General features: G+C 38.7%; 2 protein-coding genes, 1 long non-coding RNA gene and 1 other non-coding gene across 4 annotated transcripts; 3 read left to right on the top strand and 1 right to left on the bottom strand.

The window, feature by feature from the left end:
* Positions 1 to 11,383: 11,383 nt before the first annotated feature.
* LOC145823110 (thaumatin-like protein 1) lies at positions 11,384 to 14,943 on the bottom strand. The gene is made up of 3 exons (XM_082922298.1): positions 14,158 to 14,943; positions 13,337 to 14,000; positions 11,384 to 11,910 (listed from the first exon to the last, which is right to left on the bottom strand). Exons 1-3 carry the CDS (start codon positions 14,222 to 14,224, stop codon positions 11,664 to 11,666), a joined length of 978 nt encoding a protein of 325 aa, XP_082778424.1. The 5' UTR covers positions 14,225 to 14,943; the 3' UTR covers positions 11,384 to 11,663.
* Positions 14,944 to 30,245: 15,302 nt separating this feature from the next.
* LOC145821282 (uncharacterized) lies at positions 30,246 to 31,235 on the top strand. Its single transcript, XR_014363311.1, has 2 exons — positions 30,246 to 30,294; positions 30,965 to 31,235. It is a non-coding gene; the product is annotated as an uncharacterized LOC145821282 (long non-coding RNA).
* Positions 31,236 to 36,025: 4,790 nt separating this feature from the next.
* On the top strand, positions 36,026 to 43,715 carry LOC145822241 (uncharacterized). Its single transcript, XM_082918856.1, has 5 exons — positions 36,026 to 36,155; positions 36,361 to 36,428; positions 37,697 to 38,072; positions 42,238 to 42,899; positions 42,978 to 43,715. The coding sequence occupies exons 1-5, from the start codon at positions 36,026 to 36,028 to the stop codon at positions 43,713 to 43,715; spliced, it is 1,974 nt and encodes a 657-aa protein (XP_082774982.1).
* Positions 38,386 to 38,469, top strand: TRNAL-CAA (transfer RNA leucine (anticodon CAA)). Its single transcript has one exon. It is a non-coding gene; the product is annotated as a tRNA-Leu (tRNA).
* Positions 43,716 to 72,089: the final 28,374 nt, after the last annotated feature.

Below are 72,089 nucleotides of genomic sequence, written 5' to 3'. Positions count from 1 at the left end.
CAAACTACCCTTTATATGTATACTTTGTTTCAGATCAAACTATACTTTGTTTCAGATCAAAACCCTGGTCACTGTTAAATTGGCGCCTCTTTCTCTCTCTTTCCCTTTTCGCAGTGCCTCTCCACTCCCTCATCCTTCTTCAGCCACCTCAATCTCTGAGCTCCCATTTCCCTCACCGCCGTCGTAGTGAAGCCCTATACTCAAATCGCACAGATCACTCAGATCTATACTGAAATCGTATAGATTTATAAAAGTGGTCGTAGTCTTCTCCTCGCCTCATCTCTAGATCTGATCAATCAACTTCTCTCTTTTCGCTCTAGATTTTCCGTCGATCCACAACCACTCTCACTTCGTTGGTGCACGGGAGCTCCGCTATCTAGATCCACCTGTAGCGGTGCCGTCGTCGATCTCATATCTTAGATCTGCAAATTCCATTTCAAACCTAAATCCAAACCCTAGCTCGCAATTGTTGCACTCCGCAAAACCCTAGCAATACTTTCTTCTCCTTCATTTCTTATCTTCACCATAAAAAGCTGTATTTCTCAAACATTTCGATTCCTTTGATTAGTTGCTTGGAGGGTTCTTCAATTCCTCATAAAAAAATACTAATTTTTTTTTCCACTCATCTACCTTTAATTGGTTTTTATGTGGAAATTTTGTGCATCATTGTGATTTTGATTTTGATTTTATTTTGGTAAATGTAGATGGATTTTTGTGATTTTTCCAGATCTACTCTTTTATTCTGTTGCTATGTCGAATGTAGTTTTGTGTGTGATTTGGTGTGTACCAGAGGGGTATACCAAGAGATCTAGTTTGATACTACCTTAGATCTGTCATCCTTTGCCCCATCTTATCTCTCTGGTGACAAGATCTTGCCGAAATCTACTAAATTTACTTTTTGTTGTTGTTGTTATTGATGATGATGATGATAGTTTTTTTTGGTTTTGTTTTTGTTTTGAATAGATAATGAGGAGAGAAAAAGAGATAGAGAGGGGGAAAAAAGATATGACGAGATAGTTTTTTTTTTTTTTTGGGATTGCAACATATATGTGTTGGTGTATGTATATCTATGAGTGTATGTATGTATATTTGTGAGTGTGTATATGTATGAGACAGATTTGGAAAAAAATTGATGTTGATGATAATGATTGCAACAGATAAACAAAAAAGTTAACACAGATTTTCAACATATAGAAAAAAATTGAACAAATAGATAAAATTTAGGGAAAAATTTGAATAGATAGATATAATTTAGGAAAAAAAATTGACCAGATAATCAAAAATTTTGGACAGATAGATATAAAATTGAATAGGTAGATAGAATTTAGAAAAAAAAAATTTAACAGATAAATGTAAAATTGAAAAAAATTGAATAGATAATTTTTTTTCTGAACAGATAGGGAATTTTTTTGAAGAGAAAGGAAAAAAATTTGATTAGATGGTCAACAAAAGTCAATAGATAAAAAAAATTCAAGGGGTAAAATTGGAAACAAAAGGTCCTCCAAAATCAACAAAAGAGCTTCTCACCAAATTATTTCACAAAAAGTAGATTTCTTACCAATAAAAAATATTCATTGGACCTAATACTTTAGACATTCTCTAAATTGGATTTACCATTAATTTTCTCTTATTTTAATTCAATTTATCTTGAACAATTTTGGTAAATAAATAAAAAATAATTAACCCTTGATTTTTTTGGGAGAACTTACCAATAAGTCTCATATACAAAGTTCAAGACCTAACTAATCCCCAAACAAAACACTTGTACCAATTAGTCCTATATATTTTTAATTGTTACAAAAAGATCCTGTTTTTTTTTTTTTTAATTTACAGCTGCTGTTACATCTTACTATCGTCGGACTTCCGTCGACGGTTATCGGAGACTCGTCGGAATATTCAGCATCACCAGGAAGTCACCGGAGTATCGCCGGGAAGTCGCCGGAGTATCACCGGAAGTTCACCGGAGTGTTATGAACATTAATGGAAGTCGCTGGAATGTTCAGAACGTTCACTGGATGTTAAGAACATCATTGGAGACTCACTGGAATGTGCACAATATTGCCGAAAAAAAAAAGAATAAATGAAGAAATTAGAGCGAAAAAACATAGCAAAATGTGCTAAATATTGATAAACTAAAAGGAAAAAAAAATAGAACGACAAAAAAAAGCAACAATGGGAAAAACATATTCGATTTTTCAATTTTTGTAAGGTTTAAACAAATAATCTCCAATATTGATCAAACTGAAAAACAAGTTTTGAAACTGTACAATGTTACAGTTTCAAAGAAAAAATCTATTAAGTATTTATCTTTATTAATCAAACTGAAAAACATATTATGAAGCTGTAAAATTTTACAGTTCTAAAGAATGTTATTAAACTGTAAAATTTTACAGTTTTATACCATGATTCATTCCAGCACCAAAAAATTTTGTAACTGTAAAATTTTACAGTTTTAAACCATGATTCATTCCAGTACCAAAAAAATTTGAAACTGCAAAATTTTACAGTTTTCACCGCCTGTAACTAAAACTCGAAAACAATTTGTTTAGAACTTGAAAATTTTCTCTATTAGAACAGAAAAAGAGAAGTGTATAGCAGAGGAAATATAAAAAAAATAAGAGATCGAAGGAGAGAGACGGATATAGAGAGAGGATTGTACTCCGACAACTATTTTTTGTTCAGATCTAGTCAGATTTGATGTAAATCTACTCATCTTCTTCATCTTCTTCGTCGGAAACATTTCTTCTTTACCGTCGGTGAGGTAAGGATTCGGCGGTCGGTGGTTGCTGGTGAATCCCAATTGATGGTAGTCGTTGGTCGACGATGACTATATATCAGAAAGAGAAAGAGAAAGAGAAGAAACAAGATATGATTACCCGTCAACGATCGCCGGAAATCACCAAAAGAAGAAGAAAGGCATAGAAGAAGAAAGACAGAGAAGAAGAATAACGTTATTGGACTTTTAAGTACAAACAAAAAGTTATGAGACTAAATAGACTGCACGTTTTTCAAAGAAGAGTTTTTGATAATTTTCCTTTTTTTTTTTTTTGGAGAGACATGATTCAGGCTGTCGGGTATTTCACGATCCACTTTGTCAAAAGCCCAATCCACTCTCAAGCCCAGGCCGACACCCAGAAGGCCATTGGTCAGAATAAGAACGTCATAGAAAAATTTCCAACTTGACTTTTAAAAAGTAAAGACAATATTAATTCAAGCACATTATTCTAATAAAAAATAGGGTAAACTATCAATAGATCTTAATAGTTGGACTTAATTTTCATCAAATTCTATTGAAAATAAGTCTTGGTAAAATTATCGTTAAAAATAATTTTTTTGTGACAATTTTTTATATATGTCGTTAAAAATTGACAATTAGTGACTTTTTTGTCATGATTTTTATAAATTATCGCTAAAACTTATAATTAGTGACTTTTTTTTTGACAAATTTTTCTTATAAGACCTATTATACAATAAGTCTACTTATTAGGATTTACACATAAGTACCCCTAAAAAATATACAATAAGAGAGAATTTCGTTTTATGGGTTATTAGTTATGCAATTAAGTCTATTATCTCAATAAATGGCATTCCATTTTTTGGGGTCTATTTATTGTGCCAATGCGGATTAAATATTTTTTTTAAGCAATGATCCACAACAAGACGTGAGCAAAAAAAAACATAATCCAACTATCTAAGTTAAAATATTGTGTTTTATTTCAAGTACATTTCTCAAAGGACAGTTAAATTAACAAAATAAAATTATTAAAATAAATAAATAAATAAATAAATAAATGTAGAAATACCTTGATCTGTTTGGGCACTAGACTAGTCTAAACACTAGGCATTGTGGTAGTTTGAACACTAGGCTTATGCTTATCAATCGGAAAACAAAAATGATTTGGAAGTTCTAAAAAAGAGCTCTAATATAGTAGATCTTACTTATGACATGATGTGTGTTTTCTTTCTTGCCACGTAAATAAAGTTCAAATCAAAACCCTACTTCTAAAACTCTGTATCACTTACAGTTTAAGCACCAAATTTTAAAAGCTAATTAACACCATGATTGCTCATCATTTCTTGTAGAACATTGTCTGTATGTGTGTTAGTCAGAGTTGTAGAGAGAGGAGCATTTGAAACTTTTGACACAATTGGAGATTCTTAATTTTGTTAATTTACGGCACAACTACAACACAACATTCAATTCAACAACCGCACATAACAAGCTTTTAATTGCAGCCGTCCATGAATAAACAAACATAAGAGCACTCACCCCAAAAGAAGTAGATTTTGATTCTTTACTCTTAGGTCTAGTCTAGTCTAGTCTAGTCTAGTCTAGTGTTACAAAGGAAAAAACAAATTATAAACAAACTAAAGGAGAAGGTTCTATATATATATATATATATATATGTCTTGCTTTTCAACTGTAATTTTCATATTTTTATGAATAAAGTTGCCAAAAAAAAAAAAAAAAAAAGGTTCACACATTTCATTTTCTTTACTTTGTATAATTCTATTGATCAGAAAAAAATCCCCTGAAATGTGTCTAGTATGTTTCATATCACACAAAATTTAAAATCACAACACAAATTCTAAGCATTTTCTCCCCCTTTCACAACATTTCTCATTCAGGAGAATCTTCACTTCAATCATGTAAGAGGATTGGATTGTTGGGTCATCAATTTGATAATTTGATTTGTTCATTTTGAGGCCTATGTGTGTAGATCATCTGTAAATTTTTTTTTTTTTAAAAAATGAGTAGATTAATATGATAATTGTACGCACATTATTTCATCATATTTGTATTTTAAAAACTATTTTTCATCTATTCTTAAAAAATCAAACAAACCTGATGACTTCATGTGACTACATAATCAAATCAATTTAATTGGTCCAGTTTACAATATAGACTGAAAATGCGCAACCACAATTGCAAAGTTATCCTTATTCTGTTTTTGTGTCTTCGCTTTTAAGTGAAGCAAAATTGCAAAACTAGTTCAATGCCTTTGTTAAAAGGAGAGTATTTTGGCTACAACAAAGTGCCAATTTTCGTGTGGACAGCCACGTAGATATCTTCATGAACGTCTAAAGACAATGCCAACCCAAAATTGTACTAAATAGAATCTAGCTATATATAAAACCTCCCAAAAATCAGCAAAATTCTAAATAGGTTTTGTTTGTGAAGAACAAAACAATTGCAGTCTCTAAAACCAAAATCTAAGTTTTTACACAAACCAAATATAAAATCAGACACAAAAAATAAACAAATGAATAAGATTGTTGAAAAATGAGCTCCACAAATGATTTTATAAAATCTTATTTATTCATATATTTTATGTATTCGATTTTGAGTTCGATTTCTGCTTTTGTAACGTTGTTAGAAACCAGAAAGGGCAGTTGGCACCGAAAGAGAAAGCTGCTAATAATTAATGGGTAATCTGATCACATCAGAGCTGGAAAATTAAGCCTAATAATACAAACATCCCATGTTCATGCCATGTGTTCTTTGTTGCCTCCTTAGTGCACTGATTGGTCTTTCTAGTACCTTTTCACTCAATAAAAATTAATTGTACAGAAACAGAAGATTTATTAATCAGCCTTATTAAATTACTTTTTTATAATCACTTTTTTTTTTTTTTTTAATTTTTATTTTATTTTATTATTAAATTATAAGCAGATCAACCTATGTATAGGTGAAGTAAGTTTGTTCGTTACTGATGCGTTGCAAGTGATGTGCCTCCTTCTTAATCAACAAGTTTGTCATTTAGTGATTTGATATATATTTATTAATGTAGACTAAATTATTTTATATCTAATAATAAGAAAATCTAAAATTTCTCAGAAGACAAAGCGTTTATAAGTTCTCTTCTTGCAGTGTTGAATTTTACTCACTCATGACTGAATGATTAGTCTAATAAATGGTGTTCACCTAGGATTCTTTGTAATAATTTTGTGTACAAAAATCTTATAATAGTAGTTGCAATAGTGGTTTAAGGTTGCCATTATTATTGCAAAATTGTTACACAAAATTTAATCAGTGGTCTCTAGCTAGTACTTGCAAGAGTTTTTTTGACTAATGGCAGCATTGCGATCCTCGATCACAAAATGTGTTACCCTTTGTTTGGTGTTTATTTTCGTCAAAAAAATTTTGAATAAAAAAAAAATTGCGAAAACTCAACCAAAGTGAAAACTTGAAACTTTGTCTCGTGTCTAATTATCCAATCCAGATCACATTGGTCATTTTCATAGAACTACAATTGGCTTGCTCAAAATCAGATGATAGTAAACATCCAACCAAGTGTAAAATGATTTTTCCACATTGACTTTTAAACCAATTTGTTGTTGTCTAAATAACCACCAACTAACTTGGCTATATATTGTCTTGTTTATTTATTTTTTGGAGAGGAATAGGTGAAGAGAAAGTTAAAATAAATAATCGATATGTATTTTGACAAAAATTAATACTGGACCTTCCAAATATGAATGGGCAGTGGTGATCAACTGAAGTGGGTTAAGGAAAAAGAAAAATTAAACTATGACAATACTTACATTCAAATATCAAAACGGGCAAAGAATTAATACACTATCTATCACATTCTTATTTAAGATAAGTAATGATTATGTGGTGCTTCAGTATCTGGTGACTTTGTCCATGTGATACTTCCAACAAAGTAATGAGACAACGTTGACTCACTTATATTAAGTAATTGATAGACGATAAATAATTTAGTATATTTTTTGGTTTTTTATTTATTAAGAATATTATATAAATAATGTTACATGACATTTCATAACTGCCTAATAATTTTCTGATTGAAAAGTCAATTTTTTTAAATTGCACAGAATCTAATCATGGAAACTAGATACAACTCTTACCCATATAAGAGATCCTCACATTTGATAAAATTTATCTCATCTGAGAGAATTATATTTGATTATGTGATCAACTTTATACGCCTAAAATTTTGGTGAAAGGTGGCATTAGAGATTAATGATAATGGCATATGGGGCCTCGGGGCAGACACCATAATTCTGAGCTCCACCGCAGACCCGAAATGATAACATTAACTACACTACACCATGCTTGCATTTCCAGTAAAGTGGCTATGTGGCCTTTCTTACGTACCCCACCAACTCACCAACCATTCATTATGCAAAGTTTCACCTTAAAGCAATCTCTACTTTCTCTAATTCTTCTAATTCAATCAAACACAACTCCTTTATATATCATTATATTTGTTTTTATAATTATTTTTAACCAATAAATTATTTGTAGATATTCATATAAACAGTAAAACAAAATCGAGATATCAAATCGATAATATATGGTGGGTCATTTTACATACCAAAAATATTAAACCGTACCAAAATTCCTTAAAATAATAGTAAGTTTAGATATCGATCTACAAAGATAAATGTGAAATTAAACTAATTTAATTGTTAAATTCCTAATTTAACTTTTTGATTAAAAAGATGATAATTCATAAACCAATAATAACTAAAATAAACTAAGAACTTAACTTAGCAAATAAAAGTGAAATAATGGGATTACTGATTTTTAGGAAAAACCTACGATAATGAATTCACCACTAGTTACATAAATAAGGTCTCAATTGGAAAATTAATTATGTCTGATTTGAACCAAATAATACTTCGCAACTACAAGTTCGAAACATTGATCAAGATAATTATCATGTTCAATGTCTAGGCACGAACCATCTCAAGTAGCACGGGTCGTTCGCTCTAAACTAGAATATCAATACAACTCGTCCCTTGTAGTGTGGCTTGTCTCAAACCTTGAATATGAAAACAAAGAAAACTGTTGCATGGAAAGCATTCCACAATCATAGGAAAAAGAATACTTGAAGAAATAATGACAAATATATTTAAAAATTTCTTGAATATCATACAACTTGTTCAAACCATTACATAATCAAAAATAAAAAAGAAACCCTATTTACTTGGGCAGAGTTTCATCAAAACCCTAGGAATAGAAGAACTAGCCATTCATGAAGGAGTGAGAAGAGGTAGAGGAAGAGAAAACCACCATGCGAGATATTTTTGAAGCTTGAAACCCTTCTCTTCAAACCCTAGCCCCTCCTATCATTTGGAAAATTTCGGAATCCTAATCCAGCTTTTTTTTTTTGCCTTTTATATCTCCAGCTTTTCCAAAACAGGTTCAAAACATAGGGCACATTTTCCAAGGTACGACCCGCACGTACGGGAAATGCCACCGCACGTGCGATTTTCTTGGGCCCTGTTTGGTTGCGATGGATGGGTCGCACGTGCGGGAAGCATTTTTCTAGTTAAAATGCTGTGTTTTTGCTCATTTTGTGCTCCAACCGCATCCAACCTGATTGGCATAAAACAGACATAAAATATACAATTTCACTGACAAATAAGGTTAAGAGATCCTAATTACCGACCTCAAGGTTGTACAATTCGACCTCGATCACATCCCACAACTTATAACTTGCTAGTCTTCAAACAAGGAATAAAGAAAAAAATCTAACTACATCTTCTTTCGTGGGAAGAACGATTGCAATTAGCATATGCAACAACTTTTTAAACCACAAGGTTACCCCAAATGGACGAATATAGTCTCGTGAAGGTTTCCAGATAGAAATGATGCCCACAAACATTAACATAATCACATCTGCCCAACAATAATTAAGTACATTACTTTACTCAAGAATTAACTTATGTGCTAGTATAGTGTAATATTAAGACATGATGAGTCGTTGAAGGCATAGTGGACAAACATGAATGAATCTATTGAGCAAAAATCACAATTCAGTAGTACAAAAGTTAAGTTTCATGTACTTGTGAATGCTAGTAAAATACATCATCAGTACCTTCGGTATAAAGTACAATCCCTATACTAGTTAATTGTTTACTATAATAACCCAGTGTAACTCACAATAACATCTAATATGTACAGAAAAATTAAACTTTCGCAACTAAGATTCTCACAATTATTATTATTACTTTTTTTGAAAGACTGTGCAATGTCGTGATCCATTAAGCTTTCTAATCACCCTGTAACAAGCAGTGGGCCAATGACTTCCAAACCCGACGGTTTTAGGGCACTAGGTGTGAAGAAACCTCTATGGGCTTAATAACTCGAGTTGAAAAGGCTACGGCTCCGAACAAATCATTTTCCTTATGTTTCCTTAACTGTGAAATGTCTCGGTTCCTTAAACTTTCTAATTAATCCATGTAATAAGTATTGGGTCAATGACTCTCAAACTAAACGGTTTTAGGGACTAGGTGTAGAGACACCTATGCGGGTTGAATAATTCGAGTTAAAAAGACTACGAATCCAAACAAGTCAAGTTCTTCTTTTTTTTTTTTTTTTTTTTGAAAATCAAGGCTACTCATTAATTTTTTTTTTTTTTTTGCAACATTGACAATTATTAATGATGTACATCATGAATTATAATAGAGAGGTCACTGCTTTGATAGTGTGTTCATGTGAATCAAGACATACCCATGACAAGTCTACTAATACAACAAACACAAACAACTATCCTAGTGCAAAGATTACATGCGAGTACTTACCCAATAAACCCTTTTTATGCAAGTCTACTATGTTCCCAATTAACATATACCTATATCACCATCTTACTAATAACAAGTCAACACCAAGTGAAGTGGTGCAATTAAGTGAAGCAAGTATAAATATGAATTATGAGCCAAGTAGAAGTATACAAAAGAAAACACATAAAAAATAAACACTAAACCGTACCAAATTTCTTAGAATAATGGTATGTCCATGTATCGATCCATAGGGACAAATGCGAGATTAAACTAATTTAATTGTTAAATTTCTAATTTAACTTTTAATTAAAAAGATGATAATTTATAAACTAATAATAACTAAAATAAACTAAGAATTTAACCTAGTAATTAAAAGTGAAATAACAGGATTATTGATTTTTGAGAAAAACCTAGGGTAATGAATTTACTACTAGTTACATAAATAAGGTCTCAATTTGAAAATCAGTTATGTCCGGTTCGAACCAAATAATACTTTGCAACTACAAGTTCGAAGTATTGATCAAGATAATTATCGCGTTCAATGTATAGACACGAAATAAGTCATTCGCTCTAAACTAGGGTAGCAATACGACTCGTCCCTTGTAGTATGACTTGTCTCATACCTTGAATATGAAAACAAAGAAAACCGTTACATGGAAAGCATTCAACAATCACAGAAAAAAGAATACTTAAAGAAATAATGGAAAATATATTTAAAATTTCTTGAATAACATACAATTTGTTCAAATCATTACATAATCAAAAACAAAAAAATGAAACCTTATTTACGTGGCTAATGTTTCATTAAAACCCTAGAAATAGAAGAACTAGCCACTCATGAAGGAGTGAGAAGAGGTAGAGAAACAGAAGAGAGATATTCTTGAAGCTTGAAACTGTTGTCTTCAAATCCTAGCCTCTTTTATCCTTTGGAAAATTTCAGAACCCTAATCCAGCCTTTTTTTCAGCCTTTTATATCTCCAACTTTTCCAAAACATTTTTTGAGGTATGGCCACATGTGCGGGAAATGTCACCGCACGTGTAGGGGTGTAATTTTGGCTCAGCCCGGCCCATCTGGGCTCGGGCCGGGCCGGGTTCATGTCAGGCCTTGTGGGCCCTTGCCAAAAAATTGGACTGGGCTGGGTTCATGTCGGGCCTTGCAGGCTCCTGCCAAAAAATCGAGTCGGGCTGGCCCATGGGCTAGAAAACTAGGCCCAGGCCCAAGCCCAGGCCTAGGGGTATTCGGACTTTGGGTGGGCCAGTGGGTCGAGCCTCGGGCAGGGCCCCTAGGCCTGGGCTTTGGGCGGGCTTAAACAATTTTTTTTTATTTTTTCCACCAAAATTTTGTTATTTTCCATTAAAAATAACACTAGGCCTCGGGCTGGGCTTTTGGGCTGGCCTTGAGCGGGCTGATGGGCCGGGCTTCAAAATTGGCACAAGGCCTCAGGTTGGGCTTGGGCCCGGGCCTAAACGAGCATTAACAGGTCGGGCCCACCTCGGGCTGCCGGCGGGCTTCGGGCCGCTCATGGGCCACGGGCCAAAATTACACCCCTACGCACGTGCGGTGAGGGTTTCGCATGTGCGAGAATGGGCCTCCGCATATGCGATTTTCTTGGGCCCTATTTGGCTGCAATGGATGGGCTGCACGTACGAGAATGATCCTCTACATGTGCGGGAAGTATTTTTCTAGTTAAAATGCTGTGTTTTTGCTCATTTTGTGCTCCAACCTTATTTTACTTGATTGGCATTAAATAGATATAAAATATACAATCTGACTGGCAAGTAAGATTAAAGAATCCTAATTACTGGCCTCAATGTTGTACAATTTGGCCTCGATTAATACATAACATTTGTCTTGTCAAAAACTCTTCCATTGAATCTTTTGGGTTGCCTAACATATCTTTGAAAACTTCAAGAAACAAAAAGGTAGTAAAAGATGACAATGGTGTATATATTAATCTATTGATTAAAAGCTTCAAATTAATATCTATACATATGAGTTGGAAAATTGCTCTTTAATTACAATCTGGATTTCCATCGGGATTCCTTGTGATGTTAATCTCAATTCTCAAGTCACCATTAATGCCGCGGTGTGTGGATGAAGAGAGAGTTGCAGAGAGATAAATCAATTAAAAGCAATGCAAACGTAGGATTAGCAGAGTGATTATGCTTGCAATCAATGTAGAACCCATGCTAAAATTGTTAGTGGTCTTTGATGAACTTCCAATTACAAAATTGGGCAACCATGAATTGTTGTCCAATGTTGGGTTATTTCCTGATCTGGATCCAGACCCATCTGTTGCTCCTGTTGTCGCGGGTGACCCGCTTGTTGTTCCTCTAGGTATTGGTGGTGATGAATCTTTTGAAGATTTTTGGCTGCAAAAATTAAAGTTGAAATGATTAGACATGTCACAGATGTAATAATCTACAAAGAATCACATGAATAGAAGAAAAATTAAAAAGTTTGTAGAAGATATGATAAGATGACAACCAAGTGCTATGGTATTTTTCTCATTGGTTTATTGCCTTTAATTTTTTTTCTTGTTTTCATTTCACAAATCCATAAATTCTATGAGGAGACGTAACCTTGTTACCATAAATTCCTTTATGCTGTGTTTGGTTGGGGGACTTGGGGAGGGATTTGGAAAGAGAAAGGGAAAAGGTGTGTGAAACTATGTGAAATGTTGGTATATTTTTTTCACATTTCACCTACATTTTTTCATTTCCTTTTCCAAATCCCTCCTCAAATCCCTCAACCAAACACAACATTAATCAAGATAAGAAAATGAGCGAATTTTTTTTTTAACAAGACACTGCATTGCATGCTTGGTGAACAGAAAGTTGGTTGATACATGTGTGATTTTGTGACAATTAATTGTGATTAGTAGGGTAATTATTCAGTAATCTCGGAATATAAACATGTGATGTTCTATAGCATTGTAATTGGTGGAGAAAGTGGGTAAGTGGGGTATTGTGATGGGTGATTGGGGAACATGAAGAGTATATTAAATGATGACTGGTTAAGGAGTACATATATATAATACTCCGAGAATATTAAATAATTTCCCTTATTAGTATCCCAGTTTTTGTGCTATTATATTCAATTCTACTTGTAAAACTTATTATTATTATTATTGAGCTTTCTTAGAGAAGCTAATCTTCAATTTTATGCATTTCTCATAATGCAATGGTGAATTATCTAATACCTATTGATAGAAAAAAGAAAAGAAAGGAAAGATGAAACACCCGATTCAAAAAAAGGAGATGCTCTAAGTATAAAGTGCATCAAAAAAATTTTGATTTCATTTTTATTTTATTGGAGAGAACAAATTCTTTTGTTGACACTCTCCCATTAACAACAATGTGGTTGAATATTCACTTTGAGCAAAAGAAGAGCTAATATTGAAAGAGAATGTTTAGAAAACATAATTACTAGACAATAGAAGGAAATGGAAATATAATAAAGGAAAAAATTAATCTAAGCGGAAACAAGTCAAAATAATCGTAGTTTTATATAGGTGTACTAGTAGGAGCAAAAGAAATTTGTGTGGTATGTCACAATTGTTATTTGCATAAAAAATTCATCAAAATGATTATTAATTACCAAAAAAATAGCCAGTATCATTATTTTAGTGGCAAATTTTATATCAATAAAAGTAGGAGAAGTTTATCATGTTGAATTGGAGCATCTCATCTCAATTGCCAATGTTGTTGTTTAAAGTGGGAATATATATATATTTTTTTAAATTTAAAAACGAAAAAAGAAAGTGGAAATAAACAAATGAAATGGACTTTAAATTACCTTGGAGAGGAAGGACAGAATGTAATGGTATAATCACCGCCGGTGCACGTAAAAGTACTCGTGGCATCATCATAAGCGTAGCTATACGATCTCGGACACGCCGATTTAAACATCTCCGAATAAACCGATGGCCTACACGTGGCGGGTGTACCAAACGCGCCGCTGCAACAATATTCCGGATTCCCAAACGCCTCACACGCGCTCTTACACGCTTCCCCATCCCCGACCCGAAGCTCCGTCGGGCACTGCCCGTTCAAGTCGGTCACACATCCCGTTGATCCGCATGCACCCGACCCGCCACTAGCTTCCACAATCATTGGCAAATTGTATCCATCAACTAAACTTACGTCGTAGAAGTCCTGGTCACCCGACCCAATTGTGAACTCGGCTAGAGTTGCGGGTGGGGCTGCACCGGCACCGTTGCACTCCGCCTGGTTCGACCCGCAGTCACCGGTGGAGCAGTTTCCTTGACCCGTATTGGCATCGAAATTACAGCCGGTTCTGCCCCAGAAGCGACCTGACCAACCCGGTGGAGCTTGGAAGGATCGTGACCCGCCTGACTGGAGTTCGAACCCGGAACTATCTAATCTGGTGTTGCCTAGAATTCCAGGCCATACTGTGTAGTCGCACCTGTTTATTAGTGTAAATGTAGCCCCTGAAATGCCTGAAATCAAAAGGGGTATCCATTAATACATGCAAGTTCTTCATTGTTTTACATTACATTGTAGTCTATGATTTTAAATAACAATATGCATGCAATATTGACTATAGAATTATATATCGATCAATATCAGACAACATCGATATAATGTTGAATTTACCTTTGGAGATCACAAGCAAAATGAGGACGAGAAACAGAGGGGGAGAGGATGAGAAGATCAGATCCATTTGAAGAGAAAGAAAAGGAAGCTATGTCTGCTAATGTATGATGAACGTAATAGGAACTAATATGAAAATTTGGGTTTTAATTTGGACTTGTGATTAGATCCTCCTATGGTGAAAGAGACGCCGCTGAGTGGGAATTGGGTTGTGGAAGGACAAATGGCAGGTGTGAGAAAGAGTGGGCATTGGGTTGATATTCGTTGCTCATACATATATAATACCAAAACATAGAGAGTTTGGTTTGGCAGGGACGAGGAGAGGATTTTAAGCTTTGGGAAATTTTAAAAAAGTCATAAAGTTAAAATGTTAATATGTTATTTAAGTTATATCATCTCTCTATCATGTCATTTCAAACTCAATTTATATTTTACAAAAAATTAATAAGTGTACTTACTTAAATTATTTCAAATCACTCCTAATTAAAGGAGGGAAGAAAAACTACTCTTCTGGCAACCATATGTATTGTATATATATATATACAATATAGGATTGTGGTCTTTATGGAACTAATACTTTTTTTCACGTGAGCGATTTTGTTTCGTACGTGAAAAAACAAACAAACAGTGAATATGAAGTACAAAAATAGAGAAAATGTATGTAGTGTAAAATAACAAAATAATAAGGATGAAAAGATTTAAACTCAAAATAATAATAAAATAAGATGTATATAGTTTAAAATAATAACAAAGGTGGAAAGACAAACAAAAAGAGAATAATAAGAGCATCTCCAACGGTGTACCAAATTTTTCACCAAATCTGAGTGAAAAATGAGTCATTTCCTTAATTTGATACTTCGCGCTCCAACGGTTCAACATCAAATCCGTTTCATCAAATTTGCACTGGGCAACCGGTTGGTTGACCGGCCGGTCGATCGGCCGGTCAACCGGTAATGGCAAAAAAAATTTATTTTTTTATTTTTTTATTTTTTACCGGTTTGAACCTTTTTTTTTGAACTTTTTCAACTTTTGGTGGTCGACCGGGTGGTCAACCGGCCGGTCGACCACCTAGGCAAAATTTTTTTTTTTTTTTTTTTTTGAGTTGTTTGAACCTTTTTGTGAACGGTCTGAACTTTCTCCGGGGCGACCGGTTGGTTAACCGGTTGGTCAACCGGATGGTCGACCCGTTCGTCTCATCCCAACGGTTAGAAACAGTGATTTGGTTAAACGCTTCGCCTGCACTCAGTTTGGTACCATTTTTGCTGAATTCTGGATTTGATATCGATCTGGTGAAACCGTTGGAGCTTAAAAAAGTGACTTTTACACCAAATTTTAAATTTGATGCCAAGTTTGGTTCACCGTTGGAGATGGTCTAAGACGTATATATTGTAAAATAACGAAAATAATGAAGATGACAAGACTTGAACTTGGAATTTTATGTAAGTAGAGTTTTGAAATGATTTTGAATACTTAATCAAAATCTAACCTAAAAAGTAAAGCTATTAAGAAAAAAGTTAACGTTATGTAACAAACCACGAGAAGAATTAGAATAAAATCTACAGTTATGTAATGCCAAAAATCACGTAATTTTTTAATAGCAAAAGTGAAAAATTTGGAAGCGATCCATTCATCGTAGGGCTGTGAATTGTGATTCTTTAACTTTACGAAAGGGGTTTTTTCATCCCACTTTGATGAGTTTCTACTCATCCAAGCTGCTTCCAAGAAAATAAAGATAAAATTAAACTTAAATTATATTTGAAAAAAAACCTCAAAGGGAAGGTTAAAAAAAATAAAAAATAAAAATTTGTCTAATACTTTTTATGGTTCGCCACATAATCTAAGTTGTGTTTGACGTAAAACCAAATGGCTGAACTGAAATGATTCTTGGCTCAAAATCTATTGCTAGGGGACAGTTTAGGAATAGATTTTAGTGGTCTTCTCTAATTTTGATATTATTTTAATACTTATTGGAGAATATTAGAAAATAATATTAGAAGACTAATATGTATATCACAAGATAAATATTAGTAAACATTTTTCCCCTAAATAAGTTTATGTTTATTTTCCGTTGATTACATAAATGTTTTCTGTTAATTTTTGTTTTCATCGTATGAAATACCCAAAAATGCAGATATTTACAAAAAAAAAAAAAATATTTTGGTCAAAACAAATGAAGTGCAGTTAAATTCTATAATAAATCAGTTGGTTTGAGAAGAAAATCTACTCATCACTAATCTAAACTCCTAACCCTGCTCAAGGTTTCTAATGTTGAGCTTTAGTCTCTTCATCAAACGATTCCCACCTAATTAACGTGTGTGGAAAATAGTTTTCTTCAAGAATCTATATAGCTTTTTTCCCTCTTCTAACATGTGGCTTTTAAATGGAATTGGATTCCTAATGAGTTGATAAATCAAGCAATTTTCATTTCTAATTGAATGAACTTACTTGGTGATTCGAATCACGTACTAGTCTAGTTGACAAAATCAAAATATATAAGACATCTTTTAAGACTGACCAATTAATGAAGTTTGAATTAAATTAAATTAAATGAACTTGACATTTTTCTAAAAGCTTGAATTCCCTCAAGAAAACTGAGGATTACTTGTTGTGATCAAAATAGGGTGTCTCACGTTAGAAAATTGCATCTATCATTCTATCTTCAAGTTTTACCTTTTTGCTTTCTATCAGATTTTTAATTCTATTTTGAGAAATTTTGAATTTTTTTATTGTTAATATCACAAGCACGAAATTCTCCGAGCACAAAATCTCTCTTTTTGTTGAATTAGAACACTACAAGAAAACACACCTTTGGCGACTAAATTTTTAGTCGCCAAAAGTCCTTTTTTAGTCGCCAAAAGTCGAATTTTCACTTTCCCCGACTAAATATTTTAGTCGCTGGTTTTGTCGTGAATAAACGGTCGCGAATACCTTTGGCGACTAAAAAAATGTTAGTCGGCAATATACAGGTCTTCAGCGACTAAAGAATTTGTCGCCAATAGTCAATTCCATTTTTGGAAATTATACATTTAGCGACTAAACTTTTAGTCGTCAATAGTGAATTTTATTTATTTATTTATACATTTGCCGACTATTTTTTTCGTTGCCAATAGTCAATCTTTTGGCGACCACAGAGTTTAGTCGCCAAAAGCATGTTTGGAAAAAAAAAAATTACCCTCTGTTGTTCCCAAGTTTCAAACCTCCCACATTCCAAACATTTACCAGCACACTCTCCCCTCTATGCCACTACAACATCACATGAATATAAATGCAACATATATTATTTATATATTACTTTGACCGGTATTAATATAAAACTATATATATAAATATAATTATATATATTCAATATAATTTATGTAAAAAATAAATTATTTAGTAAAAAAAAATGTAGATCACTTTTGGTGACTAAAAAAATTATTTAGTCGCCAATTCTATAATTTTGGGCTACTAATTAATTTTCAGTCGCTAAAAAAATATGTTCCGCCTACAAACGTCCTCTTTTGGCAACTAAATCTGTTTTTAGTCGGCAATTGACTGTTTTTAGCTAATAATTTTTTTTAGTAGCCAAAAAGCTTGACTTTCAGTGACCAAACTGTTTTTAGTCTCCAAAACACGTAGAATCGGCGACCAAACTGTTTTTTAGTCGCCAAAAGCTATACTTTTGGCCACTAAATGTTTTTAGTCACTAAAAACCTTAACCTTTGGCTACTAATATATAAATACGTAGAAACAGTTTGGTCGCTAAAAACAGTTTAGTCGCTAAAAACTGTTTTTAGCGACTAAACTGTTTCGCCAAACCCCTATATTCGGCGACTAAACTGCCTTTATTCGCTAAAACCCTTATATTCGGCGACTAAACTCTCTTAGTCGGCAAAAGTGACCAATTTTGGCGACTAATTCCATTTTAGTCGCCAATTCTACTACTTTCAGCGACGAAAAATCTAGTTTTAGTCGCCAGTTCTGCTTTTTGTTGTAGTGGAAGCACGAGATTTACTATACTCCAAATCTGCATGCATGTATTTGATTCACTACAAGTCACATAATCGTTCTTCGATAATCCTATTATATTGGTTGGTTGAAAATACATATAACTAATAAGTTGGGATGTAGTTTTGAGTTTTGAACTATATGCTTCTAAACACTATGGATTATTTATGGGAATTGAAGAACCAAGCTAGCCTAGATGATAAATTTTTTTTGACCACATATTTCAAAAAAATAAAATAAAAATAAAATAAAATAAATTAAAAAATGATCACATGTTTGCTTGATAGCCATTTTTGGAAAATTACCCAGTAATGGCATATTATGGCAAAGTAAATTAGAATAAGTATTAGGAATAATGGTGTGCTTTCACCGATCAATAAGATTAACCAAATAAATCGAATAAAATTAACTTTTTAAGTTGATGCATTAAGTAATTCTTACTTTGACCTTATTTAAAAAAGAAATCATTTGTGTCTTCGAATCTTTTCATTGGTCTTTCACCCTATGCTAAAAAACCACGAGAAAAAAAAAAATAACCTACTATTTTCACTACAATTTTTATATTTATGCTTTCTTGATACTTTGCTCTTTCAGGCTTTTTCTTTCAATTTTAGGAGCATAATAAAATTTGTTTGTGAAGAATAATTGAAGCCTTTCTTTTTCTTATTTCATTCACAATATTACAATATGTATTTATACAAGATATTGACACAGTGTTTCTAACCAACTATAATAAATTCCTAACAAACTCTAAGTGCCCTTCATGTGATACAGTGGAGCCATTAGCTTCAGCTGCATTAGTTGAGACTTGGACTTTGGCTTCAATAGCTTTACGCTGTGTTTGGTTTGGAGATTTGAGGAGGGATTTGAAAAAAAAAAAAAGAAAATGTGTGTGAAACTAGGCGAAATGTAAGTATATTTTATTCGTATTTCACCTATCTTTTCCCTTTTTTTTTCCAAATCACTCTTCAAATCCCTTAACCAAACATAGCATTAGTAGCTTTTGAAATATTCTCATTAGCCCCCCTACAAGCGGATGGAAGAGGGCTTTGCCTCAAGAAATTGTCTTTCACCACCATGAAAACCACCTCTGGTACCTCTAAAGGATAATCTGCTTCTAGAAGAAGAGCCACTAGAAGGACCTCTTAGAGAAACATAGGGTATTGAATTTTCTTGAATTTATGCCTTTCTTTGTTTGGATTCAACATGAAAAATCTAGAAATCCCCTAGATGTTGATTTGTGATTATGTGTCAATTCTAACCAGTAAACAACAATCTCAATCAAACAATCAAGACAAATCGACACAACAATTTTATGTGAAAAAACCACAATTGGACACCTCCAATTGTGATAAAAAAACCATGGGCAACAGCCACAAAACAATCCACTAAGAAGATATAAAGGAATTACACAGGTATACTCTCAATTACCTAGCGAATCCACGCCCGAATTGAACCAACCCCTATGTGTCTCTTCCAACCCCGTCTTCACCTCGGAATTGTCTTGACGATGAGCCACTCCAGAATCCACCAAAGTTTCAGGCTCGTATTCTTCAGAATCCACCGAAGAACAACTCTCTCTTTTGTGTAAAACAAACAAATAATCCTTTGATATATACTATTTAAACCATGAGTTGAATATTCAATAATAAAAAAAATCAAAGAAAACTAGCAAAATATCTCCAAAGATAAACCTTAATATCCAAAAAGAAGATCTGGAGAAGTAATCCTAAAATCTGACTGAATCCCGTACTTATAAAAATCTGGGACTGCGAAGCTCGCTCGAGCGAGGAACCAAAAATGCGTGTTTTCCATAAGTGCCTTTGCTCAAGCCACGCACCCTTCGCTTGAGCGTACATTCAGACACAGCCTTCGCTCAAGCGAGCAAGGGCGGACATGCAACTTCAAATGCAATTTTGCATTTTGCTTTGGGGGTGCTGCCCCTCAACCCCGCCATGGCACTGCCTCGAACCCGCCAAGAGGCGCTGCCCCCTGGACCTTCGCGAGCTGATCGGGCAGCTCGATCCCCGTCATAATCAGCGAAGTGACAATCTTGAAAGAATTAACATCACAAAATTCTCTGCAAGGCACAATTCGGGTTGGATTCGCATCTAAAAACACATAGCCTTACTGAAATAAAAAGTGCAAAAATAAGTACAACTGAAAGGAGTTTTGTCAAACGGGATTGCCAAGAATAAAAACCTAACAATATCCCCCTTTGGCAATGCCGTGACAAAACACACCTAACAAATAAAATCCTAAACACCCCAACGCATTACAGCTAACAAAAGCTAACTTCTTTCTCAAGGTCATGATCTGCAAAACAGTTATTAGTGCCACAATCTCCAAAACAACTATTAGTCCCGCAAGAGTATATGAAAAAGTAATAAATATATGGCTATCTCGAAGCATTTGAAGCATGAGATGGAAAACATGAATAGATGCAACTTGGAGATTTTAAGAACATGTAGCATGAAAACCTGAAAACTAAGACACATGCACCCGACCGACCCATGGCATGAAAACTTGAAATCCAAGGACAAATGACATTACTCCCCCTTTTTGTCATGAAATGACAAAGAAAGCTCAAACAACGAAAGCAGGAGCATAAACGACACAAGCAATGTAAATAATAATAACATGCAGAAAGGAAACAATAAAGAGGCCAATGCAAAGCAACATGCAAAGCAACTAATGCCAAACTCCCTTACGAAACCAATTCAAGATGAACCAAACTTCCCCACATTAAAAGCAACCACAAATACTGAAAACAGTGAACAAGAAGAAAAAGACAAAAGATAATATGGTGGAGCAAGCAAAGAATTTTAGATTTGTACCTTAAAACACACAAGATGATCCAAGAAGCACAATTACTAGAAAACACAATGTGCACAATCTATAGAAGATTCCTCATGAAAGAAAGTGATGCATTATGTGAAAAGCATAGATCCCATGATAAAAGTGTGTGTGTGACTCTTGAAGTTCGACAAACACAAGATTCAAAACCTAATAGTGATCTGAAAGCTGGACCTCCGGCAAGAGAATCTAAGCACAACAAAGGAAAAGCAAACCACTAGGAATCAAGGGGTATTTGGTGAGTAAAGGTGGAGGCTCCCCCTCAATCAATGAATCCTTTATTTTTTTCCTTTTTTTTTTCACATCTTTTGCTTTTCTTCCTTTTGCTCATCTTTTTTGTCTTTCTTTTGCACAATTTTTTTCTTTCTTTTGCACACTCATTGGCGGCTGACACGCTCAAGAGTATGAAAACCGAACCAGAGAAGCATGGAGATAATAAGGATGGCCTGGTTGGTGACTCTGAGGTAACCTTTTCCTCATGCTTGGACTACAGTGAACAGAGGGGAAAGCCATGGAGATGCAAAAAGATGGAAGATGGTTAAGAGACTCAACATCACCCATGATATGCTAGTATAGGTTAATTCCTCTAAAAAAGCAAAAGATACAATGCTAGAAGTCCATAGAAAAAAATAATCACTATGGCGGAAGACTCCGATATTTGCTAATCAAAGAGTGTGTACAGAATGAGACATACTAATAAAAAAAAACACACTCCAAAATGAGTAATGACCATAGAAAGCACACACATATTAACATGTAATGGATATTCTTATCAATTCCAATATGCACCAAGGTCTACTCAAAAATTTCAAGCTTGCAAAACTATACTAAGAAATTTTTTTTTGGATTTTTTTTTTTTGGATTTTTTTTCTTTTTTCTTAACCAAAGCAAGACAAATAACGAACATGCACACATTTTTTTTTTAAAACAAAACATGTCAGAAAACGAACAAGCACACATTTTTTTATTAAAAAAAAACACACAAAAATCCTAATTCTAAAACGACTAAACAAAAACACTACTTAACACAAGTCAAGTTTTCTCACCCAAACCACTTTAGTATGAATAAAGTTATGAGAATTGCGGTTCTTGGGTGATGTCTTGACGTTGTGGTTCCCTTTGCTTTCAATGAGAACCTGTCTCGACTTGGTTTCCAACTTCCTATTCCTAGGACTAGACAAACAAAACCTTTGTTCACGATTGGTCTCAAGCAAATCAAAATAACGAGGTCTAATATGACCCTTAACCTCATTACAACCAGTGAAGTGTCTCTTACCCTACGAGATGTTGGAATTTTTTCCATCTCTATGAGACACTCTGTAACAACCCTCGTCACTGATTACTGATTAGCCGCTGAGTACTGCTAAACTGAGACTGATTAGATTGGTAATCGAACTGACTGAAATCCAGAACTGACTGACTGACTGTATCTGTTTAAAAGCATTGTCTATCTGTTTGACTGCCAAATTATCTGTTTATGTCATATGCATTAAACTACAAATTAAAGGCTTGATCGGCGGCCGAATCTGAAATTGATTGATGTTTGTGACCATTGGAATTTATATGATTTTTTTGGCATATTTATCTAAAATGTGATTTAGTATGACTAAATTAGATTAAATAGTGGTCAATTACAAGAGTTGGACTTATTTACTATTCTACCACTTAGTGGCCCACTATATGGACCATCTTTGAATCATATTACACTTCATTCAAAACATTTCCTCAGCTCATTTTGAGAGCATAACCGAACTAGAGAGAGAGAGAGAGAGAGAGAGAGAGAGAGAGAGGAGATAACTTGATTTCATTGTGAATTGGCTTAGAGAACTGGAAGATTTGAAGTGTAGATTGCCCATTTGAGCTTCATTTCTTGAACTACAAGACCTAAGGTAGTGTAATTACCCTCTTGTTATGAATTGAGCTTGTTCTTGCATGATTCATGTCAAAAGTAGTGATTTGAGTATAGAACTAGCTTAAGTTGTTGAAATGAAGCTTAATTGTTGCATGCATGTTTATATCGCTAAGTTTTGAGGTTGTAGTTCATAATTCCTCACATGCATGTTCATGTCTTGAGAGTAGATCATGAATTCATCATGTTTTTGGAAGTTTAGACTCATTTGAACTTACTTTGGAGCTTTGAAGTTGATTAAAGCCATGCATGTCACATTTGAGTTGTTGTTCTTGAAACTTGGTTTGAAATCATGTTTAATTGAACTATCTTTGGGCTTTGATTTCTCAAATTGATCTTTGAAACATGTTATACTATGAGTTTTGAAGTGTTTTCCAGAAAATTAGCCCAAAAGGATCGAATTTGATGCATTGGAACTTGATTTGAGCATTGGAGTTCAAATCTGGACTTTCCAGATTTTGGTCTCCCGCTCGAGCGGGGAAAGTGAAGCTCGAGCGGGGAATTCGAGCTCCCAGCATCTTGCACTGTTTTACAGTCCGCTCGAGCGGATTAATGTACGCTCGAGCGGAGACCTTTGTCAGTATGTCCGCTCGAGCAGGGGAAACCCACGCTCGAGCGGGAACTCTGATTTTCTGAAAATGTTTTCTGAGTGCATCTTTGCATCCTCTTCCCATTCTAGGCATTCTTAGGCCTAGTTTAAGACATCTTAATGAGGACATAGATGTAGAACACACCAAGGCAAATTAGGGGTTAAGTTCTTATCTTTCCCAACTGTGTAGCTTAGTGTGTGTTCGATCTGTTGACTGTGTAGGGTTGACTTCCGAGGAGACGCTCTAGCTTACTATAGCCCAGAACTCTGTGAGTAACGATTGTGTAAAGATATGTTCAAAATGATTATCTTTTGAACAATTGAACTGTACTGCTTTCTGAACTGATTACTGTTAACTGAATGAATGTATGTCTTATATTCTGAACTGTATTGTGGCATCCTTAGCAACTACTGTTACTGATTGTTACTGTTACAGAGATCTCTGTCGGTTCCCATGTTGGAACCACTACTGTTTACTGATACGATGGCCATCATTCACTGTTTGGTCTATTAAGACCCGGTCTATTAAGACCTACTGTACTGTTTAGCTACTGGATGTACCACATATGACTGTTATAATCTGTGAAACTTGGAGCAAAGTGCTGCACGAAACTAAGTGCTACAGAGTGAGCCACCTCTAGAATCTGTGCGAGACACCTCTTGAGTCCATAAGAACTGTACTGCTACTGTACTGTTACTATATTGTTACCGTTACTGCTACTGTACTGACACTGCTACTAGTACTGCTAACGGATGTGCCACGTACGATTACTATGATTTCTAAATGACTGTTACGGCATCAAATATGAGCCACAAACTGACTGACCGATATACTGAATCAATGGACTGTTTTAAATATTGAAAAGACATTCATCCTAAACCTCTTTACGTATTATGTTATTCACTGGGCTTTAGCTCACTGCTCATATATATATGTAGGTGTTCAGGCACCGGACCGCTACTAGGAGCGTCAGGCTAGCATTTGTTTTGTCAGCCAACCACTGTGCCTCACCGTGAGGTTTCAGGCCGTTCAAGCTTCGACTTTGGGGTGTTTTAATATTCCTCGTCTGTCTCTGTAACTGTTTTGTTTACTGTATAGACTGTATAGACTATTACTGTACTGTTTAATAGGGATTAGATCCCTGTTCTGAATGATTGTACTTGTATGTGTAGACTGTCACAGCTCATTGGACATTGTTTATTTACTGTATTGGCTTCCGCCAGGCCCTGTACTCTGTTTTACTGGATTACTGTTAGGCAGGCCTTCGGTAATCTCGGATTACTGGCCGGTTACGGTGCTAAACCCATAGGGCCGGGTTTGGGTCGTGACAGAGTGGTATCAGAGCGATACTTAACCACGAGTTATACTGCACACACGTGTCCAAGTGAGCTATGGGATGTCCTGGAAAAGTAATTAGGGCATTGCATGAACATGAGAAGTGTGTGGCCATGATTTGAATAAATGTGTTAATGTGTTTAAGTATGCAACTGTCTATGCTTATGATTACCGTACTGTCTATGGTGAAATGAACGCAACCTACATGCATACTTAAAGAAGTTAAGTGGTATAACATGCAATGTGAATGTTAATACCGAATATGGAATCTATGGGATTATGGACGTGTGGTAGTAAAGGGTCATGTGACCGTACCTGAGTTGAATTGAAAGCATACACACGTCTGATATGAAATAAAACGTGAAGTCAGTAAGAACCTCCCTGGATTGATAATCACCCTGTTGTGTGTAAACAAGGGAAAGGGCGAGGATTGTGAACGAAACTGAATCTTCTGATCTGAGGATTAATAGGCTAGAATGAATGATTGAAGCCTTAATCGAAAATCTGAGATAATAAAGGTAGAAATATGTGCCTGAACCAACTGAATATGAACTGATGATACTGATAGAGAAACCCAACAAACTGAAACCACCGAAATTTCTGGGAAGTACCGAACCACTGAAACTGAGGCTTGGGTTCAGAAACTGAGAAAATAGTGAAGTGTTCTTCGAAAAATACTTTCCCCCAATGCATCCAAGATAGGGAAGTATCCGAGTTTGAACAACTTGAGTAAGGTGATAAGACTGTGGTCGAATACGAGGTAAAATTTACCCAGCTAATTCGATAGGCACCCCACATGTTAGATACTGTCTACAAAAGAATAGAAAAGAATTGAAGGTGGGCGTGACCTAGATGTGTTTGACTGAATTGACGTGCTAAAACCCAACAAAGCATGTAGATGTCTTGGATAGAGTATTAATGCCTGAGACAACGTAGCAGCATTGAAATATCCAAATCAACATCGTCAACCGAATCAGAAAGAATGAAACGGAAGTAACAGGAAGTGAAAATGACCACTGCGAATAGAAAACCTCGGGCAATAGCCTTGACCAATGATATACCTATCTGTACCGATTGTGGGAAATAACATTGGGGCGTTGCCACCGCCTGTCAGAAACTCGCTTTAGACGAGGACAGGAAGGACACTTGCCTAAATCTTGCCCGCAAACTCAGCCGAACCATATTGAGTCTAAATCTAGACCCTAATTCCAAAGAATGCTCGGAACACTGAAATGACTGACGCAGGTATTACCTTAATTAGGTGTAATTGCCTATACGAAAATTTGTGTGGGAATCGTACATTCCTTAATCCGATAAAGATTGTGAACATACTGACTGAACCAACTGAATTACTGAAATTATGAACCCTATACTATGAGAATTGTTAGGACTTGTGAACAGCGAGAACTTGCCGAGTTAGGTCCTTGTATCGTATTGCAACAACTGAATGTGAACTATTAAGCATGACCTTTTGAACTGTGCTAGAACTGTTGAACGTGGGACCACCTTATGACTGACTGTAATTCGAGAAATCTGTACAGCTATGATTCGGACTGAACTGTTATATATATTGACGGACATCATTGAATGATCGGACCCTTGAACTCGAATTATATACGTGAACTATTTGTGTGTGGGACTTCTGAAATTAAGAACCCATATTAGCTTGTAAAGATGAACTACTGCGTATGAATTTGCGAACGAATGCTCACATGCTAATTGATTTTAGACTCACACCTGTACATATGTTCCCATGCTTGTAATACTATTAGGACTGTCAGGTATGGACTGTGGTTAATGAATCTTTCGAGATTTACTATTTGATGCGGACTATGTACAACACCGTAACGCCTTATGTTAACAATTACCTATGCTATGAAAACTGTTTGGACTCATGTACATGTTCGTATACCTTTGCTTAAGGATGTTACTAGACTGGGTAGACTTATGACTTGCTACCTTAACTATCGTATCTGGGGAAAACTATTTTGTATTGTACATTGAACTTATGCATCCGTATTGGGAATATTAGTGGACTCTGAGAGTGCACATATATGACTGTACCTTTGCTCGGACTGATTGGTATATAATTTGTTGATAACTTAATCGTTGGGACTATGACTCCAGAATTGTGTGACTGAATAAAGACCCCGACGAATAAACTCTTGACTGTGAATCGTGATCGTGGAAAATTGACATGACTGTTTGAATAGACCTGCGAGCCTATGCTCTAGTGACTGTATGACTGATTTGGAACCCTCGTAGGGCAACTCCCTATTATGTGTCCGAGAATCTCGCGTAATGTATTACTGTATGCCATATGCATATATGAAAGATTTATTTGGAAGTTGCTATACTGACTGTGATGTTTACCTCTCGATGTGAATAATTGCATTGCCTGTAAACTTAATGGGAGGAACACGTTGTATATGATCTGTACTGCTTCGATATGAATTATAATGATACCAGACCCTGATGTAAGTTTGACAATAAATGGACTCACACTAATTACGAAACTACTGACTATGTACTGAAATGACTGGAGTATGAACTTCTGTACCTCATCTGGAAATGATAAGAATGAAACTACTACCCGATCTAATCTGATAGAACCGTGGGTTGATGAAACCCTTTGTGTAACTAATAGAACTTCTGTTTGATGCTTGTGCTTCAAACTCTTACTTATTATGATTGGACAGAACTTGCATCTGAAATGACCTAGTCGAACTTTCATCGAATTGAGAAAACTCTTCTTGAGAGCTATTACCTGATTTGCTTCCAATATGGGGAAAACTAGGTACATGCCATGTGATTAATCACCCGGTATTACCGTATAACTATGAACTTGTTTGATTAGGGAATGATTGTTCTGGCGATTACCGTACTTCAGAACTGATGGGATTTGTTGACAGAAAACTAGTCTTGATTATAAACCCTCACTATCTGGAAGTATATGAAATCAGTATGACTGCTTCCGTATTGATACGTAGTATGATCGACTCTGTGAGAACTGAAATTGATGAATAGTATGCGAATGATTACCTCAGAACCCTGCCTACTGCTACGGAAGTAATGTACAAATTCGCCTTATGTTTCCAATAACTCCCGAATGAACTGGACTGACTGTGATGGATTACCGAATTAAGGACAAATTGAACAAAGACCAGATGAATGACTCAGAAGTGAATGAATCGAATCTCTGTAACTTAACAGGGGAAATTACTTATGAAATGAGGCCAGTGCAATCTATAACCCCGATAAGCACTTGGTATAAGTAGTGTGATTACTACTACAGTAAAGTTGTGTGCACCTGTATTCATGTTCTGTGTCACGAAATAAGTTTTGTCTCGGAAATGCTATATGCTGTTTACTGAATGATTGTTTGATTCCTGATATCTATTCGTGACTCTTAATATTATGTGGTATATGTTAGCTGCCCGGTGTTGGAGGTTCCTTATGGAACTTATATCTGTCTGCACTCTGTTACCCATACCGGAGGCCTTGTCATGGGGGCTCAGCATCTGTTCTGTTCTGTTACCTGGATTCGGGATTCCTTTATGGAACTGGTCATTCATGGCCATCATGTATCTGTTCTGTATCTGCCACATCTGTATATGTACTATGTCTGCTATATCTGTAACTATCTGTATCTGTACTATATCTGCCATGTCAGTATTTGTTCTGTAATTGCTTTGGTAGTGCTAATGAATGTGCGATGTATGCTTAGGTAAGGATTGTGGCATCTATGTATGATCTAGACAAGAATATAAAAATGAACATGTATCTGAATCTGTTCCTGACTCTAAAATCTGACTAGGTATAAGACTTTGTTTTAATGCGGACCCTAATCTCTGTATATGATTTATGATCCTGCTTCTGTGCGTTGCCAAGATTGAGATTGGGTCATATGCTCCTGTTATAGAGTGAAAGTTACCTTTATGATAGGCATCATCTCTGTTGTCATATGTTAATTCGAGTTTGGAGGACCAAACTCTTTGTAAGGAGGGGAGACTGTAACAACCCTCGTCACTGATTACTGACTAGCCGCTGATTACTGCTAAACTGAGACTGATTAGATTGGTAATCGAACTGACTGAAATCCAGAACTGACTGACTGACTGTATCTATTTAAAAGCATTGTCTATCTGTTTGACTGCCAAATTATCTGTTTATGTCATATGCATTAAACTACAAATTAAAGGCTTGATCGGCGGCCGAATCTGAAATTGATTGATGTTTGTGACCATTGGAATTTATATGATTTTTTTGGCATATTTATCTAAAATGTGATTTAGTATGACTAAATTAGATTAAATAGTGGTCAATTACAAGAGTTGGACTTATTTACTATTCTACCACTTAGTGGCCCACTATATGGACCATCTTTGAATCATATTACACTTCATTCAAAACATTTCCTCAGCTCATTTTGAGAGCATAACCGAACTAGAGAGAGAGAGAGAGAGAGAGAGAGAGAGAGAGAGAGGAGATAACTTGATTTCATTGTGAATTGGCTTAGAGAACTGGAAGATTTGAAGTGTAGATTGCCCATTTGAGCTTCATTTCTTGAACTACAAGACCTAAGGTAGTGTAATTACCCTCTTGTTATGAATTGAGCTTGTTCTTGCATGATTCATGTCAAAAGTAGTGATTTGAGTATAGAACTAGCTTAAGTTGTTGAAATGAAGCTTAATTGTTGCATGCATGTTTATATCGCTAAGTTTTGAGGTTGTAGTTCATAATTCCTCACATGCATGTTCATGTCTTGAGAGTAGATCATGAATTCATCATGTTTTTGGAAGTTTAGACTCATTTGAACTTACTTTGGAGCTTTGAAGTTGATTAAAGCCATGCATGTCACATTTGAGTTGTTGTTCTTGAAACTTGGTTTGAAATCATGTTTAATTGAACTATCTTTGGGCTTTGATTTCTCAAATTGATCTTTGAAACATGTTATACTATGAGTTTTGAAGTGTTTTCCAGAAAATTAGCCCAAAAGGATCGAATTTGATGCATTGGAACTTGATTTGAGCATTGGAGTTCAAATCTGGACTTTCCAGATTTTGGTCTCCCGCTCGAGCGGGGAAAGTGAAGCTCGAGCGGGGAATTCGAGCTCCCAGCATCTTGCACTGTTTTACAGTCCGCTCGAGCGGATTAATGTACGCTCGAGCGGAGACCTTTGTCAGTATGTCCGCTCGAGCAGGGGAAACCCACGCTCGAGCGGGAACTCTGATTTTCTGAAAATGTTTTCTGAGTGCATCTTTGCATCCTCTTCCCATTCTAGGCATTCTTAGGCCTAGTTTAAGACATCTTAATGAGGACATAGATGTAGAACACACCAAGGCAAATTAGGGGTTAAGTTCTTATCTTTCCCAACTGTGTAGCTTAGTGTGTGTTCGATCTGTTGACTGTGTAGGGTTGACTTCCGAGGAGACGCTCTAGCTTACTATAGCCCAGAACTCTGTGAGTAACGATTGTGTAAAGATATGTTCAAAATGATTATCTTTTGAACAATTGAACTGTACTGCTTTCTGAACTGATTACTGTTAACTGAATGAATGTATGTCTTATATTCTGAACTGTATTGTGGCATCCTTAGCAACTACTGTTACTGATTGTTACTGTTACAGAGATCTCTGTCGGTTCCCATGTTGGAACCACTACTGTTTACTGATACGATGGCCATCATTCACTGTTTGGTCTATTAAGACCCGGTCTATTAAGACCTACTGTACTGTTTAGCTACTGGATGTACCACATATGACTGTTATAATCTGTGAAACTTGGAGCAAAATGCTGCACGAAACTAAGTGCTACAGAGTGAGCCACCTCTAGAATCTGTGCGAGACACCTCTTGAGTCCATAAGAACTGTATTGCTACTGTACTGTTACTATATTGTTACCGTTACTGCTACTGTACTGACACTGCTACTAGTACTGCTAACGGATGTGCCACGTACGATTACTATGATTTCTAAATGACTGTTACGGCATCAAATATGAGCCACAAACTGACTGACCGATATACTGAATCAATGGACTGTTTTAAATATTGAAAAGACATTCATCCTAAACCTCTTTACGTATTATGTTATTCACTGGGTTTTAGCTCACTGCTCATATATATATGTAGGTGTTCAGGCACCGGACCGCTACTAGGAGCGTCAGGCTAGCTTTTGTTTTGTCAGCCAACCACTGTGCCTCACCGTGAGGTTTCAGGCCGTTCAAGCTTCGGCTTTGGGGTGTTTTAATATTCCTCGTCTGTCTCTGTAACTGTTTTGTTTACTGTATAGACTGTATAGACTATTACTGTACTGTTTAATAGGGATTAGATCCCTGTTCTGAATGATTGTACTTGTATGTGTAGACTGTCACAGCTCATTGGACATTGTTTATTTACTGTATTGGCTTCCACCAGGCCCTGTACTCTGTTTTACTGGATTACTGTTAGGCAGGCCTTCGGTAATCTCGGATTACTGGCCGGTTACGGTGCTAAACCCATAGGGCCGGGTTTGGGTCTTGACACACTCTCCCATGTAACTTATAACAATAAGGGCGAATATAATCATGCATACCACAATGATGACAAATAAAACAAGATGTACGGGGTGTACTTTCTTTTCTTTGACCTTACCAACTTTAGGAAGATTGAGAAGCCTTTCCTCTCATTGAACCTTGTGCTCCCTTTGCCCTTGAGTTCTTGTATAATGAGCTGTGGATGCACTCTATTTTTGCTCTTTCTTATCACCAAAGCCAATGTCACTCTTGTCAGAACAAATTTGTTGAGACCCAATGATATTATCGAAAGTCTTCGATCCTCTGTTCCAAAAACCAATGGTAACCATAGCACACTTGAGTTCTTCCTCTTTCTTGATCATTAGTTCTTCTAAAGCAACTTGAGACATCTCGAGAGTTTTAATTTTTTCTTCATATGTTGCATAGATTTGTTGTAGCTCATTCCTTTCTATCTTACAAGTCAAGAGTTTTGCACAAAGAGCTTGTCGATCATTAGTTATCTTGATGGTATCAATCCTAGCCTCGAAAACCTCCTACTTTAGTTTCGCATTCTCACTTTCACATGCTTTGAGTTTCATAGTGAGTTTGTCATTCAATTTGGATAACTTAAGAGATTCCTTATATAACTTTTCATAAGCTTGCTCAAGCTCTTCATCATCACTTCCCGAGGATTCATCATCAGTGGTATTCTCAACCGGGCTCTTTGGATACTCTGTTCGTCCTTCAATTTCGGAAGCCCCCATGAAAGTAGGGAATTGTTTATGTCCCTCTTCGCCTTGATCTTCGTTGCCACTTTCATCTTCATCAGATTCTAATTCATCATCCCAAGTGATGGCGAGGGCTTTCTTCTCCTTCAAACGAGTGGGGGCATTCTGAAGCAAAGTGGGCAAATCCTTGGCATTCATAGCATTGGACTTTTTCAGAGTTCCCTTGTATATTTCCTTTCTCCTTCTTGGCTAAAGAATTAATTTTGAGTTTATCTTTGCCTTTGGATTTATGAGTATGAGTAGATTCCAAAAGATTATGATTCTTTTTCAAAAAAGATTTTTTAAATTGTTTAACAAAAGCAGTCGTAATCTTGGAATCTATCTCACAATCCTCATCAGAATCCTCTCTAACTCTATGAGCACTATTAAAAGCAATATCTTTTTGTTTCTTTTTGAAATTCCTATGTGCCTCATAAGTTTGGAGATTTCTAAATAAGTGATCCAGCTTGAGGTTGTCAACATCTTGAGGCTCCTTAATAGTCGTAACTTGTGGTTGGAACCGATCGGGCAAGGATCTCAAAATTTTTTCCACAACTTTGGATTCTGGTATTTCTTCACCTAAATTAAAGCTGAAATTTACAATGTCACTCAATTTCGCATAAAATTCATCAAAGGTCTCACTATCTTTCATTGAAAGGTTTTCGAAACTAAACGTGAGCCTTTGAAGTTTTGAGCGTTTAACAGAAGGAGTGCCCTCATGAATAGTTTGTAAGATATCCTAAGCCTCTTTTGCGACTTCACAATTGCAAATTCGACTAAACTCTTCAGGTGTGACAACGCAAAAGAGAGAATTGATAGCTTTACTATTCCAACTACTATCTTGGTAATCAATTGTGTCCCACTTTTCAATTGGCTTAGGGAAAGTTACTCCATCAACTGTAATTGTTGGTTCGGTCCACCCATTGATGACAGATTGCCAAACTTTTTCATCTATAGATTTTAAAAATGATCTTATCCGAGTTTTCCAAAAGGAATAATTGGAATCGTTAAGTAGGGGTGGTCGAACCATAGAATTTCCCTCACGAATTGAATCCATTATCACAAATCAAACAAGATCTTGTTCTAAAAGATTATTTTTTTTAAAAAATAGAACGACCCGCTCTGATACCAATTGAAAATCTAGAAATCTTCTAGATGTTGATTTGTGATTATGTATCAATTCTAAGCAATAAACAAAAATCCCAATCAAACAATCAAGACAAATCGACACAACGATTTTACGTGGAAAAACCACAATTGAACACCTCCAATTATGATAAAAAAACCATGGGCAACAGCCACAAAACAATCCACTAAGAAGATATAAAGGAATTACACAGGTATATTCTCAATTACCTAGCGAATCCACGGCCGAATTGAACCAACCCCTATGTGTCTCTTCCAACCCCGTCTTCACCTTGAAATTTTCTTGACGATGAGCCACTCCAGAATCCACCAAAGCTTCAGGCTCGTATTCTTCAGAATCCACCGAAGAACAACTCTCTCTTTTGTGTAGAACAAACAAATAATCCTTTGATGTATACTCTTTAAACCATGAGTTGAATACTCAATAAAAAAAAAAGCATCAAAGAAAACTAGCAAAATATCTCCAGAGATAAACCTTAATATCCAAAAAAAAGATTTGGAGAAGTAATCCTAAAATCTGACTGAATCCCGTATTTATAGAAATCTAGGACTGCGAAGCTCGCTCGAGTGAAGACTCTCTCGCTCGAGCGAGGAACCAAAAACGCGTGTTTTCCATAAGTGCCTTTGCTCGAGCCACGCACCCTTCGCTTGAGCATACATTCATCTCCTTCAGGTTTTTTGCCAGACACAGCCTTCGCTCGAGCGAGCAAGGGCGAACATGCAACTTTGAATGTAATTTTACATTTTGCTTCGGGGGCGCTGCCCCTCGACCCCGCTATGGCACTGCCCCGAACCCGCCAAGAGGCGCTGCCCCCTAGACCCTCGCGAGCTGACCTGGCAGCTCGATCCTCGTCATAATCAGCGAAGTGACAATCTTGAAAGAATTAACATCACAAACTTCTCTGCAAGGCACAATTCGGGTTGGATTCGCATCTAAAAACACATAGCCTTACTGAAATAAAAAGTGCGAAAGTAAGTACAACTAAAAGGAGTTTTGTCAACCGGGATTGCCAAGAATAAAAACTTAACACAATATGAATTGACTCAAAGCATAGAAGAGAAGTCAATTCAATCATGGAAATAGGTTCAACATGTGCTTTAATAGTAGTTTTAAGAGCATCAAACTCATCAGGTAATCCATTCAAAGTGAGAAACACAAGATCTTCTTCATTAATGGGTGAAGAAGCTAAAGCTAATTGATCTGCAAGTTCTTTGATCTGATTCAAGTATTCCTCAATTGATTTGAATTCTTTTGTCAAATGAGTCAATCTAATGAATATGAGATCGAGATAGCATTGTGAATCATTTGCAAAGAGCATTCCATACCTCAAAATTGTGGTGTAATGAAGGACAGATGAGAAAGTAGCAGGAGTAAGAATACAAGTGATACAGTTGAGTAGATGAACATCAATCTCATTCCAATATGCTCAATCTAGATTCAAAATGTCAAGACCACTTGAATCTTTGATCATCAATGGTGGACATGGTACAGAACCGTTTGCAACATCCAAAAATTCAGTAACACGCAAGACATTTTGAAACTGATTTTTCCAGGTAAGAAAATTGGTAGAGTCAAGATTGATTGTAATGAGGGAATTCATATTAGAGATCAATAGGTTTAGATTAGAAGGTAAAGAATAAGACGAAGATGGAGCAGAAGATGCCACAGATCAATCGAAGCTATGCTCGTGAGAGCTTAAAAAGCTCTAATACCATGAAGAACAATTGGAATATTTTTTTTTCTTATTTCATTCACAATATTACAATATGTACTTATACAAGATACACAAGATACTGAAATTGTGTTTTTAACCAACTAACAAATTCCTAACAAACTCTAACTATCTTCCATGTGATACAGTTGAGCCATTAGCTTCAGCTTGAGCTGCATTAGCTGAGGCTTAAACTTTGACTTGATTAGCTTTAGTGACTTCTGAGATATTCTCATCTCGTGATATGAATCCTTCCATCGATTATTACGTGTCATGATTCATCATGCAAATAGTTTAGGGCAATATTTTTGTATATAAATGAAATGGACAATGTCAGAAAATGATCAATATATTTTTTTTTATAAAAAAAAATTAATTTCAAAAGCTGAGCCGACATGGCCTTTATGAGGTGTCAAGGCTATGACACTTTCAATGGGAGATGCAAGGAAAATGAGTGAGAGCACTAATTAGTGCTACCACTAATGATGTGGCAGTGGGTCCCACCATGAATGATTTGATGTTTTGGCCTTGGTGTTGTATTTTTTTTCTTTTTTTATTGAGTGCCATGTCATTAGTGGTCTTTTTAGAGCTCCAAAATTAGTGGTATCTATCATTGTTAGGAGATGCAATTGGATGGTGATATGGTGATCCATGTCCTAGTGTCCTGGAGTGCAATGGGTCCCACTCACAGACATCAATTAATTGGTTTCGAGCCCAACCTCCATTTTGAAGGGGGTATGTTTTACTAAAAAATGTTAGTCTGCGTTTGATGTATTTTGTAAATGTGATTTGAGAGTATGAATTGTATTTTGAGTTTGTGTGTAGTAGAATTATAATTTGAGTGTAGAAAATTTGTTTGGTAAAGAATTTTGAAAATAGTTTTGGAAAAGAGGTTTGATTTGAGTGGGGAATTGTTGATGTGATATTTGATATGCGATACAAAAATTTACAACTCATAACTAAACATACAACTCAAAATTATTTTAAAGCACATTAAAAATTAAAAAAATTTCAAAAAATATTTTTCCCAATTATATAAATCAATTGCAAAAAAAAAAACAAAAATTCTGTACAATGAAGGACATCCGGGTGGATGTCCCCAAGGACGTCCGGGCAGATGACCTGGTGGACATCCGGGCGGTCTTCCCCTGGGCAAAATTTTCACAAAAGCAGCAGCTGATACACAGAGCTCTCTGTAGAGCTTGTGAAAATTGATTCCAAAACAACAACCAAACATCATACTCAAACGCACTTGTAAAAACACGTTTACAAATCACAACCAAGCAGAGCCTAGTGATTGTTCCTCCATTTGGATTGATTTTTTAGTTTTTTTTGATTATTTTAATATGAGGTTAAAAGTCCAATTTGAAAATGATTTTTTAATTTTTTTGACTTTTTTGACTTTTTAGTGAAGTATCTTCATGTTAAATTACAAAACTGCCTTTCAACTACTTCATCATGTCAACTCATTGCTAACGTTGGTCCTCCACGTCAAATCAGCCTTTGGACCGAAATTGTTTTTTTTTTTTTAATATTTTTATATATATATATTTTTTTGTAAATGATTTTTTCATGTGCTTTTTTTTTTTATTTTTTATTTTGATTTTGATTTTAATTTTAATTTTTTTTTTCATTTTCTATGAAATGATAAAAAGTGAGGTTTTATTTTATTATCCTGTGTATTTTAAGTTTTTTTTTTTTTTTGCAAATGGTTTTTTCATGTGTTTTTTATTTCAATTTTAAATTTTTTTAAAAATAATAATAATGATAATAATAATAAATTTAATTTAAATTTCAACATAATAACAATAATAATAATAATAATTTTTATTTTTATTTTATTGTTCTGTGTATTTTAATTTTTTTTAAATTTTAATTTTAAACTAATAATAATAATACTAATAGTTTTTATTTTTATTTTTATTTTATTGTCCTGCATATTTTAATTTTTTTTAATCTTAATTTTAATTTTAAATTTTAATTTTAAAATAATAATAATACTAATAATTTTAATTTTTAGTTTTATTTTATTGTCCAGTGTATTTTAATTTTTTTTAATTTTAATATTAATTTTAAATTTTAATAAATATAATAATAATTCGACAAGCCCCAAAAAATAAAAAACTAGAATTTACAGAACTAGGGTTGTGCAAAAAACCTGAATTCCAAAACAAAAAATTGATTTATTTCTAAATTACATGGCGAATGGTAATTTATGTTTTTATGTTTTTTTTTTAAAAATATTTTTGAATGAGGCGTATTTTTCTCATTATTTTTTTAATTTATGTTTTTGTCATTTTTTAATTTGTACACATTAATTTGTTTTTATATTTCAAAAATGGGTTTTCATGCGTTTTATTTATTTGTAAATTACGTGGCAAATGCTAATTTCTATTTTTTTTTTTGGATGAGGCGTATTTTTGTCGTTCTTTTTTTTATTTATTTACGTTTTTGTAATTGTTTTTAATTTGTATACATTAATTTGGTTTTTGTTTTCACAAATGGTTTTTCATGTTTTTCTCCTTATTTTTAAATTACAGGACTTCAATTTCAAAACAATCCGAAAAATAAACAAAAAAAATAAAAAAATAAAAAAAGGTCATGGTTGGCTCGCTCCATTGCCGACTCTCTCCGAATCGACGACGAAGAAGAAGAAGAAGAGAACAGTGCCACACCAATCCCTAAACCCCCTCAATCCGAACACAATGATGAAAATGAAGAAAATCGATCGGCTCGTGGCGTCAGAGAAGACCTTTCCGAATTCACAGAAACCGTAACTCGCCAATTGTGGGCGTCGCCTCTTTTCTCGCTCCTCCTCCTCCTCCGCCTTCGCCGCCGTATCTCCATCGCATTGATCGATCAGTCTCCTATCGGGACCGGTGGGAGCCGCTCCACCACTCTGGTTCCGGCGACGATTCCGATGAGGATGGCACAGGTTCGGTTGGAATTTCGGGAACACACGATGAATTTATCAATGGATTACCTGATCGGTTGAGGAATCGAGTGGAATCGGAGATTTGGAAGATGGATTCGAATTTTGTGGCGTATGATCAGGAGGATCCAATCGAAGGTTGCGTGTGTGGTGAGGCGTTGGGTCTCAGATTCAGAGGGCAAAGTCAAGGTATTTTGGTAAATTTACCCTAACACGTGAAAGCACTTTTGTCTCCATGTGGCTAAATAAGCCTTTTTTGTCCGGACGTGGCTAATTTAGCCCCAACTTTCCTTCCCAAACATCACCTGTAAAATTTTTATCAAATGATGTGGGTTACTGATGCGAGTGTTTAATTAATTTTTTATAATATCTTTTTGCTCTATCATATTATATCATTTTTGGTTGAACCTTAATCGGTTCTGATTAAGTTTGTATTGTAGTGGTATACCTTCCATAATTTAAAAAGTAAAGTAATTAACTTGTTGATTTGTACTCACAAATAGTCAGGATGGCCGAGTGGTCTAAGGCGCCAGACTCAAGTTCTGGTCTTCGTGAGAGGGCGTGGGTTCAAATCCCACTTCTGACATTTTTTGTTACTATTATATTAACTTTTTCTTTCATCAATTTCTGACATTTTTTTTTGTTATTATTTTATTAACTTTTTCTTTCAACAATTTCTGACATTTTTTTATTATTTTTATATTAACTTTTTCTTCATCAATTTAGAAGTAATCTACATGTAGGTTTTAAAGGTGTACTTATTATTTAATAGGTGTTATAATAATTAATAATGTTTTTTTATTAAATATTATTAAAAAGTCACTAATTATTAATTTTCAGCGACAGTTTAAAATTTTTGTTACAAAAAATATAATTAATTATAAGTTTTAGCGATAGTTTAAAAAAATATCATAAAAAGTTATTAATTTTTAACTTCTAGGGACAATTTAAAAAATTCATCACAGAAAAATGTCACTAATTGTAAGTTGTAGGAATAATTTATAAAAACCGTGACAAAAAAAAAAAGTAATTGTCAATTTTTATCTATATATTCAAAAAATTATCATAAAAACTTATTTTTAGCGAAGATTTTACTATGATTTATTTTTAATAGGATTTAATAGAAATTAAGTTCAACTATTGTGACCTATTGATAGTTTATTCTAATTTAAAAATCATCTACAATTTTTTCATTAAATCAAGTCATTTTTTCCCATCAAATTGAGAATTGATCAAGTCTTTTATCAAATTAAAATTTAAAAATATAACATATTAGAAATGATTATTTTTCATCAAATTTGATCAAAAAAGAAATTTAAGAAAAAAAGATTTTTTTTTAAAAAAAAAATCTTCAAATTAGATGAAATGATTGGATTAATTCATTGTAAATCAAACTTTTTACTCAAATTTATAATCAAATTAGATGAAAAAAAATAATAATAAAGGATTGAAGATACTTTAAGATGTTAAATCTACATCAGTTTAGTATTTTCCTTATCTCACAATGTTTGAATTTTGAATTTACGTAAGGAAAAAAAAATCAATACAATATAAGTTCATATCTTGTTAACCATAATGAATAATTAAATCTTCATTCTACTAATTAGTCAGAGAAAATATTAATTTTTTTCTTATAGATTTTCTCATTAGAATAATGTAGCCGTGACCTCTCAAGAATTAAAGAAAAATGTTATACATGTACGGGGAGGAAATAATTCTCCTCGTATAATCCTGTTGACCAAGTCCACGCTCCTCCGTACGACGTCGCTTTGTCACCTGAAAACACAAACGTGAGCTAGCCGGCGGGTGTGTGCCGGAAACCTCTCCGATGCCTAAGTCAGAAAACTTGACAAATAGACAAAGCTCTAAGTTTTCAGAAAGATTGTGTTCAATTACCTCCTCCAAGGTGATGCTTATGAGCTTTTATAAGATTCATATGGCACAATCCTAGTAGGACTTGTATTTCTCCATACAGAGTCCTCCTAGGATTCAATCTCTTAAGGATAATGCTTATCCTTTTACACCCTCCCCCACTGCTCAAACCAAGTGGGATGGTTTTCTTTACGGCCGAACTTCCTTTCGACCGAAGTAAACTTGGCTATATCGAGTCACAGAAGGCCGAACTATCCTTAGCTCGGTCCTCTCCTCCAAATCTTTACTTCGGCTGCCCTGTTCAACCTTGATGCGCTTAGATCAGACTTCCAAGTAACAAGTTCTGACCGACCTAACCATTGTAAGTCACGACCGGACTAACTCTGAGATCGGCCTAACTGTGAGTTGCCTCCAGACCGGAGTAGTTTTACTCTTTCTTGGGCCGAAGTAACTTTGTCTTCCCAAGGCCGGAGTAGCTTTACATCCATGAGCCGAAGTAACATTTACTTCTCCCAGCCGGAGTAACATTGCTCTCTGGGCCGGAGTATCCTTTACGGCCTTCTTACTTAGTCCTTCGCGTTTTGGGCCTCAAAGGCCAACTTGCAGCTCGGCCCAATTTTTCCCAAAAATTACCCTCTCAATTGCCCCTTAATTCCATCTGCATAGCATGATTGGGATTACCAGTCCACTGGCCGAGCTAGTGTCGTTTTAAGCTTTTCCAGCCGAGCTAAAAAATACTTTAGCCTCTCCAGCCGAGCTAAAAACTCTCGAGTTTTAAGCCGAGCTAATTTTACTCCTGGCCATGTTTTGTCCGGTCAAAAACGTCTCTTCAATCATAATGTCTGTAACGCTTCCCATTCTTATGACACGTGGCATGTTTTGGTTGGCTAAGGACGGCTGTCACGCCGTCTTTCGTACTTCGTGAAATTTGAACAGTCCCGCCCAAATTTTGGGCTTTCTAACAAAATCAATCCCTGAGGCTAGGGTCCCCTCACTTTTGCCATTTCTCCATCTTCTCTCTCTGTGTTCTTGCTGCTCGTGCTCTTTCTTTACTGCGACAGTCTTCATCTTCAGTCCTTCCTTATTTAATTCTGGTAAGCAAATCCATTTTCCCTTCATGTTTTTGCTTTTACATTCGTTTTGTGCAACTGTATATCTAGTTTTCGTATGCTTTTGCGAAACATTTCTTCCATTTATCTGCTCTGCTTTTGTACTTTCTATGAAGAAACCAGTAGAACTTGTATGTGTATGAACTATTTTGTAGGAATCTTAGATCCAAAATCACCTAGCAACCGGACTAGAAAACTGTTTGTGTTATGTATGTGGATAGATTCTGAACATAACCGAACTAGAACTTGTAGGAATATCAGTAGTTTCTTCTGACCCACTCTAGCCAAGATAAGATCACCGAACAAGCTTGCTCATACCGAACTCGGTACTTCGGTCTATAACCGAGCTAAGATTTTGGGGCCAAGCCGGCTTTCTTAGTTCTCAAACCGAACTCAGAAAGCCGCCCCTGAGAGCTCAACCGAAGTAATTATACTGTAACCGTTTTAGGCCTTGGGACTAAACCAGCTTTCTTAGTTTCTTAGACCGAACTCAGGAAAGCTGCCCCTAGACGTTAAACCGGTCTAAACTGCTCAAAAACCGAGCTAAGAAACCTTCTGATGAGCCAAGGTAGAACCAGCCAACTAAGCCGAAGTAGGATTTGTATATCTTGCTTATAATTTTGTAGCGCGGTCCAACGATCTGTGCTTAACCCCCTTGCTTTCTACTTTGCAGACTTAGGTTGCCCAGGCCCTCCTGCGTGTGCTCAACCGAGCTTACTGAGCCAAATTTTTGTACCGAAATAACTTATCCGTAATTTATACAACAAATGGGTAAGTATAGATATTTAGTCGAAACCCCTGGTGGCATGGCCGAATTCAGGCAGGACTACCAGATTCCTGATGATGTTCAACTGGAGTTGGCCAAGAAAGATGCTACTCCCTGGGACAATGAAGGCTTCGTCCCTTTCACCCTTCAATCAATAATTGAAACCGGACTACGGTTTCCTGTCCAACCGCTAATCTGCGAATTCCTTAGGCAGACTAGGCTATGTCCCACCCAACTATCCACCAACACATATCGTATTATAATGGGGATAGCCGCATTAAACCACCAAACCGGACTGAATCTTGGTCTGGCCGAAATATTCCATCAGTATTCCATCGGTTCAAAGAATGCTGGGTGGGTATATTACCTTAGAATTCGCCGCCGCCGAGAGAAGATAATTAAGCATACTCCGGACAAAGATCTCAATGATGATGATTTCTTTTGGGTCTCTGGGAACTTTGAGGATTTTCAAGCTCAAATTCCTGGCCGACCTATAAATTGGAAAATGGGAGAGCCTGGTAATTTTACTTCGGTCTTCCGCTTTGTATGTTATCTCGGTTGCTTAATCTGCTAGCCGAACTAACACCTGTCTTTTTTTTTTTTGCAGATTTCGCCCATCTCCACTCCTTGTATAGCTATCCTAACCTCGGCGTTTTGCGAGCCGCATTTCGGGTTAAAGAAAGAGATTGGGCCAAGCTTCTAAATTTCGAACCGACCTACCGTTACAGCGGTCGACGGAAGGCAAAAGTAACCGATTTTCTTCTCGAGGAAGCACCGGAGCCGGACCCCACTTTGCCCGAGATAAGACTTGTTCCATTAACCGCTGAGGAAGAAATGGCAAAGAAGAGCAGAGTCAGGGCCCTTCTAACTTCAACAACTAGAGCCGAAGTAACACCAACTACTGAGGTGCAGCCTGCCGTCGTGGCCCTTCCTTCACAACGGCCCTCTTCGTCTCGCCCTTCAAAACGCGCCCGATCTACGTCAGCCGAACAACAACTTGTTGACGAAGTCGAAACCGTCCCCCAAAGTCCTCAACCTGCCTCCCAACCTGAACAAACTGACCGAGCCCGATCTCCGAAGTGGGCTCCGCCTTTGATCTTCAATGACCGAAACATCAAAGTCACTGATTCGGTCGTGGGTGAAAAAGACCACCAACTGGCCTTTAACCTGGCCAAAAGTGTGTGCCTCCCTAAGGACATGGAGCACCACTTGAAGCAACTGAATACCGAAATGAAATCAATTCGGTCTGTTTCCAAGTCCATGGTCTTGGTAAGTAGCTGTCTGCTTTTTTCTGTCTAAATTTTTCCAACTCTTACTTCGGTTCTAAAGGTATCTTTGCTTTGCCAGGCCTTGCAAAAGAACAATGTCACTTACCGGAAAGTCCAAGAGCTCCGCAAAACCACAAGGCAGGCGATGGCGGAAGCCGAAGCAAGGTCGGCCGAACTACAACAAGCCGAAAAGAGAATGGCCGAGCTGGAAGCGGAGAACGGCCGTCTTGCCGATCTAGTTAATTCGGCGGAAGCGGAGAAGCAGAAAGCTGCCATTGTTATGAAGGACAAGTATTTGCGGGAGTTGTTGAAGCTAGAGAAGAGAAAGGACGCCGAAATGAGCGAACTGAAAAAGAATATGGAGGCGGTCGACAAGGGGGGGTACAAGCGAGGTTTCAAGGAGGCCGAGGAGGCCTACGTCAAGCAATGCGATGCCGCCAAGGAGCTTTTCTTCAAGTGCGGCTGGAGGGCGGCTGTGGAGAAGCTCGGTCATGATCAACAGACCGAGGTCTTCAACCCTCCAGAGTACTTTATACCGAAGTCCCTTGCGGGGTACGCGGATGCCATGCAGCAGCAATTCCTTGAAGGTTCAGATACTGACGAAGATTCTGCTTCTGGGGGTACTCCAGTTGAAAACGTGGATCAGACAGATCGGCCGGAGTCCAGAGTGGAAGATCTGGCTATTGAACAGCCGAATGAAACTGTGGCTCCGGTCGATGCCACCGTTGTGACTGAAGGAGTGCTGCTGCCAGAGACCGGTCTTCCAGTAGATGCCGATGCGGTTTTCGATGCTGAAATTGATGAACTTTTCTCTTAGTTTTTTACTTTTTCTTCTTTGTAACCGAACTAAGCCCCCTTGTAATGACTTCTGTTTGAATAAAAATTTCACTTCTCTTATTCCGGTTATTGTGTGTATGCTTGGGTTTGTAATGTCTTCTATTACTCCAGCAAGTGCTATTTCGGTTTTTGGTTGGTTAAACTATACTTACCAGCCAACCACTCCTTAGCCGATATAATTACTTCGGCTGAGGAGTACAGTGTTGGTTCGTTTCAGCCAACCACTCTTCAGCCATACACTTACTTCGGCTGAAGAGCAACAGGTGTTGGTTTATTCCAGCCAACCACTCTTCAGCCTTGCACTTACTTCGGCTGAAGAGTAACAAGAGTTGGTTTGCTAACCACTCTTCAGCCTTGCACTTACTTTGGCTGAAGAGTTACGGGTGTTGGTTTATTCCAGCCAACCACTCTTCAGCCTTGCACTTACTTCGGCTGAAGAGTTACAGGTGTTGGTTTATTCCAGTCAACCACTCTTCAGCCTTGCACTTACTTCGGCTGAAGAGTAACAAGAGTTGGTTTGTTCCAGCCAACCACTCTTTAGCCTAACACTTACTTCGGCTGAAGAGTTACGGGTGTTGGTTTATTCCAGCCAACCACTCTTCAGCCTTGCACTTACTTCGGCTGAAGAGTAACAAGAGTTGGTTTGTTCCAGCCAACCACTCTTTAGCCTAACACTTACTTCGGCTGAAGAGTTACGGGTGTTGGTTTATTCCAGCCAACCACTCTTCAGCCTTGCACTTACTTCGGCTGAAGAGTTACAGGTGTTGGTTTATTCCAGCCAACTATTTGAAGTTAGTTTTTCCAGCTAACTTATAGTATTTGGTTATTCCGACCAAATGTCCTGCAGCCTGAATCCTTATCCTGGGCTTAGGAAGGATGTTGGTTTAATCCAGCCAACCTCTGAGTTTAGTTTTTCCAGCTAACTCTGAATAGAATGCTCGCAAAAAACTTAGTCTCTAAAGCTAACTTTTACAAAGAATAATTTGTGCTAAAAAGAATTGCTCATTTTATTGAAGGAAGAAAAAATTACACATGTTTGAAAAAGAAAAGCTAAAAGTAAAATAACTTGAGATTGGCCGTATTCCATGGCCTAGGGATTGCCTTGCCATCCTTGTCTTCTAGGTGGTATGCCCCTTTGCCGGCTAACCCAACCACCTTATAAGGACCTTCCCAATTTGGGCCTAACTTGCCGTCTCCTGGGACCAAGGTGTTTCCCATTACTTTGCGTAATACCCAATCGCCAATTTTGAATTGTCTTGGATGAACCTTTTTGCTGTATTTTTTGATTAATTCTCGTTGGTATGCGGCGATGTGGACCAACGCTCTTTCTCTTCTTTCTTCTGCAAGGTTGAGTTCTAAGGCTATGGCTTCTTCATTTAAGTCTGGATCAAAATTTTCGCTTCGAATTGTGGGGAGGCCAACTTCTAGTGGGATCACCGCTTCCATTCCATATGCTAAGGAGAATGGTGTTTCTCCTGTTGATCGTCGAGGCGTGGTGCGGTAGGCCCATAAAACATGAGGAAGTTCATCTGCCCACTTGCCTTTTGCCTTCTCTAGCCTTTTCTTAAGTCCATCCAAGACGACTTTATTTGATGCTTCTGCTTGCCCGTTTGCTTGGGGATATGCCGGTGTGGAATTGTAGAACTCTATCTTGTACTCTTCACAAAAGCTTCTAAAGATCCTGCCGTCGAACTGAGTTCCATTGTCTGAGATCAGTGCTTTTGGTATGCCAAACCGAGTGATAATATTCTGCCAAACAAACTTCTTCACATCCTTCTCTTTGATTGACGCCAGTGCTTCTGCTTCCACCCATTTTGTGAAGTAGTCTGTTGCTGCGAGAAAGAATTTTCTGCCTCCGGGTGCTGTTGGAAGTGGTCCTACTATGTCTAAGCCCCACATTGCGAAAGGCCATGGGCTAGTTAAAGGTAGGAGTTCTCTTGCTGGTTGATGTATTTGGTGTGCGAATTTCTGGCATTTTTCACACTTCTTCACATATTTTTCTGAGTCTGCTTGCATATACGGCCACCAATATCCTTGCGAAATAGCCCTGTAGGCGAGCGACCTTCCCCCTTGATGACTTCCACATACCCCTTCATGTATTTCGAATAGGAAGGCTTCTACTTTGCTGGGATGAACGCACTTGAGGTAAGGCCCAGAGAATGACTTCTTGTATAATGCCAAAGATGGAGATAGCCAAAATCGCTGCGACTTTGCCCTTATTTTGTTGGCTTCTTTTTTCTCTGCTGGTAGGATGCCGTCTTTTAGGAACAGGATGATGGGATCCATCCATGAAGGGCCTAATTCAGTGCAATATACTTCTTCTGCTTCGGGGTCTTCTATACTTGGTCTTGGTAAGAAGTCGATGAGTACTGGATGAGGGATCGATGTATCTGCCATTGAGGCCAGGCCTGCTAGCTCGTCCGCTCGGCTGTTTTCCTCCCTGCCAATTTGTTCTATCCTTACCACATCAAACTTCTTGATCTCTGTTCTGACTAACTCTTGGTACTTGGCCATTCTGTCGTCCTTTGCTTCGTATTCGCCCGAAATTTGGTTTACTACCAGCAGAGAGTCACTGTATACCATTAGTTCGGCTGCTTTCATGAAGTGTGCTGACTTGAGTCCTGCGATAAGCGCCTCATACTCTGCTTCATTGTTGGATGCTGGGAAGCCAAGGTTGATTGCTTGCTCTATAACCAGGCCGTCTGGAGAGATGAGGACTATGCCAAGCCCTGCACCATGTCGGTTGGATGCTCCATCCACAAAGAGCTTCCACATCTCTCCAACAAATAGTTTCCAGCATGTGGAAGGGTCAGACGATGCCGTGGGGTCAAGGATGGTGTTTTCTTCAAAGTCCATATTGGCTGTCTGCCCTTCGTCCTCTGTTTGAACTGCTGGTGAGCCTTTGTTTGGCTCCTCCTTGTCGTTCTTAATGTGGTCTGCCTTTGTGCTTGATGGACTACCTTCCACTAGGGGTTGCGCTATTCCGGCGTCAACTTCCGTCTCTAGTTCGGTCGATGGACTACCTTTCACTAGGGGTTGCGTTATTCCGGCGTCAACTCCCGTCCCTAGTTCGGTTGAGTTAGTCAGGTCGACTGGACAGATATGATGACTTCCAGGAGTAAACTCTGCGACGAAGTCTGCCAAAGATTGAGCTTTTATTGCGGTCTTTGGTTGGAACTTGATATCGAATTGTCCCAACTCTACTGCCCATTTCAAAATTCGCCCACTGAAGTTCGCCCTTTCAAACAGAGCTTTTAATGGAAAGGCCGTAAGGACGACTATGGTGTGGGCATGAAAGTAGTGCGCCAATTTCCTGGATGCCATCATTAATGCTAATGCTAGTTTCTCCAATGGTAAGTACCTTGTTTCGGCTCCCAACAATGTCTTGCTGACATAAAAGATGGGCAAGCGTTGTATTCCTTCTGCACGAACCAACACTGCGCTGACTGCGTGTTGAGAGACTGCTAGGTACAAAAAGAGTTCTTCACCAGGTACTGGAGTAACAAGTAGTGGTGGGGAAGACATGTATTCCTTTAAGCTTTCCAGAGCTCGGTCGCATTCTTCATCCCACTCAAACTTGGCCTTTAAAGCTTGGAAGAACGGTCGTAGCCTGTCCGACGATCTGCTTATGAACCGGTTGAGTGCAGCCGCCATACCAGTAAGATGCTGCACTTCTTTAACTGAGTTTGGTCTCTCCAACTCCTGGATCGCTTTGATCTGAGAGGGGTCGGCTTCTATACCTCGGTTGGTCACCAGGAAGCCCAAGAATTTGCCAGATCCAACTCCGAATGCGCATTTGGACGCATTGAGGCGTAGCTTGTGTTTCTTCAGGATCTGGAACATCTCGCCTAAGTCTTTCAGATGGTCATTCTCATCCTTGCTTTTGACCACCATGTCGTCGATGTACGCCTCCATTGTTCTGCCTAACAATGGCTCAAACATCTTGGTGACCATCCTTTGGAATGTCGCCCCCGCGTTCTTTAGGCCAAAGGGCATGACCTTGTAGCAATATAACCCCCTTGGTGTTGTGAAGGATGTGACCTCCTGGTCTGGTTCATGCATGGCGATCTGGTGGTAGCCTCTGTATGCATCCAAAAAGCTAAGTCGGTTATGTCCTGCCGTTAAGTCCACCAGTTGATCTATCCTTGGTAGAGGGAAGCTATCTTTTGGGCACGCTTTGTTGACTGTTTTGTAGTCGACGCAGACACGCCATTTACCATTCTTTTTTGGCACTACGACGGTGTTGGAGATCCATTTTGGGTAGTGTACTTCCCTTATCGCTCCTGCCTCCAGCAGGTTGCCTACCTCTTCTGCCACTATTTCGGCGTGGTGGAGTGCCGATCTGCGCGTGCGTTGAATGACTGGTCTGGCGGAAGGGTGGACATTGAGTTGGTGACTGATGAAGTTTGGATCAATGCCTGGCATGTCGTAAGGTGTCCAGGCAAACACTTCGATATTGGAAGTCAAGAATTCCATGACCTCTAATCTCTCAGCGCTGGATAATGATGAGCCAAGCAGGAAGAACTTATCCGGGTTCTTCTCATCTATTTTTACCTCCACCAAGTCTTCTACCGCTTTCTGATTAGCTTCTTTGCCGACGTCAGCGAATAGTTCATTACTCTCTGGTTCTTCCACCGAATGAACGTATCCTTTGGCAGCTCGGCTTCCATTTGCTGTGGCGAAGCACTGCTTTGACATGATCTGATCGCCATAGACTTCTTCAATTATACCGGCGTCATTGGGGAACCGCATTACCTGATGGTATGATGACGCCACCGAACGCATGGCATGCAGCCATGTTCTGCCTAGGATGATGTTGTAGGTGGAGGGGACCTTCAATACCCAGAACTCCACCTGTTTTGATACACTTCCAGCTCTGACTGGAAGGATTATTTTGCCGACAGGCCACTCTGGCATGGAGTTGAATCCAATCAGGGGAGAAACTGCAGGTGCCAAGTCTTTGTCTTGCAATTTTAGTTGTTTGAATGTGTCGTAATACATGATCTCACATGAACTACCCTGGTCAATCAGAATCCGCTTGACGTCAAAATCCTTGACTCGGAGAGTGACAACCAGGGCATCATTATGGGGGCAGTAAATTCGTTCCAAGTCCTTATCCGAAAAGGACATGACGTTTGTTGCCTCTGTCCTCCCCTTCTTGATGGCGGGTTGGGAACTTAATACTTCCCTAAAGTGTTCAGCCTTCTTGATTGAACCTCTAAGCTCGCATACGCGCTCAGGTTCAAAAACTCCATGAATTACATTGATAATGCCTTGTGGTGGTGCGTCGTTTGGCATTCTGTTGGGTTGGTCATGATCTTGGGGGGCCGGTTGCGCTCCTCCTTCAATGTATTCGTCCAAGTGGCCTGCTGCCACCAATTCTTCTAAATGCTGTCTTAGGGGCGTGCAATTTTCAGTTCGGTGCCCCTTTTCTTTGTGGAAGGTGCACTGTGATCTGTCGTCGTAATTCTTCTGAGCCTCCCCAAGCTTGGCTGGCCACTTGACAAAAGGCTCATCCTTGATTTCGCTCAGAATCCGATATATTGGTTTTTTGAACACCGTGGTTATGGCAGTGCGAATTCTTAGCCATCTTTTGCCTGGGTCTTCTCCGTTATCTCGTCTGCCACGTCCATTTTTGTTACTTCGGTCCACCGTATTAACCTTTGCTGAGGTTTTCTTTTCTGGTACCGTGGCCGCACTTGTTTTGGCTTTGGAACGTGCGCCATCTTCTTCTACCCTGATGTGCTGATGCACTCTCTCCATCAGGGCTTCCATGGTGAGGGGTGGCGTCATGGTAATTGAATCCCTTAGTCGGTTCCCTACTGGTAGGCCTCTTTTATATTGCGCAATGGCTAGATTGGTGGGGCAGTCTCCAATCTGGTTGAATGTCTCCCAGTAGCGACTGTTGTAAGATCTGAGAGTTTCTTTCTCACCCATGTCGATGGAGAGTAGTTGGTCTATCTCCACCGGTGTTTTAGTATTTGTCCGAAACCTTGTTACGAATGCTTCTGCCAATTGGGCCCAGGAGGCTATGCTACCTTCTGGGAGCTTTTCGAACCAAGTCAAGCCCAGGTCGCCCAGACTTGATGGGAAAAGTATGCACATTAAGGCCTCGTTTCGCCTGTACACGGCCATGACTTGGCGAAAGTGGCTCAAGTGTGAATACGGGTCCGTCTTCCCTTCATATGTATTGAACTTCGGCTGAAGGAAGCCTGATGGTAGGGGAGCGTTTTCGATCGTTGGGACAAACGGCGAAGTCTGTAGCCTTGCCAATGCTTTGTCCGCTGGTTCGTAGGCCGGTTGCGGTATTGGCATTCCAACCTCGACGCTTCCATGCGTTCGAGGAGCCAACCGTTGTAGGGCCGAAATTCGGTGTGGATCCCTTGCCCTGGCATCCTCCTTGCATCGTGCTTTTTCTTCTAGCACGGTTCGTAAGTCGGATGACCTGGGTAGCTCGGTTTGTCTGGATCTGGTCTGGTGTGAATGTGAAGGCCAATACGTACTTCCTTCAATATATGATCTTTCGGATCTCGTCCTCTCAGACCTGGAGTGACGAGTTCTTGAAGATAAGGAGTGAGTGTCGCCTGTCCTGAGGCTTCTGCTCTCTCCTTGGGAGGGCGTAGTATTCCTACTACGATTCTCTGAGTGGCGAGGGGGCGTTTTATGCTTGCGCCCCTCTCCTGTCGCCACATCTTTGGTCTTTATCTGGCGTTTTAAAGTCTCCATGTCCGCCGCCATCCTTCGAATTAGTTCATCCTGTTCCTTTACGCGATCTTCCAGGGCTTGAGGATCAATCCTCCTCCTTTGCCTGTCGGGACTTTGAGAGTGACGAGGGCTGCCATTCCGCCTTCCCCTGCCACTCCTCCTGGAATTATGTTGTTGGGGCTCCAAGTCCGCCATGGGAGGGACAGCAGGTAATCCCTCACGCCTTGCGCCCCCTTCTGGAGTTAGTCCGTCGACGGCGGACTGCGGTAAGTCTTCAATGTGTGCCATTGAATGAGAAAAGGAGAAGCTTAGTCAAGAGGTTTTTGTTCTTGTCTGTTGTTCCCACAGACGGCGCCAATTGTACGGGGAGGAAATAATTCTCCTCGTATAATCCTGTTGACCAAGTCCACGCTCCTCCGTACGACGTCGCTTTGTCACCTGAAAACACAAACGTGAGCTAGCCGGCGGGTGTGTGCCGGAAACCTCTCCGATGCCTAAGTCAGAAAACCTGACAAATAGACAAAGCTCTAAGTTTTCAGAAAGATTGTGTTCAATTACCTCCTCCAAGGTGATGCTTGTGAGCTTTTATAAGATTCATATGGCACAATCCTAGTAGGACTTGTATTTCTCCATACAGAGTCCTCCTAGGATTCAATCTCTTAAGGATAATGCTTATCCTTTTACACCCTCCCCCACTGCTCAAACCAAGTGGGATGGTTTTCTTTACGGCCGAACTTCCTTTCGACCGAAGTAAACTTGGCTATATCGAGTCACAGAAGGCCGAACTATCCTTAGCTCGGTCCTCTCCTCCAAATCTTTACTTCGGCTGCCCTGTTCAACCTTGATGCGCTTAGATCAGACTTCCAAGTAACAAGTTCTGACCGACCTAACCATTGTAAGTCACGACCGGACTAACTCTGAGATCGGCCTAACTGTGAGTTGCCTCCAGACCGGAGTAGTTTTACTCTTTCTTGGGCCGAAGTAACTTTGTCTTCCCAAGGCCGGAGTAGCTTTACATCCATGAGCCGAAGTAACATTTACTTCTCCCAGCCGGAGTAACATTGCTCTCTGGGCCGGAGTATCCTTTACGGCCTTCTTACTTAGTCCTTCGCGTTTTGGGCCTCAAAGGCCAACTTGCAGCTCGGCCCAATTTTTCCCAAAAATTACCCTCTCAATACATATTCTTTTTTTTTTTTAATCCTATTTTCTCACTTTTAAACATAAGTGAATGAGTCACATGTACATTTATTGATGTGGGCCCAATTACTCTATGTCTTAAATTGAAAAAATAAAATAAAAAATGTGATTATATATAGCATCACTTAATATTAAATGTTATTTTAATGAGCATCTTATTTTTAAAACAGATAATAAAAAATGCAGTTGTACATGTTATGGGTTGGATGAAATGAAAATATTAGTGGCTCAATATGGCGGGTTATTATTTACAAGTTTTAGAATATTATGTTATATTGTTATGGTGTATTTTTAAATCAATTACATAGTGATAGATAAAACATAATAACTCACTTAGGATGTTACAATTTTATTTTTTTAAAAAAAATATCACATAAATAATATTAAATAATACTGTCAAAATACCTAATAATTTTGGAGATATGACTCCCATTCAAACTTTGCTAGATCAAGAATTTTAGGCAATCTACTGAACATATCACACATATGAATACGTGGAAAGGTGGGATTGTGTACTTGCATAGCCAGCGCAAATGTTGAAGTTCCATCAAAGCAACATGTGGAAAGTTAAGAGCTTTTCATGTGATGAGATCACTAGCAAAGTTGTACTGATCGAAAGCATCAACATGGATCGTTTACTTGTCTGCCTCTTTAAGTTCTGTTTAAATGTGTTGATTATGACTAAATTTACTTCCATATATATCAAAATACAAATATGATACTGAGAGGGTAAAAAGTATAAATCTGGGCCGAGTTAGGATCGGGTGAAGGTGAGCCGAACTGTGGGCTAAGTGGAGTAGACTTCGTCATTGGGCCTAGTTAGCTCGGTCTTAAAATAACTCAGCTCAGTTCAAGTATGCCGAACAGAGATACAAGAAGCAAAAGGGAGGAACCGAGGTAGAGGAAGCTAAAGGGGGGAACCGAGCTAAGTGAAGCTCGGTCAAAGCTACCGCTTAAGCATGGCAATATTAGTTCGGTCGTTTTGTTATACTACCGAGTTGAAACTATTTCATTTAGTTAAAGCAGTGATAAAGGTGTTAAGCGATAAGCATTATCTCTTACAAGTGTGATTCCTAGAAGGACTCTACATTGGTGAGTAAGAGTCCTACTAAAATTGTGCCACACGAAATCTATAAAAGCTCATAACAGGACTTATGTACAGGTATTGCAACTTTGATTCTTGAACACACAGAGCTTTTGTCTATTTGTCTGTTTTGCTGACTTAGGCATCGAAGAGGTATCCGGTACATACCCGCCGACTAGTTCACGTTTGTATTTTTAGGAAATAAAGCGACGATGTTTGGAGAAACGCAGACTTGATCAACAGAATTATACGAAAATATTGTTTTGTGCTCGTACTAATACTATTATATATGTTATTTTGAGTCAAATATGATGGCACTACTTGCTATTACTTAAATTGTTGTCATTTTCACAATTCATGTTAATTTGTTCAAAAAAAAAAAAAAAAAAAACTATTTTTACGTATGACAACATCAATCATATATCATTCATCATTACTTTTATCATAATTAATTTTGTGATGGCACCATGATGGAGTATGGATCTTCTTCTTCTTTTCCTATCTGTTTCTTTGTTTAAAATATTCTCTCTACCACTTACATTGGAATATTTTTTTATTTTTTATTTTTAACTTGAACGTGTGATAAAAAAATGTTTGAAGAAAAGAAACAGAAGATACTTAGCCATTGTAAATGTCACAAGACAATCGTAAATTTGTGCAAATAAAACCAACTTATTTAAATGTAATTGCAGTGTAAATGTAATAACACATCAATAAAAACATTACTAAAAAGATTTCCGTAGAGATGAGTAATTGGTTTTAGGATAAGATTTTGTATTGACTAAGTAGTTGAAAGTGTAAAACACTTTTACATGTATCCAACGGAACATAGAAGACTTGCACACAACCAGATATCACATTATGTGATTTATTTCTATGTATTTATTTTTTATCAAATTTTTTCTTAGCTTTTCAAATAATATAAATGGTGGTAGCTCTCCATGTAAGAATAGGATCCGATGGATTACGAAAAACGCCGCAGAAGTGACGTGCAAAGGTGGAACATCTACGCAGCGCATTAGTGATAATATGTGTCATGTGATGAACAGCAAATCCAAACCATACGGCTGCAAATTACGTGCTGAGAGTGAGTGAGAGAGCTACTGGGAAAAAAACATCGATGACAAATTCAAAATATAAAGTGTGCATGTGGGGTTGAAGCCTCACCAACCCTCATGGGTCAACCAATCACTGCATGGTTACAATAAAGAATTTTCATAAAGATTTGGATAAATTGTAATCTCGAATCCTCCATGCATGTGACGATGTCTTTTCTTTCTTTGTTAGCTACTTTCTTCCCTTTCTTTTTTTAATGAAACCAACCACAGAAAAATGTCCAAAAAAAAAAAAAAATCAACATTTATATATATATATATTTTATCGGTGAAAATTATTCGTCGATTGTTAGGATAGCACTAGTGAGGTTCAACACTTAGTATATGTTATATACACGTATTTAATATATATTATTTTTGTTTAATGAATCTTCATATTTTGTGATTTAGATTCAACACTTATATGTAATATACACGTATTTAATTTTTTTGAAAAACTTATGAAATTGTAAGAATTTTAATTCCGCCTTATTTCTCTATATGAGTCATCGTCAAACAAGATAATATTAGTTAAAACGTGCAAAATGACAATGGGACAACATATCTACGAAGGAGAACATCATTATTTTCCCTTTGTGGTGATAGATAGTCCTTTTTAAACACCCATGAATGTGGATGGACCTTCATGTTATCTGTCGTGTAAAGTGCCAAAGAGTGTGGATAATCGTTTCACTTTCTCTTATTACTTTTGTTTCTTTTGTTATCTTTTCTCTTTTTTGAAACAATTGCATCACCTTTGCAAAAGCCAAATTGTATTTTAAACTTCTCAAGAAAGTGTTGTTTTCTCTTCCTATCCTCTCAAGTCTCAAGGTAAATGCTTCAAATAGAAGTCAAAATTAGATTGTGTTCGAAAACAATATTGATTAGCTTGTCTAATGATAGTTGAGAAGCTTGTCAATAATGGCATTATTTGGAAAGTTGACTATTTTAGTTGATTATTTGGTTTTTAACTATTTTAACCTAACTAAAAAAATTGTGCTTGTGAAGTTGGTTAGTTTTTTTTTTTTTTTTTTTTTGGGTTAATTTGATGGTTATGAGAAAAAAAAGTAAAATAATTATAGGTTAGATGTGACATTTTATCTTATTAACTATTTTAATCTATTTTATCTTTTAATATATTATTTTAGTCCAATCCTATTTCCAAATAAGGCCAGTGTCCAATTGAGTTTCACTATTTTTCTTACACTCAATTAACCTTACAAATAATTTCATTTTTTGAAATTTTTTTATTTTTTATTTTTTAACATTTGATATCGCACCTGTTTTAAAGCGGTGGTAGAGAGCAACACCAATTCGAACCCATGACAAACCGAGCTTTCTCTATCTCTCTCCTAAAGCCAATGGTGATGAGAATCACTTTTGCCTTGACGAATAGGAGAGAAAAGATCATATTCAAGACAAAATATGGGTAGCTAACAAGTCAGAAATTGCATGGCCATGCAGTAACACGTAAGGGGATAAATGGCTAATCTGGCAATAAAGTCAAATGATGGTCATTTTTAAATTATTTATTTATTTATTTTTTAATAATGTCCACAAACCTATCCGAAGCAAACTGAAAAAGAAGTAAAAAACAAACATACGTAATTAACCACAAAAGTAATTAACCAAAAAAAAAAAAAAATGAATAAAAAAAAAACAAAAAACAAACAAACATACGTAATTAACCACAAAAGTAATGTGGTGTAGATAGTATAATGTTAAAAAAGGAATTAATAATTAAAAACAATTATATTATTATGAGGGACTTATGTGTAAGTCAACAGATGAATTTATTATCTAATAGATTTTGTGAAGATTAATGATATTTTTTATTAAATATTATTAAAAAATTAGATTAATTGTTAATTTTCAATGACAGTTTGAAAATTTTATTACAAAAAATGTCATTAATTATAAGTTTGAGTAACAATTTAAAAAAATGGTCACAAAAAAATGTTACTAATTTTTAACTTTCAGCAATAGTTTGAAAAATTCGTCACAGAAAAACGTCACTAATTGTAAGTTTTAGCGACAATTTATAATGTAACAAAAAAAGTCACTAATTGCCAATTTTTAACAACATATGTAACAAATGTCACAAATTATTTTTAATTACGGTTTTACTATGACTTATTTTCAATAGGACTTGATAAGAATCAAATCTAATTATTAAGACTGATTTATAATTTACCCTATTATCTAACATTGGATACGTAGTGCCATTTTTAAATTAATGTGTGACTTAGATTTTTTTTCCATGGGATCTCACCAGTTACAAAAATACTTGCTATGATGATTATATTTACTGGTAACATTTGAGTACATGTGGTATCTATATAGGCCTCTTTGGGATAAAAAAAAAAAGAGTCAATTTATTAGTTTATTTAAATCACAACACTTCTTTATTTATTTTTTATTTAAAAAAAAATCAATAAACTAATTTTTTTTCTACTCAAAATAATATTAATCGCATCATTTAATAGTACTTACATATCATTCTCAAATGAGATAGTACTCATTATGAGCCATATATTATTTTTTTTATGCACTGTTTGTTTTTGTGCGTGTATATAACATTACTGTTTATTAGCTTCTTAGCTAAGTTTAATTTATTGTCATATAATACTTTGTTTATTTCATTTTATTTTTTTAATAATTAGCTGAGGTTGCGACGGATTTGGAAACTTCTTAATATGATTTGGCTGAGTCACAAAGCATAGTTAAGCTTCATTTGGAATATAGGTTAATTTTTTAATTTTTTGACTTTGTGGCTATTTTAGTCTGAGTCTAAAATAACCTCATTTGTGAAGTATTTTTTTTTTTTGACTTTTATGAGAAAAAAAATAAAATGATATGATTTGGATGTGACAACTTTTAGCCTGAAATTAAAAAGTCTATTTTGTCCTTTTGTTACTATATTAACCCCAACTCATCCCTAATCCACATGCCAAACCAAGACTTATTTAGACTTTAATGGAGATTTAATGAATGTGCTTTTGAAATATGATAAGATTGTATTTGATTCTATAATTGATTTATGTACATATTAAAAGGGCTAAATTTGTAACTCAACAAATATGATTAGTACATTAAACCTATATTTGGATCATAAATTTGAATAGAAATTTAAAAAATTCAAATTCATTTTTGTAACACAACCTAATAAAAATTAAAAAAGGTGGCATTACTCGTGGCAATGTGTTAACTTTTTATTTGCAGCACAATCATATTCGAATCGGATAGCATTACAAACACTGCTTTTGACTAGTAGTACATACTGCCAAATTATGAACATAGTCGATTGAAGTTGAATATAATGAATCCAACACAACATAGATGGATTATTATAGTAATAAAACTATTCGAATAAAGACACATTTGTGAAACCTACCAAAAGAGAAGATCAGACATTTGGGTCCATCAAATCAACGAATCTTAACTGGCCAATCTCACTCAATCTTTGTCGGAAAGCTAAAATTAACTTCCTTTCCAAAGTCCCGTGCTGCATTTTGAGAGATTGGATTGGGTTCAATTATTTGTTTATATGTGGGCCGCTAATTGAAGGCCGGCCCATTCGTTTAATTTTTTTGTTCAAATGGCCCATAGGATTGAAGAAGTTAAGGGCCTTACGAGTTTCTTGTCAAAATAGCCCATGGGCTTCAATAAAGTTAAGAAACCCATAAGGCAATTTAAAAAAATTAAAAAATTAATATGGTGAAAAAATGAAAATTTAAAAAATACTTAGCTGCCGTTTGGTAACACTTACGTTTTTAATTTTCTCTTTATATTTACAAAAATTAAAAAAACTCAAATAAAAACTTGTTTGGTAAATTTTTGATTTATAAATCAGTGGTCTTACTTTATAAATTCGGCCAAAAAATGTAAACTCAAAAAATGTGCTTCCGTTTTGAGTTTTTAGTTTTTTTTTTTACCACCCAACACTAGCCACCACCCCCACCATTTTCCACCACCGTCTTCCGACACCACCACCCACCACCCGTCACCACCACTCACCCACCACCCGTCACCACCACCCACCACCCGTCACCACCACCTACCTGCCACCCACCAGCCACTACCCACCTGCCACCCACTCACCACCACCACCCACCCCTCGCCACCACCACTACTCACCATCCACCGTCTTCCGCCACCACCACCCACCACCACCACCACCACCACCACCACCCACCACCTGTCACCACCACCCACTACTCGTCACCACCACCTACCTACCACCCACCAGCCATCCACCTGCCACCAGCCACCTGCCACCCACCCGCCACTAACACCCACCACACACCACTACCACTACCACTACTTACTCGCTACCACCCACCACCCGCCACCGTCACCCACTCACCCACCATCACCACCCGCCACCTGCCCGCTACCACTACCCACCCGCCACCACCCGCCATTCGCCACCCACCCACCACCGCCACCCACCACCCGCCACCACCACCACCCACTCGCTACCACCCACCACTCGCCACCGTCACCCACCCACCCACCCACCCACCCACCCACCATCACCACCCGCCACCACCATCTACCCGCCACCACCTACCACCACCCGTCATCCGCCACCCACCTGCCACCACCACCACCACCACCCGCCACTACCCACTCGATACCACCACCACCCACCACCAGCCACCGTCACCCACCCATCCACCACCACCACCTACCCGCCACCACCTACCACCACCCATCATCCGCCACCCACCACTACCCACCATCTGCTACCACCACCACCACCACCACCCGTTACCCACCACCCACCGTCACCACTTTCCACCACCGTCTTCTGCCACCACTTGCCACCACTTGTCATTTCTCACTCTTTTTTATATTTTTAAATTTTTTAAAACATTTTGTCAATTACCAAACGCGTTTGTAGTTTATGTTTTTCTAAAAATAAACAAAAATCAGTTTATAAAATTTTTGTAAATATAAACTGAAAACGTAAACGTTACCAAACAGACCCTTAACATTTTCATAAGATTTTTTTTAAAAATAATTTTTAAAAATTTTAAAATATCTTTTTTTATTGTTATTTTTATCAAATTAGTTTCTACTTTATTATTTTTTTTAAAAGAAACTAGTTCTAAAAACTCAACTAAACAATAATGAGGGTATTCTTATTTTTATTCAAATAACAAAATTATACATAAAATCTTTGCCGATTAATGTGGCAGGTTTATTTCTTATCATTTCAAATTGAAAGATATATAAAAATGGTCTTTTATTTTAAAATTTTCATTATACATCAATCTGGTTGTTTATTACAAAATGTGGTTATTTTTCACCTATTGGGTAGATTTGTACAATATTTGAGATGTCTACACGTAGACCCACATATTTAAAATGAATAAAGATGGAGAGTTTTAATTTTAGAGTTTTAAAGAGAGTTTTAGTAATGTAGTAATGAGTGAAACCCACATGTAATGTGATGTGTGCCTATGTTTTTGTTTTGTTTTGTGTTTTTTTTTTCTTGTCACATCACTAGAGCTCTCTTTAGAATTTCAAAATTAAAACTCTCTATTATTGTTGATTTAAAATACAAAAGAAGAACGATCTACAATTATTTTTTTAAATATATATACATATGATATTGAGAGGGAGATTAATGATCTGAGATTGGGCCGTGGAATTAGCCGGACAGATTGGGCCGAACGAGGTTGGGCCGAGGTATTTGGCTCCGAGATTGGGCCGTGATCTTGCTCGGTAATGGCAAAGGCCTTGTGGAACCGAGCTACCTGATTTCGTTGGCACGGAGACCGGGCAGGTTAAGGTTCAGTCAGGTAAGGGTTCCACAGCTCGCGCGTTGCTCGGTTGTAATACACGCGTCCTCAGCCCGGCACGACCAGGGTGATCAACCTCCATCTCGGCTTCGTTGGAATGCAGTCGAGCACGGCTAGAAATGAGCCTGGTTGGAAGAGCATTACGCCGTTAAGTGCGCTTAGGCTTGAAGTGGAGTACGGCCATTGGTAGCCGAGATAATGTTGCCCGGCTGCCGAGCTCCCAGTAGAGTGGGCTGGCAATTGGGTTAGGTGATGCTCAGCAAGATTTGTGCTGGCAGATGGGATAGCAGAACCACGTGTCGAGAGATCCCTGGGAGTAGATTTGGGGCACAGAAGGTATATAAGCAAGTCTGCGCCCCCATGCTGGACACATGACATTTTTGGTGAGATAAACACTAAGCACAATTCTCAATTCTCTCCCTTCTCTCTATCTATCTCCTGGTGTGTGTCCTAACTTGACTGTCGGAGGGGTTTTCCGGCCACACACCGCCGGGTAGCTCACCGCCTTTGTGTACGCAGGTGATCGGATAGAAGCGAAGCTTGGAAGAAGGGAGTACGGGCTTGCCTGAATATTTGCTCCCCGTATAATTGGCGCCGTCTGTAGGAAACTTCGCAGATAAAACCTTGTCTTCCAAGCTCATCCGATCGCTTTCTATGGCGAACAACGAAGAGATTCCGCTGTTTGCCATCGATGGAGCCACTCCGGAGTCAGGCAGACGGAGAGAGGGACACCCCACCATTACTTCGATGGGGGACTTGGAGACATTCCCAGGAGGACAGTCGGGAGACGCGCGGGATAAGCGCGGAAGAAGTCATGGTCATTCACGGAGTCCAGACGGTCACCGGCGGAGGAGAGACTCACACGCCAGACGTCTGGAAAATAAGCTGAAGGACCAGGACGCCGTCATCCGGCGAAAGGCGGCGGAGATGGAGGAGCTGAAGCGGCATGCCAAAGGGAAAGGTGTAGCTAGAGTGGGAGACCATAGTGAGCGCACCCAACCCCGCCGTTCAGGTAGTCAGAGTCAACGGCACACACCGTCCATCTCTATTACCAGAAGTTACAAGGTTGGTGATTCCGATGTGCGCGCAAAGAAGTCCAGCGCGCAAGATAGCACTTACCAGCGCTCACGTCCGGCGACGACGTCGAGGTACACCTATTCCGCTCGATCAGAAGATTTGCGGGCAGTCTTGGAGGAACGGGCTCGCCGACGGGAGGCACAGAGGATACCGGCTTTCCAGCGGATTATCCTACGGGGTTCACGCCAGCGAGGAGGTCGGAATGCCTCCACCCTGCCTAGCGGCGCCACTCCTTGTGGATTCCGACTTAGTAAGGTTGAGCGCTACCCCTTTCTCCCTGGAAATAGAAACAACACCGCTTCCGGCAGACTTTCACCAGCCAAAGTTCACGCTTTATGACGGAAAGACCGATCCTTACATGCATGTAAGCCACTTTCGACAGGTCATGGCCGGACATAGGCGAAATGATGCTCTTATGTGCCTTATCTTTCCGTCAAGTTTGGGCGAGCTGGGCTTGAAATGGTTCGAGCGGCTGCCGGAGGGGAGTATTGAGAGGTGGCATCAGTTGGCCGAAGCATTTGTGACGCGCTTAAAAACTAACACTAAAACACCTAAAGAAGTTGATCACCTGCTGAGTGTCAAGATGGAGCCGAGCGATACATTAAAGGCATACAACTCCAGATATTGAGAGACTTTCAATGAGATCTTAGATTGCCCAGTCAACCTTGCAATCACTCAGTACAAGCGGGGCCTCCCGGTCGGACATAGACTGCGGGACTCACTTACCATGCACTAGCCGACGTCCATAGGCCAGCTAATGCAGCGCATCAATGAGCACATCCGAGTAGAGGATGATGCGTCAACATCTACCGCGAAGGCGACTCTGGTGGCAACAGACAAGAGGTCTGCTGGCAAAGTGCACGCAGTTGGACAAGAGTCCAGCCGATCAAGTGACCGCGCTGAGGAATCGGACCGTGGCTCAAATCGCAAAAATCGGGATAGGGGACGTTGGAATGACCAGGATGACTACCCCCGGGATGATGTGGCCGACGCAAACAGAAGATTGAAGGCCAGGACGGGCATTACCACGGTCTTCAAAATTTCGATCTATCGCATACTTAGTGAAATCCGTGACGAGGAGTACGTCCGATTTCCTGCTAAGTTGGGCGACGGTCAGAAGGGCTTCAATCCGCGGTACCGCTGCACGTTTCACCGGGAGCGCGGCCACCGGACAGAGGATTGTTTGCCTTTGAGGCAACACTTGGAAGAGTTAGTCGCAGCCAGACACCTGGACCTTTACATCGATGGAGGTGTTAAGGCGAATCAAGCTCCGGTTGATGCGCGGGGACCGGATGACCGTGATGCATCCCTACAAGGTGTTGTTAATGTCATTCACGGCATAATGGAACCGGCGCGGGTATGCGAGCTCCGGGGTATGATAAAGAAGGCAGAACACATGAGGGAAGTCTTGTAGGTTCAGCCTGCAATCAAGAGGGGGAAGACTGAAGAAAGAGATGTGCTCAGTTTCTCCTCGAGGGATCTAGAGCGCATTCAGACACCGCACAACGACGCCTTAGTAGTGACGCTCCGCGTCAAGGAGTTTGATGTCAAACGGATCTTGATCGATCAGGGAAGCTCGGTCGAGATCATGTACTACGATGAATTCAAGCAGCTCAAGCTTCGTGATACAGACTTGGCTCCGGCAACTTCGCCCCTGGTCGGTTTCAACTCACAACCGGAGTGGCCTTTGGGAAAGATTATCCTACCGGTCAAAGCGGGAACCGTAGTCAAGCAAGTGGAGTTTTGGGTGCTGCAAGTACCATCCACTTATAACCTGATCCTTGGAAGGGGATGGCTTCATGTGATGCAAGCCGTGGCGTCGACCTACCATCAGGTAATGAGATTCCCCTCGGCTGTGGGGGCAATCGAAGAAATTTGGGGAGATCAAGTCATGTCAAAGCAGTGCTTCGTGGCGGTCACCGGGAGCCGGGCTGCCAAAGGCTTTGTTCAAATGATAGAAGGACCGGGAGACCAGGGAGTTCTTGAGGATGTGGGCACCAGGGCAGAGGACAAAGCCGTTGAGGAATTAGTGGAAGTGCAAATTGATACAGAGCATCCAGACAAGTTCTTCCTGCTCGGCTCCAGCCTCACTACCCGAGAAAGGACTGAAATGGCCAACATCGAGGTCTTCGCATGGTCGCCTTACGACATGCCCGGCCTTGATCCAAGTTTTATCTGTCATCACCTTAATGTCTTCCCTGGAGCAAAGCCGGTCATTCAGCGAACAAGGAGGTCAGCGCTGCATTACGCCGAGGTAGTTGCGGAGGAAGTGAAAAACTTACTCGAGGCACAAGCAATTCAAGAAGTGCACTACCCTCGATGGATTTCCAACACCGTAGTGGTGCCCAAGAAGAATGGGAAGTGGCGAGTTTGTGTCGATGTAGACATCCCATTTTTGACCGTCCTCAAGACTTGGACGTCACTGTTTGAACACTCGGTAATCATCCTTGTTTGTGTTCGTCTTGAGTTCCCGGAGGCCTCGGCTGTGCGCATTGCCTCAGAATCTCTCGGCTCGACTGCTTTGTGTCTGATTTTGCACCAAGAGCTTGTGGATGTGTTCCTGAGGGAAGGGGGTAGCCTGTCGATCAAGTCTCCTGCTCACCGGCCACCTTGATTTTCAATCGGCCAAATGTGATGGCCAACCGGCCAATTTGACTGCCGGTCGACCACTTTTATGGCCGGCCGGCCAAGTGTGGTTTTCAACAGATATCTCTGTAGACAGCTGGCAGCTGTCATTCTAGGCCATACCCCAGCCCGTGCCTGGACGTGGGAGTTCTGAGGAGCTGCAGATTGATATATTTCTATATCAATCAAGCTCTCTTACAAGGGGAGAGGAGGAGAGATACAACTTGAAGAAAAAAATTTCCTTTCTCTCTAAAATTCTCAGCTCTCTCCCTATCTCTCTCTTCCAAACCCTTCAAACCATAAGGTTCTTGCCCCCTTTACACTACCACTCATAGCCTACAACCTCCATACTCCATTCTAGCAACTTGAGGTTGTTTTTTAGAGCCTAGGAACACCATTTCTCGGACCAAAAGCTGCTGGAAGTTTGGACTACAAGGGTGAGCCTCATTTCTCTCTCTTTTTGCTCTATTTTTCATGCAATCTTAGCCTTTGTTGCTTACATTTTTGGGCTCCGACCTAAACTATAAATAGTCATATTTTGAGCTCTTTTTCATGTTTGATCAAGGACATCTTGCTGTTTGAGGTCTCCTCCTCCCCCTTTGTGTTTAAACTCTCTTTTAGGCCTATTTTTGCATGATATTTTAGGCTTATTTGTGAGCTGTTTTTAACTTGGTCATAAACTGTGAAATGTCTTGTTTTGAGCCCCTCTTAAACTTTGTTAAAAGGCTCTCCTCTATTTGAGGTCAGCTGCTACCACTTGCCTCTTTATCCCTCTTTTAGGCCTTTTTCTTGCATGCTGATTTAGCCTCACTTTTGTTCATTTTCGAGACTTGATGTAAACTGTAAAGTACTTCACTTTGAGCCCCTATTCAACTTTCTTGAAGGGCTCTTCACTATTTGGGGCTAGCTTCTGTCCCTTGTCTCTATTCTCTCTTTTAGGGCCATTTTTGCATGATAGATTAGCCCTATTTATGTTCATTTTTTAGACTTGTTATAAACTAGAAAAAGGCTTGTTTTGAAATCATCTTCATGTTTTCTTAAGGGCATTATTTTATTTGAGGCCACATGCTTCCTTGTATGCTTGATTGTCCCTTGTTTTGAGCCTTACACCTAAGCCCCAATTGCATGCTTTGTTTGGCCTTCTAGCCACTGAAATCCAGCGGATTTTCAGTGGCTGGAACACTGTTTTGAGAGCCCAGATTAGAGGGGGGTGACCCCTCTCTCCTTCTTTTGTTTGGTGGCCTTTTTGGCCTTCCAAAGAGACCCTACCTTGCATGCTTCGAAGTCACTTTCCAGGGTCAGTTTGGTGAGTTTTAGGACTACCATATTTGATTTTCATAGTTGTTTATGCCATGCTAAATGTCTACCTTGCATGTGCTTAATAACTCCTTGCATGGCCCTCCAAAGTAACTCATTATTTTTGCATACCATGGTTGCATATCAGTGGTTATTTGGACCTATATTCACATGATTTATTCACCGATTTTTGCTGGTTTGGTGAGATTACATTTGCTTCATATACTTGCCATGTAAACCATGATTGCTAGTCAAGATTGCATGCTATTTTGTCCACCAGGCTAGCATCTTTTGGCCATGTTTTGAACTGAAAATGTTCATGTTTTGGGACTGCCTTAGCTCTGTCTTCGTGCTTCATGATCAAATAATGCATGCTTTGTATAGCTATAAGTCATTCCATGTGCCTAATTTCGAATTTCGGGTTTCATCTCATGCATCGGGTGCCATTTTCCATGTTTTGGGGCTGTTTAGCATCATATTTCAGTGCTGGAATTTGTGAGTTTGCATGCCATCTTGCATCCCTTGCCATGTCTTGTTAGAGTTACATGTTATGCCTTAGGTTCGGTCCTCGGTTTGCGTGCATGCGTGCATGCATTTCGTGAGTCTCATTTTCACCTAATGGCTACTGATGTGAGTGTGGCTGAGGTCCATTCATGTTAGTGTAAGTCCATCATGCATTATGTATGCCATGTTTCAATGCGTTGTGCATGTTATGTTGTTAGCATTGTGTGTGCCATATAGTTGCATTGCATGTTTGTATGTTTGCTTGCATGCTTAAGTCACATGTGCATCGTTGTGCATTGCCTCGCCTCTTGATCAACCATGATTGAGGTTGGGTCCCTTGTATGTTTTGTGTGTATTGCATTTGACATTGAAATGCATACTTGACTCTTCGGCCATCATGCATCGAAATGCGTAATTGGTGGCCCGAGGGTCAAGGGCCATGCTCCCTTGAGTCCATTGCATGATAGGGGGTGTGGCCATGCATACATTTGCCTGAAAATTCCATGCCATACACTGCTTGCCCTCTGCTGCTGTCAATTGCAGGTTCTGCAGGAAGCTTTGGCCGGTCGGCTAAATATAGTGCCGACCGGCTAGTAATATGTGGCCGACAGGTTAAAAGGCGACCGGTGATCATCCTATTAGGCCGGTGGTGTTTCTACTTGGTCGGTGGTATTCCCCAACAACCTGAGAGCATGCCCTTGGACTTTGACAGTCCTTAGAGCGGCAAGGCAGTGTAAACAGAGGCAATAGTGGCATGGTACAGATTTTCGGGCAAGACGAGTCAAGCATGCATCATCCACGCATTTCGAGGCGGGGGCTGTGGCCACTTTAATTCTGCGTTTAATTTTTTAATTAATCAGAAATTTTGTAATAATTAATTTAGTATTATTTATTCGGACTGTAATATTTATTTGGACCCTCCGAGCGAGGGCAATTGTGTAATAAGTGTGTGTGAGTGTGTGTATGTCTTCCAACCCCACGTCTTTCTTCCCTTTTATTTCCCTGCTTATGATGGTAGACCAGGGCATATTTAAATTAGCATACCTTATGCTATGCATGCGTGCATTCATACATTTGTCTTGCATACACCAGGCTCGGCACATCATGCTAACTGCATTGTGTTTCAATTCCAAATTGAATACGTGTTAGTTGTAGCATTTCACATGCCATGTTTAGAATAGCCGAGCCCATTTCTAGTTGCATTTCGCATGTGTTGCATTAGCCATCTTAAACTAGGATCATGCATATGATTACTAACTAGTTTCTGTTTTGGCTTGGAGTACTCGGTAAGCATTTATGCTTTAGCATACCGCATGCGTGTGAGTGTTTCCATAACAGCATGTTTACCATGAGGCTAGCTGCTTATGTGATATAACTGCTTGAATGCCTGTGGATGGAAGTTGAATTACCTAGATCGGAATAATGCATTAAAACTGTGAGTTTTAAGCCCACTAGATAATGACAAAACCATCTTTTCTAAAAACCCACTCGAGGGTTGCAAAACTTGCATTTTAGCCTAGTTGCGAGTAGCAAACCATCTTCAAAACGAACATGCAATGTTTTGTTCCAATTTAGGCGATTTGGTCTATACTTGTTTGCTGCGCGCGCATAACATAGTAATTCTAGGCTAATAAATGGAATAAGAACACATAACGTTTTCAAAACTGGATATCATGGTTAGTAGAGGCCGATCTTCGGATCAGGCGAGAGGGGGTGCTCATAGCTGACCTTCCCCAATCGTACCCAAGTTCCCGAGCCGAGGCAACTTTGGTGATGATGGACATGTGGCCTTTGGCACCGAGTCAGGGTTTCCTAAATCCCCCCAAAATAAAATATTTAGGTGGCGACTCTGTATCTGACAAAGCAGTCCATGTTTGACACTTCTTTTCAAAAATCTGTTTCTCAAAATGATTTGCCAGATTTGGACTCTTTGGTTGAGATTAAGAACCGTGACAATTTGAGAGTCCTGAACTGTAGTGACCCACAAAACGAACAGAACGGGCGGGGGGAGTCGGCCTCCCGGGGTGTTCGGGGACGTCTACAGTTTCTGGCGACTCTGTTGGGGATTTAGAGAGCTTGACTCGAACTCGTGATATCCTGTTTTGATTTCACTTATGTGTTTCTTTGCATTGCATGTGCATTGGTGCGCCTAGGACACCGTGTTTGCCATCTGCCATTCCTGAACGGTTTGCCGGAGGCTTGTCTTGTCAAGGCAGGACCATAAGGCTGACCAGTTATGGGCTCTGACAGTATGGGAACACAAATCCCGATTTTTACCGGGGCACCCTTTTGACCATTCGACCTAGTGCATATTCGGAATCCATAGTGACCATTCCAAACTAGGACATGTTGCTTACCCGTTTATAGGTTGTTTGAAACTGCTGCGTGCGTAGTGAAACCCTAGCTCCTGACAAAATAGGACAGGGAAACCCTACCCCTAACATAGGGGTGTTTTGGCTCTCTTTGCTTGTTATGTGCTTTAGAATGCGTCTCTACAGAGAATGCATGTATCAGTTTGCAAGTTTGAGTATTAGGCCTGTGGGCATCAGGATCAGTATTTGGAGAATTAATTTTACCTGAGGGTATCAGTTTACAGGCAGAATTTTGGGCAGAATTGAGTAGAGAGCACAGTTATTCGGCTGCTCATATCTGTTTTGGTGAAATCAGGCTGAGATGCTGCATGTTTTCTCTTTTACAAGGTAGTCTTGGAACCATAGCTTCAAAAGGCTCTAAGATCCCCCGGATTCATTGGACTTGTGTAGATAGACTTTGTTGGGTCAGAGATTCAATTCAAGGGCAATCGGTGTTCCTTTGCCCGAGGCAGGGTAAAAGGGGCCAGTCAGGCACAGATCACCAATTCAGCAGTTACCAGATTAGTGGCCCTTATCCACCCCACCAGTGAATAGTCAGGCTGAGGCCTCAGTTTTTTATCATAGAGATAGATATACCAGTCAGTCAGCTGGAACAGCAGAACATGGCAGGGATAGAGGAAATGATGCGTCAACTCCAAGAAAGTATAAAACTCATACAGCAAGACGCTGCTCGCCAGACGGAATATGCCAAACAGCAGGCTGCGATCATGGCCCAGCAAGCTGAGCTAATCACCAGGCTGCAACAGCAAACTGGAGCATCTGCTTCGCACCAAGCCCCTCCCCCACCAGGAGCTCCAGTACCCGAGGAGGCACCAAATGTCCAGGGAGATGCGAACATTCTGACAGGACTGGCTCCGCCCCCAATCCTATCCCAATTATCCAAAATACCCACCAACCTGCCGGATTCTCCCTTTGAGTCCGAGGTGGACCCCACAGCATTGAAGGTGAGCAAGCTTGAAAAGCTGTTCAAGAAATCTCAGGGCGTCAAGTCCATCCCGGACATTAAGGATGGGTATATCGATGCGGCCGTGACGCTACCAGACCGCTTTAAAATGCCACATATCGACCGCTTTGACAGATCTGGGGATTCCATGGTGCATCTCCGGTTGTTCTCAGATATAATACAGCCGATGGGCCTCACCAGACCGTAGAAGCTTTCATTATTCGGCCGGACCCTGTCAGGTGTGGCCGCTATCTGGTATGCAAAATTAGAAGACGATGTCAAATGGAACTGGGATGAGATGGCCGAGGCCTTCATTGCGCAGAACTCCTATAACACGCAAATCGAGGTCATAACCTGTGATCTTGAGACAACAAGGTAAGAGCCTAAGGACAGTTTTTCTGATTTCGGAGCCCGCTGGAGGGCCAAGGCCTCAATGATGACTCTTAGGCCCACTGACAAAGATCAAATTCAGATGATTGTGCGCAATCTCCAGCCCAAGCTTATGCAGAAAATGATCGTTCTCCCCTTTCCCACCTTTTCAGACTTACATGAGATGGGAGTACAGATCGAGGACGCTATGAAGCAGGGCCTTCTTGACCAGGAGAAAGAGCAGGAGGGCATTTTCCCGCAGTTTAAATGCGACCACCAGTGGTGACGCAGCTGCAAGATCTTCTGAAGTGGGCATGGTTACCACCTCTGCATCAAAAACAGCTACCCCATTCACCGGTGCGTCCAGAAGTAGCTCACAAGAAACCAAATATCCACCTCGAGTCAAGAGGGTTTTCACTCCACTTCATATGCCTTGTCAAAGGCTCTAGAGGTCTTAATCCGGAAAGGACATCTGAAACCATTGGAACAACGGCCCTTACCCAATCCTATCCCTGCAAAGCATGATCAGACTAAATATTGTGCCTACCATCAACAAACCGGTCATGACACCGACAGTTGCTTTCGTCTGCGCCATGATGTACAAGATTTGTTTGACAACGGGGTCATTGCCGCACCAGGTCTTGCAAAGTCTATCGGCACTTGATCAGTGAACTTGTGGGGGATAATGTGATGTGATCAAGGGATGAACCACCTGCGGGCGGCGCTCAGTTTACTCTTGATGTGGCGTATGGCACGCACTGTTTTGAGCATTTGTGAATGCTAATTTTTGTGCTTTCTGACTTGGGTATTGAGTCAGTCTTGTTGTTTTGTATATAGTCAGTCTTTTTGTACTGAGTCAGTTGGGTCTGTCTTGTTGTATCGAGTCAGTCCTGTTTTGTTAGAGTTCGGTGATTTCGAGGGTGTTACCTCGGACATCACTTGCTTATTTTGTGTTGGTCTTTTTGTTTTCTTTTGAGTCTGTTTCTGCCGTGGAGCTAGTAACGCCAAAAGATTTGAATGAAACAGCAGTGATTTTCACACTCTTGTGTTTGCTTCTGCCTTGTGCCAGTTGTGCCAGAAAGTTTGAATAAAATGACAGTACTTTTTGCCTGCTCTTCTGTGCCTTAAAATCATTGTATTGACCTAAGCTTTTCAAAACTTTTTCTAACACTGCGATGAAAACAAAGGGGAAGGAATTCCTCGGGTTTTGCAAAAATTTGATTAATTGAGAGAAAGAGAGGCATGCTAAGCCCTTAATGAATGAAATCATACTTGTTAGTGTGAGTACTGGGAAGGATCCTGGCTTGATCCAGATTGGTTCTACACTATCTTCAGCTCGAGCGACTGGTCGCTTTCTTAAAAGATTTCAAAAAAAATGTTTTGCGCGATCCTACGAAAACCTGTGTGGAATCGCTCTTGAGATTGTGCAGCCTAGGATCGCTCTCAGCCTCAAGACTTGACCCCTCATTTTCAAAACTTGAACTTAAATTCAGAATGGTCAATGGTCAACCATCAAAGGAGGCCTGTGTGGCCATATTTAAAGCAGCCCTCGAACTAGGGGCAAGGAAAGTCAAATCAAGGAGATCAGATGTCGCCAAAAGAAGCTTGCAAAGCTAGATCAGAAATATCCTTGGAACTAGGGGCAAAAATGCCAGATGTGCTCGAAGAGCCGAAGATGGATCATTCTGCAAATCAACAAAGATCGGCAAGAATGCCAAACCCCAAAAAAGAAGATAGAAGAAAGTATTGCTGAAGAACAAATGATTTTCTATCCACAACACTAGGGGCAAATCCAGCCCCCCATGGGATGGACTCCTGCATTGTCAGCGAACAGCAGTCACTCTCCTGGATTCAGACAGATTCGAGATCTCAGAACCATTTGACATAGACCAAGCTACACTTTTACCCTTTGAGAGGCTCGCTGGGTCGAAAATCTAGAAGGGCGACCTAGGCAAAAGTTAGAGCAAGAGAAAAATACAAAAAAAGAGAATTCAAAAAAAAAAGACAAAAAAAATGAAGAAAATAAAAAGAAAAGATGAAAAAGAAAAAAGAAAATACAAAAGAAATAAAAAAAAAAAATAGAGCTCGCAAGGTTGAAAACCCAGAAGGGCGACCTTGGCAAAAGTTAGAGCGCAAAATGAGAGGTTAATACCTGAGTGTACCTTAACCCCGAACTACGTAAGGCTTGATTCCCATCTTTGGGATACGTAGGCAACTTCACTCTGAAGTCCAGCTGTAAAACACCTCGAATTCGACTATGTCCATGTAATGGTTTTGACCATCATTGACTTCTTTGCATCCGAGAATTTGGTTGTGTTCGTCACTCTGTGGACTGACTACAATGCGCTGTGGTGCCATTCAAACAAGGGGCAACTTTCCGTTGCCATTCAATGCGCTGCGGTGCCGTCCAAACAAGGGGCAACTTTCCGTTGCCATGCGGTGTCCTCCAAGCAAGGGGCAATTTTCCTTCAGATCTAAGGTTGTGCATCTTAAGAGTAGGTTCCGTGCTCGTTGAGCAGTGGTCGTTTGCGAAAATAGTTTTTGAGAATTTTTACTGAGGTTAACTAATTCTCTCGAAAATTACTCCATTTTTCCAAAACTGAACCATTTCTTGGACCTAAAATAGGAAAATTTTCAGTGCTCACAGCCTGACTTGCATGATTTTAAATCAGAAAATCGAACAAACATGTTAATCTAACTCTTATATTGGTCAAAATTGTTTTAGTAGAAAGCCAAAACAAAAAAAAATGGTCAAAATAATGAACTAGGGGCACAATTGAGTCAAGTTTCCTGTCTTTTCCCTGTTGTCAATGCATTTGCCAGAAAGGGCACCATACTTGCCAAGAAGGACACTCTACCTACTGGAAAAAGGCACCAGTGAAGTTGACCGCAATAGGGGAGAAAGCTCTCACATCCTCCAAGCAACGAGGTATCAAGTCAAGTGCGAAGCACGAACTGGAATGGACCAAGATATTCCACTCCTTCATCTGGACAGATCTAATCACGTCCAAACTCCCCAGCAAAGCATCATCAACCGATGCTAGCTGCAGATTTGCTACACACCCAGTTGTAGCACAGCCCCTCGGTGGGAGAAACTCACTGTTGTGAACAAGATTGAGAATCTGGTAGAATACCAGGGGCAAGAGCCCACAATTTCCAGCTTATCCATCAACCACCCAGGGGAGGGATGAAAAAAAATGAGAGATTGAAGAATAGAGAGATGTGAGCTGAGAGAAAAAGTGAGAAAATGGTTTTTTCAGAAAAACAAAGCCTGAGGG

This window comes from Camellia sinensis, chromosome 3, assembly GCF_055761805.1.
Source record: "Camellia sinensis isolate YWXY chromosome 3, ASM5576180v1, whole genome shotgun sequence".
In the NCBI taxonomy this organism is placed as follows: domain Eukaryota; kingdom Viridiplantae; phylum Streptophyta; class Magnoliopsida; order Ericales; family Theaceae; genus Camellia; species Camellia sinensis.
This window is presented reverse-complemented; position numbering and strand designations above follow the sequence as displayed.

What these genes read in the sequence shown, in the direction of transcription:
- LOC145822241 (XM_082918856.1), top strand. Translation starts at nt 36,026, where the DNA reads ATGAAGGACATCCGGGTGGATGTCCCCAAGGACGTCCGGGCAGATGAC. An exon ending in CAGAGCTCTCTGTAGAGCTT is followed by an intron (nt 36,156 to 36,360) that starts GTGAAAATTGAT and finishes TTGACTTTTTAG; the next exon opens with TGAAGTATCTTCATGTTAAA. An exon ending in CATGTCAACTCATTGCTAAC is followed by an intron (nt 36,429 to 37,696) that starts GTTGGTCCTCCA and finishes TCGTGGCGTCAG; the next exon opens with AGAAGACCTTTCCGAATTCA.
- LOC145823110 (XM_082922298.1), bottom strand. Translation starts at nt 14,224, where the DNA reads ATGGATCTGATCTTCTCATCCTCTCCCCCTCTGTTTCTCGTCCTCATT. An exon ending in TTTGCTTGTGATCTCCAAAG is followed by an intron (nt 14,001 to 14,157) that starts GTAAATTCAACA and finishes TTTTGATTTCAG; the next exon opens with GCATTTCAGGGGCTACATTT. An exon ending in TTCTGTCCTTCCTCTCCAAG is followed by an intron (nt 11,911 to 13,336) that starts GTAATTTAAAGT and finishes TAATTTTTGCAG; the next exon opens with CCAAAAATCTTCAAAAGATT.